At 45.4% G+C, this 72,089-nt stretch overlaps 2 protein-coding genes and 1 long non-coding RNA gene across 3 annotated transcripts; 1 reads left to right on the top strand and 2 right to left on the bottom strand.

Moving 5' to 3' along the window:
* Positions 1-2,181: 2,181 nt before the first annotated feature.
* On the bottom strand, positions 2,182-5,748 carry LOC123168982 (uncharacterized). The gene is made up of 2 exons (XR_006484592.1): positions 5,319-5,748; positions 2,182-2,448 (listed from the first exon to the last, which is right to left on the bottom strand). It is a non-coding gene; the product is annotated as an uncharacterized lncRNA (long non-coding RNA).
* A 40,300-nt stretch (positions 5,749-46,048) lies between these two features.
* LOC123181656 (mediator of RNA polymerase II transcription subunit 31) lies at positions 46,049-48,770 on the top strand. The gene is made up of 6 exons (XM_044593976.1): positions 46,049-46,272; positions 46,377-46,480; positions 46,868-46,964; positions 47,036-47,114; positions 47,519-47,796; positions 48,375-48,770. The coding sequence occupies exons 1-6, from the start codon at positions 46,214-46,216 to the stop codon at positions 48,382-48,384; spliced, it is 627 nt and encodes a 208-aa protein (XP_044449911.1). The 5' UTR covers positions 46,049-46,213; the 3' UTR covers positions 48,385-48,770.
* A 2,292-nt stretch (positions 48,771-51,062) lies between these two features.
* Positions 51,063-55,442, bottom strand: LOC123181657 (RNA-binding KH domain-containing protein PEPPER). The gene is made up of 6 exons (XM_044593977.1): positions 55,038-55,442; positions 53,194-53,449; positions 52,396-52,550; positions 52,054-52,317; positions 51,610-51,804; positions 51,063-51,523 (listed from the first exon to the last, which is right to left on the bottom strand). Exons 1-6 carry the CDS (start codon positions 55,326-55,328, stop codon positions 51,332-51,334), a joined length of 1,353 nt encoding a protein of 450 aa, XP_044449912.1. The 5' UTR covers positions 55,329-55,442; the 3' UTR covers positions 51,063-51,331.
* Between the last annotated feature and the right edge of the window lie 16,647 nt (positions 55,443-72,089).

Genomic DNA, 72,089 nt, shown 5'->3' on the forward strand with positions numbered 1-72,089 from the left:
GATCCGAGATTGGACGGGCAAGAGGTTTTGCAATTGTATTGGGGAATTTTTAAGATCCATTCTGGAGAAGAAAAAAACCAGTCTAATTGCTCAAGTAAAGGAGTTTCTTGCATGTTACTCCAAGTGTACCTCCTTCCTTTGATTGGAATTTCAAACAATCCAAGATGACTGATAATCTCATTAAATTTGATCACATCATCCACATTTCCACCTGGAAGGTTTCTGTTTTCCAAAGAGCGCATGAAGTTGAAGTCACCCATGAAAAGCCAAAGATCTTCAGTTTCTATGTTTAAACTATCCATCCAGTCAGTGAACATTGCCCTCTCAGGTCCATCACACGGCCCATAAATGTTAGAGCGGAACCAACTTTCATTTGTTTGAACCGAGGTCATTTTGATAGTTATTGCAAATGGAAATTGATGAATTATTTGGCCCACAAATTGGCTGCTACACCAAATAATAACTAAACCACCTGAAGCACCATCAGATGGAATAAACTCAAATTTATCAAATCTCCTCGGGCAGCATTTTCTAATAAAGGAATGATCAAACTCAAGCTTCTTAGTTTCCTGTAAGCATACGATCGAGCAGTTGGACTCATCAATCTTATTGCGAAGTGCATCACACTTAGAACTAGCATTTAAACCACGAATATTCCAGCACAAAATGTTCCACATAACAGTTGCCATTAAGTTTTGCAACAAGCTAGATAAAGCAAATAAATAAGTTCAGGAGACTTCTAATAAATTCCACAACTCAGCAGAAATAAACAGTGAAATAAAAGGCCTAGGCCTCGTCCTTCTCCTTTCCCTTGAGAGGCGCAAGAAGCTTCTCATTGTATAGCTCCTCCTATGGGATGGCACACTGAGTTCCCAAATATTGCAGAGTTTCAATTGTAGTTGGAGGAGGGACTTGAGTGGAGGCCGAAGTTTCCTCAGTGTTCTTGCCTTGCTGCAGCTCCAAGATGTCCGGAATCTTCCTTGGTTTGACATGTGAGGGTTTGCGTTTAGTGTTTGCCAGAGAAGGTGGCCTAAAGCCCTGGTACCTAGTTGCGCGCACACTGCGCCTGACTTCAGATACATCTAGCAGCGTAATCATTCTGTGCTTTCTCTTATTAGTAGCCGCCTCCATCTCCATCATCTCAGGCTGTGAGTCAAGAAGTGGAAAATTAATTTCCAAACTGTTATCCTCCATAACCATGCGGTCTGCACCCACCAGCTGACAAGCTCTATTCATTTGTGCAGCAACAAAGTCACAACAGATGGACCAAGCCTCTTGAGGAAAGCAAATGACATCGGCGCCCGGAGCAAAAGGTGAAAATGGGAAGTATGAGAAGCAGGCCCCGCCCACAAGATCCACTAGCGTACTCTGTAAACCTTCTGCAAACTTACCAAGCACTAGTCTCGTTTTCTTTGTCAGAAACCCGGCAGAGTCGAGGGGTGAATACAGTGCAATAAAAGCAGATCATGAAAGAAAGCCAATTCTCCTCTTCTTCGGGAACTTCCACAACCACCTCATGAGCATTCATCTGCTGAAAAGAAAGATCTCCTGTAGGGCTACCCTGAACAAATCTGTCTGCCATATCTTCAACCATTGCAACATGCTCATTCCAAACTCGCAGCCCATCATCAAAACCAGAATCAGCAGTTTGAATCCCATCCATCATAGAGGGACCATCATAACCAGTGTAATTCCTGTAACTAAATCCTTGATACATTGGAGGAACTGGAGGAAGCACCGGCCATTCGCCCCAGCCCTGCTGCGGTGGAGGGGGGGTGGAGCGGCCTCCCAGGCATTGGCAGTGTTCTGGAGCTGCCAAACTGGAGCATCATGCTGCTGTTGTTGCTGCATTGCATTTAGAAAAGGGAGATGCTCCGGATGTGGGGAGGCACCCAAAGGCGGCGGCGCCTCCTCATCACCCACAAGGCCCTGACTAGGATTTCTGCCGTTGAGCACATAAACTGGGACAGTCCAAGATGTGCCTAGCCCACTGATATCAGTAAATCTCTTGACCACCAAGCTAAAAGGCACCAGAGCAAGTTCATTAATCAGAACACGAACCAGCACACGAGACTTTCTGTGACGCCCTCGATTCAATCGTACACTAAGCATACACGCAAATGTGTACGATCAAGATCAAGGACTCACGGGAAGATATCACAACACAACTCTAGACACAAATTAAAATAATACAAGCTTTATATTATAAGCCAGGGGCCTCGAGTGCTCGAATACATAAGCTTGAATACACAAGTGTCAGTGGAAGCAACATTATCTGAGTACAGACATGAGTTAAACAAGTTTGCATTAAGAAGGCTAGCACAAAATCAACATCGATCGAAAAGGCAAGGCCTCCTGCCTGGGAGCCTCCTAACTACTCCTGGTCGCCGGTGGTCTCCACGTATTAGTATGCATCGGCGGTGGCATCTGGCTCCTGGGCTCCGACATCTGGTTGCATCAACCGGAAAGAAGAAGAAAGGGGCAAAGAGGGAGCAAAGCAACCGTGAGTACTCATCCAAAGTACTCGCAAACAAGGATCTACACTACATATGCAACATTATCAAAGGAAGGTTGTATATGTGCACTGGGCTGCAGAAATGTCAGAATAGAGAGAAGGCCTAGTCCTATCGAAGACTAGCATCTTCTGGAAAACCACCATCTTGCAGCAACAGGAGGGGGTAGAGTAGCATAAAGTAAAGTAGTAGTAGTGTTATCAACCTCGGCCAGAGATCCTTTCTCGACTCCCTGCGAGAAAGCAATCCCAGAGCCATACTATCCAGTTATCATCAAAATCCATTACTCAGCACAAGTATCCAGTTCTAGTTGTATCGATCGGGATACAACTCCAAGTGTCCGTTACCGTAGGACAGGCTATCGATAGATGTTTTCTTCCCTGCAGGGGTGCACCAACTTACCCACCACGCTTGACTAACTCTGGCCGGACACACTTTCCTGGGTCATGCTCGGCCTCGGCCAAACAATACGCCGCAACCCGACCTAGGCTTAATAGAGAGGCCAGCACGCCGGACTAAACCTATGCCCCCAGGGATCATGGGCCATCTCCCCGGGAACTCCTGCACGTTGCATACGCGGCCGGTGAGCAGACCTAGCTACCTCCTTCAACAAGGCAGGTGCTTACGCAGTCCAACCCGGCACGCGCCGCTCAGTCGCTGACGTCTATTAAGTTTCGGCTGATGTATACGACGCAGAACGCCCACACTATGCCCACGTGATGGTTAGTGCTATCAGGCCAGAGGCCCTCGGATCAAATATCCAAATCGTAGTGGATTAGGAACGCGCGGTAACAAGCAGAGACTCACGAAAGATGTGACCCCGTTGCCCCGTCTCGAGGACTTGCGGCAAGGGCTAGGAATGCCCGGCCACGCCTCGTAATTATCTCGCGGGCACCCTCCAGGTCAACCCGACTCCACATCACTCGCAATTAAGCTCGCGCGGGTACCCCTCAGGGCCGACCCGTCTTTCCAAGTAACAGTGGTAAAGTCCAAGTATCCGTGTGTCCAAACATCAAGGGGAAAACCCGAGGAATCACCCCCGGTGAATTCCACTCGATGTAATCATCAAGGTGAATGTAAGAGGAAACCACCCTCGAGGTTCACACTTGAGGGGTTGCACGACAGAGCCGTATCGGAAGTGGTTAAGGAGGAAATCACCCTTGATGACCACGACCGAATAGCTACACTACAGGTTAACATCAGAAGTGATGATGAGGCCTCACCCTCGGCACTCGATAGTAACCCAGTAGTGTCGAGCAACTAAGGGGAACGTCATGTGCGGTGCCGGGGCCTGGTCTTCGATCCCGTTGATCGGGTCTTCAATGATGAAGCAGGGGCAATCAAGGACAAGGTGGGGGTCATTGATGGATCACTAACCAACCTATACTAAGCAGTTTAGGATAAGCAGGTAGGTAACAATAAGCAGGTTACAAAAGCAGGCTATGCATCAGAATAGGAGCAAATAATAACAGTAGCAAAATCTAATGCAAGTATGAGATAATGGAATGGGCGATATCGGGATGATCAAAGGGGGGCTTGCCTGGTTGCTCTGGCAAGAAAGAGGGGCGGCGTCGATGTAGTCGATCACGGGGGTATCGGCAGCGGTCTCGGGGTCTACCGGAAAGAAGTAACAGATGGGGAACACAATAAATAATAGAGCAATCAAAGCATCACAAAGCAGAACATGGCAATACGCCGTGCTAGGGGTGACCTAACGCAATAGGAGGTGATACCGACAAATCAGGGAAACATCCGAGAAAGTATTCCCGGTGTTTCACGTTTTCAGACAAATGAAACGGAGGTGGAATGTTGCATGTTCTCTATGCTAGGGACGTGTGGCAGAAGAACGGGCTGCGTATTCGGATTCGCCTCGCCGTTCTGAGCAACTTTCATATATAAAACTTTTTCATCCGAGATACGGTTTATTATCTATGATTTTCTAAAGTTTTAACCATTTTCTGGAATCTATTTGATTCGAGAATAAGTATCTAAATACTTTTGTCACATGGGGGCTGTGTAGCAAGGGGGTATGACAGTGGGGGCTGTGTAGCAAGGGGGTATGACAGTGGGGCCAGTGGGTCCAGTCAGCAGTAGTTGACCAGTCAAAGTTGACTGGTCAACTGGGTCAATGGACCCACATGTAAGTGTAACATGTGTTAAAATTATTTAGTTAAACTATTTACCTAGTGGGGACCACATGTAATAGACGTGGGGTGGCTAGTACTCCCTCCGTTCCAAAATAGATGACTCAACTTTATACTAACATTATACTAAAGTTGGGTCATCTATTTTAAAACAGAGGGAGTACTAAAGAGGGATTAGTCCCTAATTGATTTTTGGGCGGGCTTGGTTGCAAAGTGAGGTTGTGCACCACACGCACATAGCATGCCCTCAGCCATGGCCAGTTTTTAGCGGCTAGAGCAGCAGCTAAGTAGCGGCAGCATGAGGTAGTAGCAGCGGGAAGCAAGCAATACCAGCAGCAGCGCACGACAGGCAACAGCAAAGCAGCGGAGCGACAGAAACAATCAGCGACGGTCGGGCAGCAGCGCAGCAGCAAGCAGCACCGGCATGAGCAGCAGCAGCCACATCAGGGCAGCACAGCAGCAGGCACGTGGGGAGGGCGTGGGCACACGCAAGGACCAAGGGTGCGGCATGGGCGCGTGTGGCCGGCGGGTGCGCGGCCAGGAGCTAGAGAGCTCGGACGCGGACGCAAAGCTACGGCCATGGCGACTACAACGAGCACAAGGCGAAGGCTACGACTACGGATCGAAGGGGAAAACGAGGGGAATCGGTCGAGGAGCTCACCCCGGGGCTTGTGGACACCTCGGTTGCCGCAGGGACGGATCGGAGCAGCGGCAACCGTCGACGAGATGTGGCGGCCGTGGGCGAAGACGATGGCGATGGCGAGCGTACGGAGCGTCTCGGCTCGGGTTCCTCGGTGGAGAGGAAGGAGACGACCGCGAGGAGGCTTCTAGATGTCTCCTTAGGTGCCGGGGAGGTCGGTGGCCACCGGATCGATGAGGTGGCGGCGATGGTGGCGGCGGGCGGCTTCTGTAACGGGAGAGGGAGAGCGGGGAAAGGGGAGAAGAAGCTAGGGTTCGAGGAGGGGCACGGGGCGACGCCTTATCATCCCAGGAAGCCGTGGGATCGTCGGCACATCGCCCAGGGGGCGTGGCCATGGCGTGGATGCCCGCCACGACCCCCCTGCCTCCCTGTAGCAGGAGGTTGGGGATGAGTGCGGGGGGTTGTGTGGGCTGGGCTCCACTTTGCAGTAAGGTCTGGCTGCACTGTGGCCTTTTTCTTTTAAACTTTCTAACTTCTGTTTTACTTTTTCATCAATTTTTACATTTAATTTTCATACCAAATAAATTTAGTTGACTATGGAACTTGTCACATAAATATTCGTTATTATTTTGGAGAGGCACACAAAAAGTCAATTGGAACTACATAAACATTTGTTTATTTTGAAACGGTTAATTTTGTTGCTGTCAGACCGCTTTATATTTTATTAGGGATTAATTAGTGAGTCAAATGATGTTTGTTTCAACATGACAAATGATCAGGGGAATTTTTAGAATAATGCGAACATTTTATTTTGCATATTTGAGAAGTTTGAAATTTGACTTTAATTTGAATTTAAAATTTGGACTGGATTTGAATCAAAGTGATATTAGCAACAGTAACAATGATGACAAGGCATCATTAGAAGGGGATTAATGTAGCTGAACTATCGGGGTGTTACAAATCTCCTCCACTACAAGAAATCTCGTCCCGAGATTTAAGTGGGGAAGTAAAGAGTAACTTCGGGTGAACTGACCCTTATAGGGTTAATTGTTTGGTGAACAATGCATGGAATGTGACAGAAGTATCTCTCGAGTTGAAATTAAGAAAACGTCAAGAGCAAAATATGAAGGTACCATGAGAAGTTTTAACGGGCAGGCAATCGCTCGTTGCCTGAAACAGAGTGTGAAAGGGGTTTCAGAGCGACGGGAATAAGTATTTTGTCTGATACCAGAATTGGTGATCTCTCGGAAGGTGGCTCGTGAATTACATAACAAACCAAGTGTGAGGAAAAACTTTTAGAAACAAGGGTATACATGAGAGTCAGGTTTCAATCCTGTGGAACTCTGGGTTATGGGCCCACTATGTGGGTTAAAAGTAGAAAGGGGGCCGATAGCAAGGCATGCCAGATGATAGACTGTCAGTTATGTTGCCAACAACGTTGGTACCAAGGGCGAGGGACGAAGAGAACCATATTCCTGCTCGTTGAACAAGGCGGACCAATCGGCAAGGTTCGCGTCCATCGGTGCTTACCGGAATGTCATCAACAATAGTAACAGGGTCTCACTGACAAGGTTGTACATCGGGGTGTTTTATAAGCAGGGAATTATCTCTACTTATATCATATAGATCACAAGAAGGTTAAACAAACCAATGGAAAGGAAAATGAAATTATCGGATTAATCAGACCAATGGAAAGGAAAATGTATTTACACACCAGAATTGGGAGTATATCCTTCCCAAGGGGAAGTGGAGCAGGATATACATGATATGACAACAAGTTCAAAAGCATTTAGATAAAGGGGGCGAGGGAAGAATCATGGTATTACCTAGGGTATGGATAATCGATCAAGAAACATTTAGCATTGCGCTTTCAGTGTTCTTGTTGATGATCGGAGTACCACAGACATGCTTCGGGATATCATTGACATGGTCATCAGGTAAAAGTCAGACTTTTGAATTCACAAAGGATCCTGTGGGAACTGCTAGAATAGTTCGTACAATTTCATCATTGAAAGATGAGGATGTGGCCGATGGGTTCAGCAGCAATCCATCGACATGTCAAAAGGATGTAATGCCAAAATGATATGAACAAAATTGTGTTAGGGGGAAGGCAAGAATGTTGTTGAGGATAACCCAAATCATCGAGGGGCACGGATGGTATTTCTCATCATGAATTCGATTGATATCCTGGAGGAGCATCAGAATGTTGATGATGATCACGACACATTTGTCGAGAGGTTTCATGAAGATGTAATCGACCAGTGATGGCATCAAGTCAAAGGAATGATGAAGCGAAAGGTTATTGGAACCATGGGTACGACACAAACTTGAAATCAAGCTTGTTGTTCAAGGTGAAATGATATGACGAGGAAGATCGACGTAAGCTTAGCTCATTGTCGAAAATTGTGCTCCGGGAAGAAGGACCAGGTAGCACAGTTAAAATTTAGCACGATAATGATATAGCCGATCGGGCTAGGAATAACTTGAAGGATTATTAAACTCATAAGCAACGAAAATTACTTAGAGTTGTTGAATCGGAATGTCGAATCGATTCACTTATCGGCATTCTCGAGTGACTAACAACTCAAAACCCCGGGAAATCTGAAATCGATGAGAAGCAATACCAGATGAAGACTCGTAGGAAGCAACACGGTTCTTTGTTATTCTCGAGATACCGGAGGGTAATACTCGATGGAAGATCAAAATAGAGGTTTCAAAGATGCATTTATCTACAGAAGACAAGTGCTTTAACTTGTCCGAGAAATGGAATCAAAGGGGAACAATCATGGTCAGAACCACGGTTGCAAAGGATCAAATCCTAGATATAAGATGATCTTATACCAAGGGGATAATTAATTTTAAGAGAAGCTTCCATGATAAGATCTACATCGTGTCCATGGGCATGAACACAAAGTTCAAGGTCGACTCCCACTTTTTTCAATGCATATCATTCCATTTACTTCTCGCTTTTGATGAAGTTGTAGTGTTGAAATGTTATCTGGCAAAACACCAGAAGGGTAAGACTCGTTAAAAACTCTCGAGTTCAAACGGATTAGGGGAGGCATAGGTTCAACCCATAGGGGCATCTTAGGAACCTATTCCACAAACTTCAGAAGTAAACAACACAAGCTTGAAAGCAGAGCATGGTTGGAAAAAGGAGAGGATACAATTTACCAAAGGCTTTATGTATCCGAGGAAAGGCTCACAAGGTTATTGCATATGAAGGATGTTGTCAGATAAAATCCAGCAAGGGGTCTAGCGGTCCACAACGGAGCTGATGTGAGTATCAGTACTCAACCAGATGAAGAAGAATGCAAAGGCATCGGATTATAGAAACATCTGAATAATTTGATGCTTAAAATGCAAAGAAATTATGATTTCCAGATCGGTGTATCAGGATCAGATGCTTTGATTAAAAGATGAGTAAGTTGAATAGACTTAGAGGTGCACCCGATCAAATCTGGATTGGGCAAGACCCAGCTTATCTCTGGAAGGATGTCTGAGCCAAAAAGAAAATTTCCAAGGATTAATTAATGATTGCGAGTATTCGCACACACGCTGATTCCATAGGAACAGAATGACAGTCACAAAGAATTTTAAAGAATATTGCTAGACATATGGAATTAATCTTAATGCAAGCAGGCATGGAGAATCAAGAGCAACAGGCTGCAGAGGATTTTGAAAGATCAGATAGCATTTTCAGGTATTTTTGAAAGCATATGAACAACTGGGGATGAACGAACCCCGGTTAAGTGAATTATCCCCAGTGCAAAGAAGTTGCAAAGCAGAAGGCACAAAGGATTCTCGACACAACGGAGAGTACTAGAGGTAACTTCTAACAACAAGAGCAACTGGGGATGAAGGTACAAATGGCAACGATGTTATCCATGGGGACTTATCGATGATCAGGAACTGCAAAGCAGTGGGCACAGGGTCTCGGGGAACACCGAGGAGTATCCACAGAATCTTCTGGCGAAGCAAGCGATCGTCGGTAATGTCGGGGCTCTTCGTGCAGGAAATATGCCCTAGAGGCAATAATAAAGTATTATATATTTCCTTATATCATGATAAATGTTTATTATTCATGCTAGAATTGTATTAACCGGAAACATAATACATGTGTGAATACATAGACAAACAGAGTGTCACTAGTATGCCTCTACTTGACTAGCTCGTTAATCAAAGATGGTTATGTTTCCTAGCCATAGACATGAGTTGTCATTTGATTAACGGGATCACCTCATTAGGAGAATGACGTGATTGACTTGACCCATTCCGTTAGCTTAGCACCCGATCGTTTAGTATGTTGCTATTGCTTTCTTCATGACTTATACATGTTCCTATGACTATGAGATTATGCAACTCCCGTTTACCGGAGGAACACTTTGTGTGCTACCAAACGTCACAACGTAACTGGGTGATTATAAAGGTGCTCTACAGGTGTCTCCAAAGGTACTTGTTGGGTTGGCGTATTTCGAGATTAGGATTTGTCACTCCGATTGTCGGAGAGGTATCTCTGGGCCCACTCAGTAATGCACATCACTATAAGCCTTGCAAGCATTGTGACTAATGAGTTAGTTGTGGGATGATGTATTACGGAACGAGTAAAGAGACTTGCCAGTAACGAGATTGAACTAGGTATCGAGATACCGACGATCGAATCTCGGGCAAGTAACATACCGATGACAAAGGGAACAACGTATGTTGTTATGCAGTCTGACCGATAAAGATCTTCGTAGAATATGTGGGAGCCAATATGGGCATCCAGGTCCCGCTATTGGTTATTAACCGGAGAGGTGTCTCGGTCATGTCTACATAGTTCTAGAACCCGAAGGGTCCGCACGCTTAAAGTTACGATGACAGTTATATTATGAGTTTATATGTTTTGATGTACCGAAGGTTGTTCGGAATCCCGGATGTGATCACGGACATGACGAGGAGTCTCAAAATAGTCGAGACATAAAGATTGATATATTGGACGACTATATTTGGACACCGAAAGTGTTCCGGAGAAGTTTCGGATTAAACAGGAGTGTCGGAGGGTTACCGGAACCCCCCCCCCCCCCGGGGAAGTATTGGGCCTTAGTGGGCCTTGAGGGGAGAGAGAGGGCAGCAGCCAGGAGGTGGCGCGCCCCCTCCCAGGAGGAGTCCTAGTTGGACTAGGAGAGGGGGGCGCAGCCCCCTTTCCCTCTCCCTCTCCCTCTCTTTCCTTCCCCCTCTTTTCCTAGTAGGACTAGGAAAGGGGAGTCCTACTCCTACTAGGAGGAGGACTCCCCCCCTCTCCTTGGCGCGCCTAGGGCAGCCGGCCTCCCCCTTGCTCCTTTATATACGGGGGCAGGGGGCACCTCTAGGCACACTTGATATATGATATTTTAGCCGTGTGCGGTGCCCCCCTCCACCATATTACACCTCGATAATACCGTTGCGGACCTTAGGCGAAGCCCTGCGTCGGTGGAACATCATCATCGTCACCACGCCGTCGTGCTGACGAAACTCTCCCTCAACACTCGGCTGGATCGGAGTTCGAGGGACGTCATCGAGCTGAACGTGTGTAGAACTCGGAGGTGCCGTACGTTCGGTACTTGATCGGTCGGAACGTGAAGACGTACGACTACATCAACCGCGTTGTGATAACGCTTCCGCTGTCGGTCTACGAGGGTACATGGACAACACTCTCCCCTCTCGTTGCTATGCATCACCATGATCTTGCGTGTGCGTAGGAAATTTTTTGAAATTACTACGTTCTCCAACAGTGGCATCCGAGCCTGGTTTTATGCGTTGATGCTATGCACGAGTAGAACACAAGTGAGTTGTGGGTGATATAAGTCATACTGCTTACCAGCATGTCATACTTTGGTTCAGCGGTATTGTGAGATGAAGTGGCCCGGACCGACATTATGCGTACGCTTACGCGAGACTGGTTTCACCGTTCGGAGCACTCATTGCTTAAAGGTGACTGGAGGGTGTCTGTCTCTCTCACTTTAGTTGAACCGAGTGTGGCTACGCCCGGTCCTTGCGAAGGTTAAAACAGCACCAACTTGACAAACTATTGTTGTGGTTTTGATGCGTAAGTAAGAACGGTTCTTGCTAAGCCCGTAGCAGCCACGTAAAACTTGCAACAACAAAGTAGAGGACGTCTAACTTGTTTTTGTAGGGCATGTTGTGATGTGATATGGTCAAGACATGATGTGATATAATTTGTTGTATGAGATGATCATGTTTTGTAACCGAGTTATCGGCAACTGGCAGGAGCCATATGGTTTTCGCTTTATTGTATGAGATGCAATCACCATGTAATAGTTTTACTTTATCACTAAGCGGTAGCGATAGTCGTAAAAGCAATTATTTGGCGAGACGACAACGATACTACGATGGAGATCAAGGTGTCGCGCCGGTGACGATGGTGATCATGACGGTGCTTCGGAGATGGAGATCACAAGCACGGTGCTTCGGAGATGGAGATCACAAGCACAAGATGATGATGGCCATATCATATCACTTATATTGATTGCATGTGATGTTAATCCTTTATGCATCTTATCTTGCTTTGATTGACGGTAGCATTATAAGATGATCTCTCACTAAATTTCAAGATAAAAGTGTTCTCCCTGAGTATGCACCGTTGCGAAAGTTCTTCGTGCTGAGACACCACGTGTTAATCGGGTGTGATAGGCTCTACGTTCAAATACAACGGGTGCAAAACAGTTGCACACGCGGAATACTCAGGTTAAACTTGACGAGCCTAGCATATACAGATATGGCCTCGGAACACAGAGACCGAAAGGTCGAGCGTGAATCATATAGTAGATATGATCAACATAGTGATGTTCACCATTGAAACTACTCCATTTCACGTGTTAATCGGATATGGTTTAGTTGCTTTGGATCACGTAATCACTTAGATGATTAGAGGGATGTCTATCTAAGTGGGAGTTCTTATGTAATATGATTAATTGAATTTAAATTTATCATGAACTTAGTACCTGATAGTATCTTGCTTGTCTATGTTAATTGTAGATAAATGGCCCGTGCTGTTGTTCCGTTGAATTTTAATGCGTTCCTTGAGAAAGCTAAGTTGAAAGATGATGGTAGCAATTACACGGACTGGGTCCGTAACTTGAGGATTATCCTCATTGCTGCACAGAAGAATTACGTCCTAGAAGCACCGCTAGGTGCCAGGCCTCCTGCAAGAGCGACGCCAGAAGTTATGAACATCTGGCAGAGCAAAGCTGATGACTACTCAATAGTTCAGTGTGCCATGCTTTACGGCTTAGAACCGGGTCTTCAACGACGTTTTGAACGTCATGGAGCATATGAGATGTTCCAGGAGTTGAAGTTAATATTTCAAGCAAATGCCCGGATTGAGAGATATGAAGTCTCCAATAAGTTCTATAGCTGCAAGATGGAAGAGAATAGTTCTGTCAGTGAGCATATACTCAGAATGTCTGGGTATAATAATCACTTGATTCAACTGGGAGTTCAACTTCCGGATGATTGCGTCATTGACAGAATTCTTCAATCACTGCCACCAAGCTACAAGAGCTTCGCGATGAACTATAACATGCAAGGGATGGATAAGACAATTCCCGAGCTCTTCGCAATGCTAAAGGCAGCGGAGGTAGAAATCAAAAAGGAGCATCAAGTGTTGATGGTCAGTAAAACCACTAGTTTCAAGAAAAAGGGCAAAGGGAAGAAGAAAGGGAACTCAAGAAGAACAGCAAGCAAGTTGCTGTTCAGGAGAAGAAATCCAAGTCTGGACCTAAGCCTGAAACTGAGTGCTTCTACGGTAAGCAGACTGGTCACTGGAAGCGGAACTGCCCCAAGTATTTGGCGGATAAGAAGGATGGCAAGGTTAACAAAGGTATATGTGATATACATGTTATTGATGTGTACCTTACTAATACTCGCAGTAGCACCTGGGTATTTGATACTGGTTCTGTTGCTAATATTTGCAACTCGAAACAGGGGCTACGGATTAAGCGAAGATTGGCTAAGGATGAGGTGACGATGCGCGTGGGAAATGGTTCCAAAGTTGATGTGATCGCCGTCGGCACGCTACCTCTACATCTACCTTCGGGATTAGTTTTAGACCTAAATAATTGTTATTTGGTGCCAGCGTTGAGCATGAACATTATATCTGGATCTTGTTTAATGCGAGACGGTTATTCATTTAAATCAGAGAATAATGGTTGTTCTATTTATATGAATAACATCTTTTATGGTCATGCACCCTTGAAGAGTGGTCTATTTTTAATGAATCTCGATAGTAGTGATACACATATTCATAATGTCGAAGCCAAAAGATGCAGAGTTAATAATGACAGTGCAACTTATTTGTGGCACTGCCGTTTGGGTCATATCGGTGTAAAGCGCATGAAGAAACTCCATACTGATGGAATTTTGGAATCACTTGATTTTGAATCACTTGGTACTTGCGTACCGTGCCTCATGGGCAAGATGACCAAAACACCGTTCTCCGGAACTATGGAGAGAGCAACAGATTTATTGGAAATCATACATACAGATGTATGTGGTCCGATGAATATTGAGGCTCGTGGCGGATATCGTTATTTTCTCACCTTCACAGATGATTTGAGCAGGTATGGGTATATCTACTTAATGAAACATAAGTCTGAAACATTTGAAAAGTTCAAAGAATTTCAGAGTGAAGTTGAAAATCATCGTAACAAGAAAATAAAATTCCTACGATCTGATCGTGGAGGAGAATATTTGAGTTACGAGTTTGGTCTACATTTGAAACAATGCGGAATAGTTTCGCAACTCATGCCACCCGGAAAACCACAGCGTAATGGTGTGTCCGAACGTCGTAATCGTACTTTATTAGATATGGTGCGATCTATGATGTCTCTTACTGATTTACCGCTATCATTTTGGGGTTATACTTTAGAGACGGCTGCATTCACTCTAAATAGGACACCATCAAAATCCGTTGAGACGACGCCTTATGAACTATGGTTTGGCAAGAAACCAAAGTTGTCGTATCTTAAAGTTTGGGGTTGCGATGGTTATGTGAAGAAACTTCAACCTGATAAGCTCGAACCTAAATCGGAGAAATGTGTCTTCATAGGATACCCAAAAGAGACCGCTAGGTATACCTTCTATCACAGATCCGAAGGCAAGATATTCGTTGCTAGGAATGGATCCTTTCTAGAGAAGGAGTTTCTCTCGAAAGATGTGAGTGGGAGGAAAGTAGAACTTGATAAGGTAACTGTACCTGCTCCCTTATTGGAAAGTAGATCATCGCAGAAATCAGTTTCTGCGACACCTACACCAAGTAGTGAGGAAGTTAATGATAATGATCATGAAACTTCAGATCAAGTTATTACTGAACCTCATAGGTCAACTAGATCAAGATCCGCACCAGAGTGGTACGGTAATCCTGTTCTGGAGGTCATGCTACTAGACCATGACGAACCTACGAACTATGAAGAAGCGATGGTGAGCCCAGATTCCGCAAAATGGCTTGAAGCCATGAAATCCGAGATGGGATCCATGTATGAGAACAAAGTATGGACTTTGGTTGACTTGCCCGATGGTCGGCAAGCCATTGAAAACAAATGCAACTTCAAGAAGAAGACTGACGCTGATGGTAATGTTACTGTCTATAAAGCTCGACTTGTTGCGAAAGGTTTTTGACAAGTTCAAGGAATTGACTACGAAGAGACCTTCTCACCCGTAGAGATGCTTAAGTCTGTCCGAATCATGTTAGCAATTGCCGCATTTTATGATTATGAAATTTGGCAAATGGATGTCAAAACTGCATTCCTGAATGGATTTCTGGAAGAAGAGTTGTATCTGATGCAACCGGAAGGTTTTGTCTATCCAAAGGGAGCTAACAAAGTGTGCAAGCTCCAGCGATCCATTTATGGACTGGTGCAAGCCTCTCGGAGTTGGAATAAACGCTTTGATAGTGTGATCAAAGCATTTGGTTTTATACAGACTTTTGGTGAAGCCTGTATTTACAAGAAAGTGAGTGGGAGCTCGATAGCATTTCTGATATTATATGTGGATGACATATTATTGATTGGAAATGATATAGAATTTCTGGATAGCATAAAGGGATACTTGAATAAGAGTTTTTCAATGAAAGACCTCGGTGAAGCTGCATATATATTAGGCATTAAGATCTATAGAGATAGATCAAGACGCTTAATTGGACTTTCACAAAGCACATACCTTGACAAAGTTTTGAAGAAGTTCAAAATGGATCAAGCAAAGAAAGGGTTCTTGCCTGTACTACAAGGTGTGAGATTGAGTAAGACTCAATGCCCGACCACTGCAGAAGATAGAGAAAAGATGAAAGATGTTCCCTATGCTTCAGCCATAGGCTCTATCATGTATGCAATGCTGTGTACCAGACCTGATGTGTCCCTTGCTATAAGTTTAGCAGGGAGGTACCAAAGTAATCCAGGAGTGGATCACTGGACAGCGGTCAAGAACATCCTGAAATACCTGAAAAGGACTAAGGATATGTTTCTCGTTTATGGAGGTGACAAAGAGCTCATCGTAAGGGGTTACGTTGATGCAAGCTTTGACACTGATCCGAACGATTCGAAATCGCAAACCGGATACGTATTTACATTGAACGTTGGAGCTCTCAGTTGGTGCAGTTCTAAGCAAAGTGTCGTGGCGGGATCTATGTGTGAAGCGGAATGCATAGCTGCTTCGGAAGCAGCAAATGAAGGAGTCTGGATGAAGGAGTTCATATCCGATCTAGGTGTCATACCTAGTACATCGAGACCAATGAAAATCTTTTGTGACAATACTGGTGCAATTGCCTTAGCAAAGGAATCCAGATTTCACAAGAGAACCAAGCACATCAGAAGACGCTTCAATTCCATCTGGGATTTAGTCCAGGTGGGAGACATAGAAATTTGCAAGATACATACGGATCTGAATGTTGCAGACCCGTTGACTAAGCCTCTTCCATGAGCAAAACATGATCAGCACCAAGACTCCATGGGTGTAAGAATCATTACTATGTAATCTAGATTATTGACTCTAGTGCAAGTGGGAGACTGAAGGAAATATGCCCTAGAGGCAATAATAAAGTATTATATATTTCCTTATATCATGATAAATGTTTATTATTTATGCTAGAATTGTATTAACCGGAAACATAATACATGTGTGAATACATAGACAAACAGAGTGTCACTAGTATGCCTCTACTTGACTAGCTCGTTAATCAAAGATGGTTATGTTTCCTGGCCATAGACATGAGTTGTCATTTGATTAACGGGGTCACCTCATTAGGAGAATGACGTGATTGACTTGACCCATTCCGTTAGCTTAGCACCCCATCGTTTAGTATGTTGTTATTGCTTTCTTCATGACTTATACATGTTCCTATGACTATGAGATTATGCGACTCCCGTTTACCGGAGGAACACTTTGTGTGCTACCAAACGTCACAACGTAACTGGGTGATTATAAAGGTGCTCTACAGGTGTCTCCAAAGGTACTTGTTGGGTTGGCGTATTTCGAGATTAGGATTTGTCACTCCGATTGTCGGAGAGGTATCTCTGGGCCCACTCGGTAATGCACATCACTATAAGCCTTGCAAGCATTGTGACTAATGAGTTAGTTGCGGGATGATGTATTACGGAACGAGTAAAGAGACTTGCCAGTAACGAGATTGAACTAGGTATCGAGATACCGACGATCGAATCTCGGGCAAGTAACATACCGATGACAAAGGGAATAACGTATGTTGTTATGCGGTCTGACCGATAAAGATCTTCGTAGAATATGTGGGAGCCAATATGGGCATCCAGGTCCCACTATTGGTTATTGACCGGAGAGGTGTCTCGGTCATGTCTACATAGTTCTAGAACCCGAAGGGTCCGCACGCTTAAAGTTACGATGACAGTTATATTATGAGTTTATATGTTTTGATGTACCGAAGGTTGTTCGGAGTCCCGGATGTGATCACGGACATGACGAGGAGTCTCGAAATAGTCGAGACATAAAGATTGATATATTGGACGACTATATTCGGACACCGGAAGTGTTCCGGAGAAGTTTCGGATTAAACAGGAGTGCCGGAGGGTTACCTGAACCCCCCGGGGAAGTATTGGGCCTTAGTGGGCCTTGAGGGGAGAGAGAGGGTAGCAGCCAGGAGGTGGCGCGCCCCCTCCCAGGAGGAGTCCTAGTTGGACTAGGAGAGGGGGGCGCAGCCCCCTTTCCCTCTCCCTCTCCCTCTCTTTCCTTCCCCCCTCTTTTCCTAGTAGGACTAGGAAAGGGGAGTCCTACTCCTACTAGGAGGAGGACTCCCCCCCTCTCCTTGGCGCGCCTAGGGCAGCCGGCCTCCCAATTGCTCCTTTATATACGGGGGCAGGGGCACCTCTAGACACACTTGATATACGATATTTTAGCCGTGTGTGGTGCACCCCTCCACCATATTACACCTCGATAATACCGTTGTGGAGCTTAGGCGAAGCCCTGCGTCGGTGGAACCTCATCATCGTCACCACGCCGTCGTGCTGACGAAACTCTCCCTCAACACTCGGCTGGCTCGGAGTTCGAGGGACGTCATCGAGCTGAACGTGTGTAGAACTCGGAGGTGTCGTACGTTCGGTACTTGATCGGTCGGAACATGAAGACGCACGACTACATCAACCGCGTTGTGATAACGCTTCCGCTGTCGGTCTACGAGGGTAAGTGGACAACACTCTCCCCTCTCGTTGCTATGAATCACCATGATCTTGTGTGTGCGTAGGAATTTTTTTGAAATTACTACGTTCTCCAACACTTCGGGAGGAAGTGGGTACGAGAACCTAATGTCAGAGTTAGTAAAATGTTTAACCCGAATGGAAGAGAGATTAGAGTCCCAGAGTATAGACGAGGAGTAAAAGATCTTAATACCACCCAATGGCGACGTGGGCCCGTAAGACACACAGCCATGTTAGTAAAAGTTTTTCAGTGACTAGACTCAACTTGGCCAAGGAGTTGGAAAGGGGGCTACCTACAGGCAACCTGGCTCTGATACCAACTTGTGACGCCCTCGATTCAATCGTACACTAATCATACACGCAAATGTGTACGATCAAGATCAAGGACTCACGGGAAGATATCACAACACAACTCTAGACACAAATTAAAATAATACAAGCTTTATATTATAAGCCAGGGGCCTCGAGGGCTCGAATACATAAGCTTGAATACACAAGAGTCAGCGAAAGCAACATTATCCGAGTACACACATGAGTTAAACAAGTTTGCATTAAGAATGCTAGCACAAAATCAACATCGATCGAAAAGTCAAGGCCTCCTGCCTGGGAGCCTCCTAACTACTCCTGGTCGCCGGCGGTCTCCACGTAGTAGTACGCATCGGCGGTGGCATATGGCTCCTGGGCTCCGACATCTGGTTGCATCAACCGGAAAGAAGAAGAAAGGGGCAAAGGGGGAGCAAAGCAACCGTGAGTACTCATCCAAAGTACTCGCAAGCAAGGATATACACTACATATGCAACATTATCAAAGGAAGGTTGTATATGTGGACTGGGTTGCAGAAATGCTAGAATAGAGAGAAGGCCTAGTCCTATCGAAGACTAGCATCTTCTGGAAAATCACCATCTTGCAGCAACAGGAGGGAGTAGAGTAGCATAAAGTAAAGTAGTAGTAGTGTTATCAACCTTGGCCAGAGATCCTTTCTCGACTCCCTGTGAGAAAGCAATCCCAGAGCCATACTATCTAGTTATCATCACAATCCATTACTCAGCACAAGTATCCAGTTCTAGTTGTATCGATCGGGATACAACTCCAAGTGTCCGTTACCGTAGGACAGGCTATCGATAGATGTTTTCTTCCCTGCAAGGGTGCACCAACTTACCCACCACGCTCGATTAACTCCGGCCGGACATACTTTCCTAGGTCATGCCCGGCCTCGGCCAAACAATATGCCGCAACCCGACCTAGGCTTAATAGAGAGACCAACACGCCGGACTAAACCTATGCCCCCAGGGGTCATGGGCCATCTTCCCGGGAACTCCTGCACGTTGTGTACGCGGCCGGTGAGCAGACCTAGCTACCTCCTTCAACAAGGCAGGTGCTTACGCAGTCCAACCCGGCGCGCGCCGCTCAGTCGCTGACATCTATTAAGTTTCGGCTGATGTATACGACGCAGAACGCCCATACTATGCCCACGTGATGGTTAGTGCTATCAGGCCAGAGGCCCCTCGGATCAAATATCCAAATCGTAGTGGATTAGGAACGCGCGGTAACAAGCAGAGACTCACGAAAGATGTGACCCCGTTGCCCCGTCTCGAGGACTTGCGGCAAGGGCTAGGAATGCCCGGCCACGCCTCGTAATTATCTCGCGGGCATCCTCCAGGTCAACCCGACTCCACATCACTCGCAATTAAGCTCGCGCGGGTACCCCTCAGGGTCGACCCGTCTTTCCAACTAACAGTGGTAAAGTCCAAGTATCCGTGTTTCCAAACATCAAGGGGAAAACCCGAGGAATCACCCCCAGTGAATTCCACTTGATGTAATCATCAAGGTGAACGTAAGAGGAAACCACCCTCGACGTTCACACTTGAGGGTTTGCACGACAGAGCCGTATCGGAAGTGGTTAAGGAGGAAATTACCCTCGATGACCACGACCGAATAGCTACACTACAGGTTAACATCAGAAGTGCTGATGAGGCCTCACCCTCGGCACTCGATAGTAACCCAGTAGTGTCGAGCAACTAAGGGGAAAGTGATGTGCGGTGCCGGGGCCTGGTCTTCGATCCCGTTGATCGGGTCTTCAATGATGAAGCAGAGGCAATCAAGGACAAGGTGGGGGTCACTGATGGATCACTAACCAACCTATACTAAGCAGTTTAGGATAAGCAGGTAGGTAACAATAAGCAGGTTACAAAAGCAGGCTATGCATCAGAATAGGAGCAAACAATAACAGTAGCGAAATCTAATGCAAGCATGAGATAATGGAATGGGCGATATCGGGATGATCAAAGGGGGGGCTTGCCTGGTTGCTCTGGCAAGAAGGAGGGGCGGCGTTGATGTAGTCGATCACGGGGGTATCGGCAGCGGTCTCGGGGTCTACCAGAAAGAAGTAACAAAGGGGGAACACAATAAATAATAGAGCAATCAAAGCATCACAAAGCAGAACATGGCAATACGCCGTGCTAGGGTGACCTAACGCAATAGGAGGTGATACCGACAAATCGGGGAAACATCCGAGAAAGTATTCCCGGTGTTTCGCATTTTCGGACAAATGAAACGGAGGTGGAATGTTGCATGTTCTCTATGCTAGGGACGTGTGGCGGAAGAACGGGATGCGTATTCGGATTCGCCTCGCCGTTCTGAGCAACTTTCATATATAAAACTTTTTCATCCGAGATACGGTTTATTATCTATGATTTTCTAAAGTTTTAACTATTTTCTGGAATTTATTTGATTCGAGAATAAGTATCTAAATACTTTTGTCACATGGGGGCTGTGTAGCAAGGGGGGTATGACAGTGGGGCCGGTGGGTCCGGTCAGCAGTAATTGACCAGTCAAAGTTGACTGGTCAACTGGATCAATGGACCCACATGTAAGTGTAACATGTGTTAAAATTATTTAGTTAAACAATTTACCTAGTGGGGACCACATGTAATAGACGTGGGGTGGCTAGTACTAAAGAGGGATTAGTCCCTAATTCAATTTTGGGCGGGCTTGATGGCAAAGTGAGGTTGTGCACCACACGCACATAGCATGGCCTCGGCCATGGCCATTTTTAGCAGCTAGAGCAGCAGCTAAGTAGCGGCAGCATGAGGTAGTAGCAGCGGGAAGCAAACACTACCAGCAGCAGCGTGCGACAGGCAACAGCAAAGCAGCGGAGCGACAGAAACAATCAGCGACGGCCGGGCAGCAGCGCAGCAGCACGCAGCAGCAGCCGCATCAGGGCAGCACAGCAGCAGGCACGTGGGGAGGGCGTGGGCACACGCAAGGACCAAGGGTGCGGCGTGGGCGCGTGTGGCCGGCGGGTGCGCGGCCAGGAGCTAGAGAGCTCGTACGCGGACGCAAAGCTACGGCCATGGCGACTACAACGAGCACAAGGCGAAGGCTACGACTACGGATCGAAGGGGAAAACGAGGGGAATCGGTCGAGGAGCTCACCCCGGGGCTTGTGGAAACCTCGGTTGCCGGGGGGGACGGATCAGAGCAGCGGCAACCGTCGACGAGATGTGGCGGCCGTGGGCAAAGACGACGGCGATGGCGAGCGTACGGAGCGTCTCGGCTCGGGTTCCTCGGTGGAGAGGAAGCAGACGACCGCGAGGAGGCTGCTGGATATCTCCTTAGGTGCCGGGGAGGTCGGTGGCCACCGGATCGACGAGGTGGCGGCGATGGTGGCGGCGGGCGGCTTCTGTAACGGGAGAGGGAGAGCGGGGAAAGGGGGAGAAGAAGCTAGGGTTCGAGGAGGGGCACGGGGCGACGCCTTATCGTCCCAGGAAGCCATGGGATCATCGGCACGTCGCCCGGGGGCGCGGCCATGGCGTGGATGCCCGCCACGACCCCCCTGCCTCCCTGTAGCAGGAGGTTGGGGATGAGTGCATGGGGTTGTGTGGGATGGGCCTCCACTTTGAACTAAGGTCTGGCTGCACTGTGACCTTTTTCTTTTAAACTTTCTAACTTCTATTTTACTTTTTCATCAATGTTTTACATTTAATTTTCATACCAAATAAATTTAGTTGACTATGGAACTTGTCACATAAATATTCGTTATTATTTTGGAGAGGCACACAAAAAGTCAATTGGAACTACATAAACATTTGTTTATTTTGAAACGGTTAATTCAGACCGCTTTATATTTTATTAGGGATTAATTAGTGAGTCAAATGATGTTGGTTTCAACATGACAAATGATCAGGGGAATTTTTAGAATAATGCGAACATTTTATTTTGCATATTTGAGAAGTTTGAAATTTGACTTTAATTTGAATTTAAAATTTGGACTGGATTTGAATCAAAGTGATATTAGCAACAGTAACAATGATGACAAGGCATCATTAGAAGGGGATTACTGTAGCTGAACTATCGGGGTGTTACACTTTCAGTGACCAGGGCGGTGCCAATACATACATCTACCAAAACATGACACTGCCTTAATGATATAATGCTCTGTTTGATAGTTCAGATGAAAACCAAGCAACATGACCCACGCATCTCTTTCGATGACTGGCCTACGCATGTTTGGACCTTCATCATGGCGTAGCAAATAAAAGTTGGAGTGCTCATCTAAAGGTTGCTCCCCTCTACTGATCATCGTATCTCTAACAACACTGTCATTGAAACGAATCAGACCCACGCAAAAAGGATGATCTCACCCTCAATAGTAGGCGCACCATGATCATCTCGAAGAACTCTTCTGACCTCTGCAAGAACAGCTTCCCGTTGCAGATCTCCAGGGGGCGGCACCACCATCACAAGCGCATGTTGCGAGTGATCCAGGGGCGGGTCATCAACTATCACCATGTTGCGCTGCAGCCTGCCCTCCGGACCCTGCTGGATGTCCATCTCTCCCGGCACAAACTGATAGGGCAGCACTGGCAGATTCGCCATTGGAGGCGCTAGGTTTGGAGTGGAGGAAAGCTCGAGGTTAGGGGTGGAGGAGAGCTCAGGAGCGCAAGGTGACGAGCGGAACAGAGCAGAAATCGTGGCCTCGGGAATCTGGAGGGTGGAGATAGGTTGGTAAGGAGGCGAAACGTCCGGGGTATTCTCGGTACAACTGACAAAAGATTTTGCCAAATCCCTCCCATTTCGCTTGACAATCCAAATTTGCTTCTTACCCCTTGTTAGTTGGGCCAGATTCCTAGATTTTCTGCACCTTCCTAATGAAAATCGGAGATCCAACAGAACGGCCCTTCTCCGAAATCCCGTCTTTCTTTACCCAAGCCACAAGTTTCAAAGAACGTGTACGTGCCAGGCAGTCCCACTGGACGTGCCCTTTCACACCACAAATGTTACAACATCTATTGTCAACAGAGCACGAGGAAGAACGATGACCCTTGGTCCGGCATTTTTGTGCACCATGATAAATTTTTCATGTGTGATGCCTCAACATTTTCCTTAGAGGGCTGATTATTAAACATATTCTTATCAATACAATGCTCTGCTAAATGACCTCATCTCCCACATAACATACAAATATGAAGCTTGTTATATATAAACTCTTTAGCAGGCAGAGTAGAGATGTGAAGTACTGATTGAACGATTTCATTGGAATAACCAGCTTGCCATAAATCCAGAATTTCCTCAAGCTTTGCTTCTGTGATTAGATTCCATGATAAAGTTGTAAAAGTGCCTCCAGAGAAACGTTTGCCAATAACTTGCAGATCCTCTCGATTGATAGTCGCTTGAAGGCTGCCAAAAACCAGCTTATCCGAGAAGTCGTTCGACACTAGAGCTGCATTAGAATAGTGATTTTGTCTCAAATCATGATTTTCCAAACCCTGATCATGCATAGAAACCCTGTTGTCATCAGTATTAACAAGATTGAATTTGGCCAATTCAGCTCTAGATGAATCATCTCCTTGTGCACTCTTACGTAAAAACCCTAAAGGACTTCTGATAGCCATAGGCGATCGAGCAGAAACCTCCGAAATCACTTCATCAAGATGCCAATCAAATCCATTCCAAGAATAATCCACAGATAATTTGAACAAGCAGAAATGATAGACAAAATTTGGCTAGACACGATCCTTCAAACCATAGATGAAATGACCAACACGATTGGAGGCCACCGAAAACCGAAAGGATCGATCACCCAATTGTTTGATGTTGAAACCCTTGGCCAAACCTCCAATACAACATTGCAAAACCACTCCAACAGCCTCTTCAGGAAGAGGGAAGGAGGCCGAAGAGAAAGAAACCACCAAGAAAAATTCCTTGGTTCCCGAAGAACTCTCAAAATGCACCGTAGATCTAAACTTGTCACGTACCTTCTGTTACACCTTAAGTCCCGGGGCAAAATCCCAATGGATGAGACTTGCCATTGGATCTCAAGAGGTTCAACACTCGCCATGTAAGATCTAGATGGAGGGGGGAAGGTGTGAGTCGCCATGGGTGGTGGGGAGGAGGTGGGAGTCGCCATTTTCTCTTGAAGTTAATTCTCAAGTGTCAGTTTCTCTCGGAGCAACCCCTCCCTAGGGTTTCCCTAGGGAGATCCAATCTGCCTTGGCTGCCGCCCCCTAGGGGAAATCCTAGGGCGCCTCCCCCTCTCCCCTTCCCCCTATATATAGTGAGGGGGTGGGAGGGCAGCCGTGACCCTTCCCCTGGCGCAGCCCTCTCCTCCTTCAACTCCTCCTCCTCCGTAGTGCTTAGCGAAGCTCTGCCGGAGAACCACGAGCTCCATCGCCACCACGTCGTTGTGCTACTGGAGTTCTCCCTCAACTTCTCCTCTCCCCTTGCTGGATCAAGAAGGAGGTGACGTGTCACGCCCAATATGAGATACTATCCTAAAGAGACTCGAAGGTCCCACCAAGGATAGAACCGCATATTGACACGCTTTTGCAAGGTGGATATCATTACATCAACATTACATAATATATGGGGATACATACAAGACATACAAATGCCGCAAGAATACATCAATACATCATACATAAGATCAACATCCGACTACGGATGAAACACAAACAGAAACTCCAACGACATCCACCCTGCTAGCCCAGGCTGCCGACCTGGAACCTATCCCCTGATCGAAGAAGAAGCAGAAGGACTCCAAAACAAGTAACATCGCTCTCGCGTCATGATCATCGCATAACCTGTACCTGCAACTGGTGTTGTAGTAATCTGTGAGCCACGAGGACTCAGCAATCCCATTACCATGGGTATCAAGACTAGCAAAGCTTAATGGGAAAGGAATGGATAAGGTGGTGAGGTTGCAGCAGCGGCTAAGCAAGTATGGTGGCTAACTTACGCAAATAAGAGCGAGAAGAGAAGCAACGGAACGGTTGTGAAACTAGCAATGATCAAGAAGCGATCCTGAACTCCTACTTACGTCAAACATAACCCATAAACTGTGTTCATTTCCCGGACTCCGCCGAGAAGAGACCATCACGGCTACACACGCGGTTGATGCATTTTATTTAAAACAAGTGTCAAGTTCTCTACAACCGGATGTTAACAAATTCCCATCTGCCACATAACCGTGGGCACGGCTCTCGAAAGTTTATACCCTGCAGGGGTGTCCCAACTTAGCCCATTATAAGCTCTCACGGTCAACAAAGGATATTCCTTCTCCCGGGAAGACCCGATCAGTCTCGGAATCCCGGTTACAAGACATTTCGACGATGGTAAAACAAAACCAGCAAAGCCGCCTGATGTGTCGACAATCCCGATAGGAGTCGCACGTATCTCGTTCTCGGGACACACCGGATGAGCAAGCGTCGGGTTGGCATAGACCCTGGTTGCCCAGGGGGCACCGGACATCGCTCGGTTTGGACCAGCACTTAGACAAGCATTGGCCCGGAGGGGTAAAATAAAGATGACCCTCGGGATGCGCGACTCCCAAGGGAAAAAGGCTAGGTGAGGCAAATGTAAAACCAAGGTTGGGCCTTGCTGGAAGAGTTTTATTCAAAGCGAACTGTCAAGGGGGTCCCATAAATCACCCAACCGCGTAAGGGACGCAAAATCAAGGAACATAACACCGGTATGACAGAAACTAGGGTGGCAAGAGTGGAACAAAACGCCAGGCATAAGGCCGAGCCTTCCACCCTTTACCAAGTATATAGATGCATTAATTAAATAAGAGATATTGTGCTATCCCAACATAAACATAATCCAACATGGAGCAATCTTCATCTACACCTGCAACTAGCAACGCTATAAGAGGGGCTGAGCAAAGCGGTAACATAGCCAAACAACGGTTTGCTAGGAAGGGTGACAAAGGTTAGAGGTTCATGGCAATTTGGGAGGCTTGAAGAGCAAGTGATAAGTAGCACAGCATAGCGATAGAACGAAGCAACTAGCACAGCAATGATAGTAATGAGATCCAAGGTGACGGTCATCTTGCCTGAAATCCCGCTAGGAAGAAGGACGAGTCCATGAAGAAGATGAAGCCACGAAGACAAACGAATCCTCACGATCGCAACGACACGGGAACTATCGAGAAGAAGCACACAACATGGTAAACACACCACACATGAACAAGGCATGATGCTCAACCAAGTATGATGCATGACAAAGCTATATGAAGCTACTCATGGCAAGAGATGATGCATACAAGAGCAACACATCAAAGCAAGTTTAAATGAGGCCGGAAACAACATCGAACAAATCCGGTAAGTCCTCATATGCAAATTTCGAAATTGGTCCAGATCTGAATAAGCCTTATGTTCAAGTTGTTAAACAGCAAGTTAAGATGCACCAAGATGATCTGCACGAAATTCTAGTCAAGTTACATATAAAGTTCATTAGATTCGGAGCTACGGCCTAGAAGATATGAGCAAAACAAGTTAAACATGGCATTGATGCAAAATGCATCCAAACATCAAGCAAACACATTCAAAACAAGGATGCAAAAAGGTAACATGAAACTACATGCAATTCTAAGCAAGTTACATATAGGGCACACTCGAAACGGAGCAACGGTGCAACACATACACTCCAAACAAGATATAGCAACAATCTGTCCAAAACAGCAACTAGGCATGTTGCAAGCATCAAAACAATATGCTACAGCAACTCAACATGAAAACAAAAGGCATGGACATGATGTACAGGTAAAGCATTGCAAAACATGAACACTGAGCTATAACTAGAACATGCTCAGAAGGACATGGCAAGATTGCAAATAATAACAGTTTCATAAACTTAGCAGAAATTACTGGACATGACAGAAATAACATCAGGTTGCAAAGTTTAGAGGTATCAAACGACAACCTACAGGAACATATCATAGCAAACAAAGGCAGGGCAATAATCTACTAATTGTATAGAACAAAAGTCCCTTAATGATCATGAGCCAAAAAGGCACAGAAGATATGATGGCACCCAGGTAAACATAGCAAGTTTCATAAACAGATTCAGACTTGGAAGAAAAACATAGCATGGTAGAAATAACGATAAATAGACATGTTGGTGAGCTTGAACCACTCACCACAAAGCAATACATGGGATGGAAAGGTAACCAGCAGTAAGAAGGCATAAATAAGAAGCTAAGCATGGCAATAGCATAGTCATAGGGTACCTGGATCACTAGCAAAAGACATGGCAAAACTGATTATTATGTAAACAATCTACCAGGGACATTTTACAACATAAGTAGAGCAAGATTAAGACATGCTAGAGCACTCCATAATTGCAAACATGGGCATGGATGGAAAGATCATAACATGTGTAACCAAACATCCTTAGTGAACATCTCCAGATTATGCATAGAACTCATGGAGACAGCAGGTTTACATGGCAACAAAATATAACAGACTCGGACAGCGCAGAAACCACTAAGTCACAGAAATCAGCAACATCATGGAGGCTACTTTGCATGCTTGTGCTAGTCACCACATAGATCAGAAAAACACAAGACAAGTATCCCTGTAGATATGGCATGATGTATATCAAAACACATGTAGAGCTCATGCTCATAGGATGCACACACAAAATGCAATGAAAAAGACAAATTATCAAGTTCTGATAACAGGCAGCAGTTAACATCATAAAGCACTCTTGCAACGATGATTAGGGCATTAAGATGATCTCAAACAAGCATGGCACAATGGAACAAAATGAAGAGCATCTCATGATGAACATTTTGACATATTATGCACGCAAAACGGAGGAATATACAAAAAGTTATGGCATGATGAACATGAGCACATAATGCAACAATTCGGGGACTTGGTAGAAAAATCACCTCCGAATCTAGGGTTGACCCGGGCACGCAGAACGAGGCGGCGGCGGATCTCGCCGGAATCTCACCGGAGTTGACCGGAGAAGGGCGTGGGGCGCCGGACGAGGTCGTGGATAGCGGGGAAGGACGGAGGAGGCCGGCGTGGGGCGGATCTGGCCCGGATCGGCCAGATTCGGGCATAGCAGCGGACAGGGAGGCGGGGCGACGCCGATCTCCGGCGGGACGAGCTCCGGTCGGCGAGGTCACTGCAGGGCGGCGGAGGAGATGAGCGGCGGCGACTGGGCGCGCGGGGCGGCGAGCGACACCGGGCGGTGAGGTCGGGCGCGGCCGCAGCGATGGACGGCGGAGGAGACGAAGCGGCGAGGCGGCGGGGTTCCGGCGAGGTCGGGCGCGGTGGGCGGCGCACGTCGGAGCGGGCGGCGGAGCGCGGGGAACCCAAGCGGCGGCGGCGGGCGCTCGGGCCCGCTGGGCGCGGCGGCGGGCGTGGTCGGGCTGGCGCGGGCCCGCGATGGGCCTGGCGGGCCGCGGCCGCAAGGACGACGGCGGCGGACAGGTGGCGGCTCCGGATTGGGCAGGGGCGGTGGCGGACATGTCCGGGCGTGAGGGTGGACGTGTCCGTCGGCGGGAGGAGGAAGAAGCTAGGGTTTCGTCCGCGAAAAATGGAAGGGGAGGTGTTTATATAGGTAGAGGGAGGTAGGGATGTCCAAATGGGGTGCGGTTTTCGCCCACACGATCGTGATCGAACGGCGGAGAGCATGGAGGGGGTTAGGATGGGCTAGGTGGGCTGTGTGAAGAGGTGCTGGGCTGCAAAGAGAAGGGGGGTTTTCGGGCTACGCGGTTAACCGTTGGGGCGTCAAACGAACTCCAAATGGAACGAAATTTGACGGGCGGTCTACCGGTGCTATACCAAGGCCACTCGGCAAATCTCGACCCATTCCGAGAACGTTTTTATCCCGCTCACGAAACAAGGTCTGAGAGGGGCGACGGGTGCGTGTGAGAGTGTCGGATCGCGAATCGGACAACGCGGAAAAAGACCGGATGCAAGTTTTGAAAAACATGCAGATGATGACATGGAAAAATGCAACAAGCAAGCAAATGACATGGCAACAATGACGAATAACTAGAAGACAGCTGGCGCATCGGATCCGAGGCGTTACAACACTCCTCCACTAACAAGAGATCTCGTCCCGAGATCTTAGGACCGAGACGGAAGGAAAAAGGGATGAGGTGAAATAAGAACAAAACAGTGAGGATGAACAAAGTCAAGAACACTCGAGTAGGAAAGAGGAATGTTGAATGAGACAAGAAGCAAAAGCTCAAGGAATAAGGCTGAATTTGAAACCACTCCGGTTAGGACAAGATAGAAAAGGAATAATAACGAAGGAATTTATGCAGCTCTCCGGCTGAACAAGGAAAGAATAGAACATGAACTTGAGAAGATGGAATGATACTTGACTTGAGGAACAACACAAAATCTCCGAAAGACTTGAAATAGTGGAATGAGAAGAACGGGGAAGAAGATGACAACTTCTACCACGAATGAAATAGAGAGCATCCTTAGAAGGAAACATTGACCGGAATTGTTGAGAAAATCAACAACGAAAAGAATAAGCTTGTTGTGGACTTATGGATAACATCTCAAAAATTATGAGGTGATAACCGACCACAATCGAAAAAGATTAAATAGCTGAGAAGAACGAAGAAGTGCAAAACTCCACTTCAAAAGAATACGGAGAATTAATTGCACTTCGAGATGCAAGAAGAAAAGATACTTGAGCCCCTCCAAAAGAATCTTGATGAACACTTGAGGAATGAATTAAATCATGACGAGCCACCGTGATGAACTCCGGTAACAAAAGAATGACGAGATAAAATAGAAGGATGAAAGGGGTAAGATTAAATCCTTGCGAAGATTTGGATGGAGGTTCGCGACGAAATCGGCGGGAAGCTTGGAACTCCGGAAAAGAAAAGATGAAAACACTTTGAACCGAGAATGTGATAAGATGAACAATCTCCGAAAAGAAGAGATAAAACCACTTGAAGAAAGAAAATAAGGATTACGTTATGCTTATCCTCCACCAATTAAATTGATGAGAAACAATGGATTTGCATACTACTTATTCTCGTTGGAAAGATTAAGGGGGGATATAGCGCAAAATTTGGGAATGTCTTCATGAACCACCGGTAGGATTTGGAAAGAACGAATTAATTGATATGATAACAACAGAAAGAATCTTGAACGAACCACCGTAAGAATTCAAAATTGAATGACGAAAGAGAATGAATCATCGGGAAGAATTAGAAAAAAAAACATGAAGATACTTGAGGGAATTTAGAGAATAAGAGAACGAAGAGATCGCGAACTGATTGAAGAATACTGGAAGGAAGCACCCGAAGAATATTAAGTCGAACGAAGGGGCACGGATATAGAATAATTGGAGAACGAATCTGAAAACTTAGGACGAAGAAATCTTCTGAAAAGATGGCCTTCAGATGACCGAGAGAGAAAACAGCTCCTGAAATACTCCGGATGAATGAAAAGAATTGCACGACTAGGAACAATATGAGCGGATAACATCAAGCTAGCGACATGAATCTTCGGGAGAACGGACAAGATTTAAGAGAAGCTCTTCTTCGATCTTCAAATGTTGAGAGTGACGACGAGAAATAACACCAAAATTGGTGAGATACTCCGGGAGAATGAAAAGCGAAGAGGTAGAGTCAACAATGAAAATAATTTGAAATTGATCTTGGAAAGCGTTTGACTGAACAAATTCATACTTACATCAAACTTCGAAAAGGATTTGAGAATAGCTCCGGGAAATTAGAAGAGTCAGGTAAGATCCTGGGAAAAGACCTGTGGGTTATGGGCCCACTGAAAAGAAACACCGTTGAAAAAGGATTGAAGGAGAGACTATGCACCGGAACGATTGAAATATTCGAATGAGGTGATAACCTCGAATTAAATGGATGCAAACACGAATCTTCTGAGATGTCTTCAACACTCCGGGATAATAGAATGGCGAAAGGGGGAACGAGCAAGGGGAAAACACTTCGGTTAAGGAAAATAATATGATCAACACCGAAAACTTGAATTGGATCCACCGGAAAAGGAAATGAGACGAACAATGATTAACTAGGCGAGAATTCCCCGGTTGAAATAATTGAGGGAAGACTGAAGAGGCTCCGCACGAATGAAATTGATGGTTGAAACAGACTCAGGCTCCGGAAAGAAGAGGGTGGGAGGGCAGAAAAAACAAAGGCAACTTGGAAGGGAGAAACGACGAATAACTTGAAGAGAAAGCACCTATTGAAATAATTGAGGAGAGAATGCAAAGGCTTCACACAAGTAGGATGGATACTCAATTACGGACTCCGGTTCCGAGAAGAAGAAGGGAGGGCGGATGGGAAAAACAAGGACAACTTCGGATGGGAAACAACGTCGGTTGAGAAAGCACTAAGGACTGGTCTTGCCAAAGATGACGAGGATCGAAAACACTCGAAGAGAAATGCACCGGATTGAAAAGAGGATGGACAACGAACGAAAACTAACCGCGAGATCCTAAAAAAAATTTGAAGGGGAATAGGAATAGTTCAAAACACCTACGTCAAGATTTCTCACCAGAGCGACGAAGGGGCTGAGGAGTAAAAAGAATTCCTACTCTCCGATATAACTAGACTCAGAAAAAAATTCTTCTAGACTCAACAACGGCCAAACTACACGATCAAATCAAGGGGGGCTCCTAGGGTCGGTCGAGGCTCTGATACCAACTTGTCACGCCCAATATGAGATAATATCCTAAAGAGACTCGAAGGTCCCACCAAGGATAGAACCGCATATTGACACACTTTTGCAAGGTGGATATCATTACATCAACATTACATAATATATGGGGATACATACAAGACATACAAATGCCGCAAGAATACATCAATACATCATACATAAGATCAACATCCGACTACGGATGAAACACAAACAGAAAATCCAACGACATCCACCCTGCTAGCCCAGGCTGCCGACCTGGAACCTATCCCCTGATCGAAGAAGAAGCAGAAGAAGGACTCCAAAACAAGTAACATCGCTCTTGCGTCATGGTCATCGCATAACCTGTACCTGCAACTGGTGTTGTAGTAATCTGTGAGCCACGAGGACTCAGCAATCCCATTACCATGGGTATCAAGACTAGCAAAGCTTAATGGGAAAGGAATGGATAAGGTGGTGAGGTTGCAGCAGCGGCTAAGCAAGTATGGTGGCTAACTTACGTAAATAAGAGCGAGAAGAGAAGCAACGGAATGGTCGTGAAAATAGCAATGATCAAGAAGTGATCCTGAACTCCTACTTACGCCAAACATAACCTGTCGGGGATATACCCCGCGGTATGACCCGGCCGGAAGTATGACCCGGCCGGACTTGGCACTTCACCGTGACCCGCCGGAGGACTGGCGACTCACGGGTCTGGCGGCTCACTGTCAGACGACTCACGAGCCTGACGACTCACGGATGACGCCGACGGCGGGTCAGATAGAAGACTAGGCCCAAGGCCCAGAAGGCCGGCTCATGTTATGGTGGGCCGGCTTAAGAAGAAAGGGATGACGAATATTTCCTTTACGAGGAAGCAAGACCCGGACTTGTAATTAACTTGTAAGAGAAGATAGACTAGTCCAAGTCCTACTAGGACTCCACATGTAACCCGCCCCTCTAACTTATATAAGGAGGGGCAGGGCACCCCAAAGAGAGGGGGGACAAGAAACAATCTTTAGGGCTAGACACAAAGAGCCGGCCGAGCCGGCGATTCACTCATGATCATAATGAGACCTAGCCTCAAACAGCATGTAGGGTTATTACCGGATGATGTTTCCCGGGGCTCGAAGCTGTCTAAATCCCTGTCTTGTGTTGTGTCTCTCGATTCCGCCCAACCCCTCTCAAGCTACCGCAAGATGCGTTGGCCTCGCGACTAAGTCCTGACACTAAGGACATCTGCCGTGACAATTCCACGACAGTTGGCGCCCACCGTGGGGCTTGCGCACGGTGGTGTTGAGTTCTTGAAGGGACCCCTCAGGGATCGAGAAGCTACGACCCGCCGGATCAGCAAGAGCCGGCACGGAAGAATTCATGTCAACTACGAAGTTCAACGGTCAAGATTAGCGTATAGAAGATTGAGCATGGAAGTTTAGGGTTGCGTCACGCCGCGCCCCCAAGCTGCCGAGACAGACAGGAAATCGGTCTCGCCAAAGATAAACCGCCGCCTCATGTGAACTGTTAAAGCTGGCGGTTTCCGTCGACGGAAATAGGTGCATCAAATCAATTCTCGTCCAAGTCAATCTGAACTTGAGGAATCTGCGAGTCACCATCACTGCTCCACGTACTATCGTCCAAATCCAAAGTGATCAGAGACGACTAACAGGCGTCATGTCATCTGCCAGTACAAAGGGCGATTAGGACAGCTGCTTGCGGCCACGTGAGATCACCAGATCGATCTACATGAATCAAAGTTTCTGCTAATCAACCCAAAACCCAAAGCCTGATGGATTCCCAAGTTATTCCACGTGAAAAATACCTCAACTACTACACACGGACGGAATCCAAGGAAGGGTTAAATATAACAGGCGACCCCCAACGTTGATTTGGGTTCAGAGAACTTTCTACGGGGTCCAAGATTCAGGTTTAAAAGAAAAAAAAGGAAAAAGAGGAACTGCTAATGGTGCCAAGGTACTAGTGTTAGTACGGCCACGATCCGGAGATAGACCCGGATGTGGACTCGGATTCAACTCCACGCCGAGTCTGCCTCGCTTCACCATTCGCCTCAGCCGCTCCGTCCCCAGCCAAGCCTCAGATGGTTTCCGTTGCTGTTGAGCCGCCCCGGACGACGAGTACTTGAGGCTACCACCATGGGATTAAGTACAAAGGTACCAGCGATTCGTGGTGAGCTGCCCTGCGCCAGCCGGCCATGAGCCGCCACTGCAAGTCGCCGCGGCCATAACAATCAGTCAATTATCTCGTGGTTAAAGTATGATCCGGTCCTCGTGCGCTATTATTGGAGGTTGCGTGTACATCCTCACTATGACAAATTACTTAAACGGATGTGCGCGAATCGCCACCTCAGCGGTCTGGTTTATATCAACCCGCCAGGACCGTGCCTGTAGCCGGTTCATTCGACCGTGCCCGCGCCGACTCAACCGTCCGCGCCCACGACCGACTCGTCTGTCCGCGCCGGCTTACAGCACCGCGGCCGACTCACGCGTCCGCTCTGTCCTTTAAATGTCGCGGTAAACGGATTATACGTTGTCCAAACAAATCAGGTGATATCCATCCAAGTTTATTTTATTAGCACATGTTTTTGTCAAAGAACAAGTTTATCTTTGCCTTGGTCGGCAATATCGTTTATGCAGGGCAATGGTTCACTGCAAGAGCGATGGCCGTGTCATGTTGCTCGACGAACACGCGTGCCAGCCGCCGCCTCTGCGGCCCAATTTACATCAACACATCGGCTGACTTGCCGGTTCACGCGTCCGCACCAGCTTACAACGCGGAGGACAACTTGCTCGTCCGCACCGGTTTACAAAACCTCAGCCGACTCATTTGTCTATATCCGTAGCCGACTCGCTCGTGATTGGTTTTAACCTCGCCGCGGTGATCATCAACTCCGCGGTGGATAACTACTGGCCTGACGTATCAGGTGAAATCCATCCAATATGTTTTTATATTACATATTGCTTTCTTTAAAAACAACAAATACTTTGGCTTGCAATACTTTTTGATGTAGGACAATTGTTCGTTGTGAATGAGGTGTTATATTGTGGGTATGGAGCGAGCGATGGCAATGTTCTGCACCGGGGTTTCGTCCGTGTCATACTGCCCGGAGAATGAACGTGTGCAAGGTCACCATCCTCTGTGGCCCGGTTTACATTAACTCGCCCGTCCGCGCCGGCTTACAGCGCCGCGGCCGACTCATCTGTTGCCCGGGCGAATCAGGACATTTGTTCACTACGTCAAAACAAACATGGTTGACTCGCTCGCGCTGGTTTACAGCACCTCAGCCGGTTCATCTGTTTGAGCTGCCTTTGATGTGGCAGTCATCTTTTTCATCCGTCTATTGCGGCCTGGTCTACATCGACACACCAGGACTGCATCTGTCTTCATGAGCGGATTATTGAATATGAGCAAGTCACTACTTGGGAAGCCCGGTTTTCTTCCAACAGCTTGGAGGAAAATTGTCATGTGTTATCAGCCGCCGTCGGCACTGGACGGCTCAATGGGCAGGCCCACAAGTCGCCGCCACTACAGTTTGGTTAACTTCAAAACATCCAGTTGGAAGGAACCATTGGCCGAGTTGCTGACACAGCTCATACGGGATCATTTATAACCCACCGCAGTCACTTCAACCTTCTGTGGATTCACATCGCGCTATCAGCACCAAGGATATACACCTTATGCTCTCGTCAATATGGAGAATCTCAAAGCCAACTCCTCGAGTCATCTTGAGACTCAGGGGCTACAATGATATGACTCGGCAGCATTGGTCGGTTTCGATGCATTCAAGAACTCCGGGTCATTGGAGGGAAAAATAATCTGGTCCCGGAGGCTACCGCCATATTGGTGAAAAGTTTAAAGGCCGTCAGAAAATTTCCGGCTTAAAAAGAAGGATTCCGGTTTAGGTCCGGCTCAAGAGACTTGACATCTCCCACAAAGCACTGAAGCTCTTAATATCCGGTTTAAATTCCGGTTCAAGGGAAATTTATCTGCCGCAAAGTTTTGAAGCTCTCAAATCCGGTTCAAGGTAAATTTGTTTATCACAAAACTTTGAAACTCTCAATATCCGGTTTAAGAATTTCCGGTTCAAAAAGAATTTATCTCTCGCAAAGTTCGAGTTCTCAGGGAAGAGTAAAGGGACCAAAAAGAGTCTTTACAAAGCACAACCCAAACATAGGTACCCTGCTTTAATGACCATTGGGAGCTGATCGTATTCGAATTTAGCTGAACCCTTTTGGTGTGACCCTCATCGTATTCGAATCAGAGTCGTTAAATATTCTCATGATCACTAGGGGGCTTCCTGTTCAAACATAGGTCGTATTCGAACCAAAGAGAACATAGCTGTCGATACCCTTTTGATCGGCACACTGCCGAGCTCATTGGGGAGTTTCTTGGTCATATTTGAACCATAACTCAACCCCCTTTGGGAACCGACGTGGATCGTATTCGAATCAGTGTCGTTAAACAACTCTCAAGGTCATTTGGGGGCTTCCTGTTCAAACATAGGTCGTATTCGAACCAAAGAGAACATAGCTGTCGGTACCCTCTTGATCGGCAACGCCAAAGCCACTGGGGGCTATATGATCGTATTCGAATTTTAGCTTAACCCCTTTGGGACGGTTTTCTGATCGTATTCGAATCAGAAGCCTCAAAATTTTTGAAGTCTCTTTTTGCAAATATTTTTTGGGATTTTATTTGAAAGCTCTTTTGAACACATCTAAAGTGTATATGAGTGGTTTCTATTTAAACCCGGCTTGATTTTCGATGATAAATCGCCGTCTTATGACAATCATCATCTATGTGGAAGCATTGGCTTCTAAGGATTGGGTTATCACACTTACTGCACAGGTATCATAAGCCGGCAGTACAATTCAATATCACAGGTATGATATTGTTTATACATGATTATGTTTAAACTGGCCCTGGCTATGGACTTTAAGCCGCCGGTATGTTTCGAATTGCGCCATTGGAATCATGCGCGTATCAAAGATTGGGTTGTCACCCTTATCGTGCAGGTCATATAAACCGACAAATGCAAATTCAATATCACAAGTATGATATTATAGTTATGTTTCAAAGTTATGATTCATAACAGGCTTATCTGTGACTCCTTTTTTACACATCAGTGGTCATATGTAAGATATTATGACCCGCCCTGCGGTAAACCGCCAAGGGTTCTTGTGATCTACTTGCGTGCAGGATAAGACTACATTTGGGTGGTTACCCGCCCTGGTTTTTGACGTTAAGTCGCCAGGGCATATGTTGTTTAAACTTTGCAGGATTTACAGAGCTATGACTTACATAAATGATTAAATTCAAGCCCATCATCATAGATGGAAATTGGTGTCTCAAAAGGGTTATCAATTCTTGATTTTCTCAAAGGCTATAAGCCGCCGGGTTGTACAAATTCCGGCTTACAATGGAGGCGTATTAAATCGCCATCGGCCAAGAGCCGCCGGGTATTTAAACTCCGGATTGACCTATCAGCAGATGAGGTATTCAAAGTCGCTTTGGCGCAATGGCTATTATTTTATTAATGGACATGATTTATTTTCACAATGGAGGGAATAGTCCCGAGTCGCTGCAGGCTTACGACCCGGCACTTGGGGGCTACATTATTCAAATTGAGATCACATCAAATATGCAAGTCCCATGTCACTGCCAGCATGCACCATGGCACTTGGGGGCTAATGTAAAGTCATTTTTTGCTCAACTTATTGAAGACCCGACTCATCACATTCTAAATGAGCCGGCCCTTAGGGGCTACCAATTGCTCCTGTCGAAAATTCAAGGTACACAAGCCTCAATCCATTATATTGAAAGATCCACTATTCAGTCGGTAGAGTACAAAGCTCTTAACCTTGTGGACGTGGGTTCAAGCCCCATGGTGGAGATTACATCATATACTGTTATTATCAATGAATCATATACAAAGTCCCAGCTCGGTAATATCTTACTGACCCGGCCCTTGGGGGCTACACGTTGCTGGTCAAGTTTACATGATCATATTTACAAAGTCCCTGCTCATTATTGCATAATGACCCGGCCCTTGGGGGCTACGCTGGTTGAAGTTTATATGAGCATGAGGCAATTACAAGTCCCAGGTTGCTGCAAGCATGACAACCCGGCACTTGGGGGCTACATAATATGGAGTATTCAGTTTTTACTAGTGACTGAGATGAACAATATGGATTTCTTCAAAGTGGCAGCATTTATATTGAAGCAAGTCTTAAGCCATCACTTTGTTCTACTCAAGACTTGGGGGCTACAGGTATTATATTATTATCGAAGAAATATTTTCAAATTCTTTGTTTTGAGCAAACCAGATTGACCCGGCGTCACCAATCATTATGACCCTGTGTCTACAACCCGGCGTCATCAATAATCACGAACCGGCGTTGGCAACAATCATGACCCGGAATTATCAGCTTTTATAACCCGACAATGGTGGTAATCATAAACCGGCAAGTTTTACATCTTCAAGCCGGCTGGACATCAGTTGAATATTTCAGAGACTGATATTTTTGTCAAGTCAGAGCATTGAAAGCCAATTCAAATGGATTCTTTATTTACAAGAGCCAATATCAGCAAATGGGTTATGAAGCTGGCCTATTGACCCGGATATTCCAAGAGAAAATGTCAAGGACCCAAGGATGATCAGGTGCCGGCTTACAAAGAATATTTAACCCGGAACGCAACCTGTCAAATTTGTTCTTGTGTTTATATTGCAGATTAGTTTAACATGGATAAATCCAAATTAAACTGGGGGCTAATGTCGGGGATATACCCCGCGGTATGACCCGGCCGGACTTGGCGCTTCACCGTGACCCGCCGGAGGACTGGCGACTCACGGGTCTGGCGGCTCACTGTCAGACGACTCACGAGCCTGACGACTCACGGATGACCCCGACGGCGGGTCAGATAGAAGACTAGGCCCAAGGCCCAGAAGGCCGGCTCATGTTATGGTGGGCCGGCTTAAGAAGAAAGGGATGACGAATATTTCCTTTACGAGGAAGCAAGACCCGGACTTGTAATTAACTTGTAAGAGAAGATAGACTAGTCCAAGTCCTACTAGGACTCCACATGTAACCCGCCCCTCTAACTTATATAAGGAGGGGCAGGGCACCCCAAAGAGAGGGGGGACAAGAAACAATCTTTAGGGCTAGACACAAAGAGCCGGCCGAGCCGGCGATTCACTCATGATCATAATGAGACCTAGCCTCAAACAGCATGTAGGGTTATTACCGGATGATGTTTCCCGGGGCTCGAAGCTATCTAAATCCCTGTCTTGTGTTGTGTCTCTCGATTCCGCCCAACCCCTCTCAAGCTACCGCAAGATGCGTTGGCCTCGCGACTAAGTCCTGACACTAAGGACATCTGCCGTGACAATTCCACGACATAACCCATAAACCGTGTTCACTTCCCGGACTCCGCCGAGAAGAGACCATCACGGCTACACACGCGGTTGATGCGTTTTATTTAAAACAAGTGTCAAGTTCTCTACAACCGGATGTTAACAAATTCCCATCTGCCACATAACCGCGGGCACGGCTCTCGAAAGTTTATACCCTGCAGGGGTGTCCCAACTTAGCACATTATAAGCTCTCATGGTCAACGAAGGATATTCCTTCTCCCGGGAAGACCCGATCAGTCTCGGAATCTCGGTTACAAGACATTTCGACGATGGTAAAACAAAACCAGCAAAGCCGCCCGATGTGTCCACAATCCCGATAGGAGTCGCACGTATCTCGTTCTCAGGACACACCGGATGAGCAAGACGTCGGGTTGGCATAGACCCTGGTTGCCCAGGGGGCACCGGACATCGCTCGGTTTGGACCAGCACTTAGACAAACACTGGCCCGGGGGGGTAAAATAAAGATGACCCTCGGGATGCGCGACTCCCAAGGGAAAAAGGCTAGGTGAGGCAAATGTAAAACCAAGGTTGGGCCTTGCTGGAAGAGTTTTATTCAAAGCAAACTGTCAAGGGGGTCCCATAAATCACCCAACCGCGTAAGGGACGCAAAATCAAGGAACATAACACCGGTATGACGGAAACTAGGGCGGCAAGAGTGGAACAAAACGCCAGGCATAAGGCCGAGCCTTCCACCCTTTACCAAGTATATAGTTGCATTAATTAATAAAGAGATATTGTGATATCCCAACATAAACAAAATCCAACATGGAGCAATCTTCATCTTCACCTGCAACTAGCAACGCTATAAGAGGGGCTGAGCAAAGTGGTAACATAGCCAAACAACGGTTTGCTAGGAAGGGTGACAAAGGTTAGAGGTTCATGGCAATTTGGGAGGCTTGAAGAGCAAGTGATAGGTAGCACAGCATAATGATAGAACGAAGCAACTAGCACAGCAATGATAGTAATGAGATCCAAGGTGACGGTCATCTTGCCTGAAATCCCGCTAGGAAGAAGAACGAGTCCATGAAGAAGATGAAGCCACGAAGACGAACGAATCCTCACGATCGCAACGACACGGGAACTATCGAGAAGAAGCACACAACATGGTAAACACACCACACATGAACAAGGCATGATGCTCAACCAAGTATGATGCATGACAAGGCTATATGAAGCTACTCATGGCAAGAGATGATGCATACAAGAGCAACACATCAAAGCAAGTTTAAATGAGGCCAGAAACAACATAGAACAAATCCGGTAAGTCCTCATATGCAAATTTCGAAATTGGTCCAGATCTGAATAAGCCTTATGTTCAAGTTGTTAAACAGCAATTTAAGATGCACCAAGATGATCTACACGAAATTTTAGTCAAGTTACATATAAAGTTCATTAGATTCGAAGTTACGGCCTAGAAGATATGAGCAAAACAAGTTAAACATGGCATTGATGCAAAATGCATCCAAACATCAAGCAAACACATTCAAAACAAGGATGCAACAAGGTAACATGAAACTACATGCAATTCTAAGCAAGTTACATGTAGGGCACGCTCGAAACAGAGCAACGGTGCAACACATACACTCCAAACAAGATATAGCAACAATCTGTCCAAAACAGCAACTAGGCATGTTGCAAGCATCAAAACAATATGCTACAGCAACTCAACATGAAAACAAAAGGCATGGACATGATGTACAGGTAAAGCATTGCAAAACATGAACACTGAGCTATCACTAGAACATGCTCAGAAGGACATGGCAAGATTGCAAATAATAACAGTTTCATAAACTTAGCAGAAATTACTGGACATGACAGAAATAACATCAGGTTGCAAAGTTTAGAGCTATCAAACGACAACCTACAGGAACATATCATAGCAAACAAAGGCAGGGCAATAATCTACTAATTGTATATAACAAAAGTCCCTTAATGATCACGAGCCAAAAAGGCACAGAAGATATGATGGCACCCAGATAAACATAGCAAGTTTCATAAACAGTTTCAGACTTAGAAGAAAAACAGAGCATGGCAGAAATAACGATAAGTAGACATGTTGGTGAGCTTGAACCACTCACCACAAAGAAATACATGGCATGGCAAGGTAACCAGCAGTAAGAAGGCATAAACATGAAGCTAAGCATGGCAATAGCATAGTCATAGGGTACCTGGATCACTAGCAAAACACATGGCAAAACTGATTATCATGTAAACAATCTACCAGGAACATTTTATAACAAAAGTAGAGCAAGATTAAGACATGCTAGAGCACTCCATAATTGCAAATATGGGCATGGATGGATAGATCATAACATGTGTAACCAAACATCATTAGTGAACATCTCCAGAGTATGTATAGAACTCATGGAGACAGCAGGTTTACATGGCAACAAAATATAACAGACTCAGACTTGGCACAAATCACTGTCACAGAAATCAGCAACATCATGGAGGCTACTTTGCATGCTTGTGCTAGTCACCACATAGATCACAAAAATACAAGACAAGCACCCCTATAGATATGGCATGATGTAGATCAAAATACATGTAGAGCTCATGCTCATAGAATGCACACACAAAATGCAATGAAAAAGACAAATCATCAAGTTCTGATAACAGGCAGCAGTTAACATCATATAGCACTCTTGCAACGATGATTAGGACATTAAGATGATCTCAAACAAGCATGGCACAATGGAACAAAATGAAGATCATCTCATGATGAACATTTTTACATATTATGCACGCAAAACGGAGTAGTATACAAAAAGTTATGCTATGATGAACATGAGCACATAATGCAACAATTCGGGGACTTAGTAGAAAAATCACCTCCGGATCTAGGGTTGACCCGGGCACGCAGAACGAGGCGGCGGCAGATCTCGCCGGAATCTCACCGGAGTTGACCGGAGAAGGTCGTGGGGCGCCGGACGAGGTCGTGGACAACGGGGAAGGACGGAGGAGGCCGGCGTGGGGCGGATCTGGCCCGGATCGGCCGGATCCGGGCGCGGCAGCGGACAGGGAGGCGGGGCGACGCCGATCTCCGGCGGGACGAGCTCCGGTCGGCGAGGTCACTGCAGGGCGGAGGAGGAGATGAGCGGCGGCGACCGGGCGCGCGGGTCGGCGAGCGACACCGGGCGGTGAGGTCGGGCGCGGCCGCGGCGATGGACGGCGGAGGAGACGAAGCGGCGAGGCGGCGGGGTTCCGGCGAGGTCGGGCGCGGGCGCCGGCGCACGTCGGAGCGGGCGGCGGAGCGCGGGGAACCCGAGCGGCGGCGGGGGGGCGCTCGGGCCCGCGGGGCGCGGCGGCGGGCGCGGTCGGGCTGGCGCGGGCCCGCGATGGGCCTGGCAGGCCGCGGCCGTGAGAACGACGGCGGCGGACAGGTGGCGGCTCCGGATTGGGCAGGGGCGGTGGTGGACATGTCCGGGCGTGAGGGTGGACGTGTCCGTCGGCGGGAGGAGGAAGAAGCTAGGGTTTCGTCCGCGAAAAATGGAAGGGGAGGTGTTTATATAGGTAGAGGGAGGTAGGGATGTCCAAATGGGGTGCGATTTTCGCCCACACGATCGTGATCGAACGGCGGAGAGCATGGAGGGGGTTAGGATGGGCTAGGTGGGCTGTGTGAAGAGGTGCTAGGCTGCAAAGAGAAGGGGGGTTTTCGGGCTACGCGGTTAACCGTTGGGGCGTCAAGCGAACTCCAAATGGAATGAAATTTGACGGGCGGTCTACCGGTGCTATACCAAGGCCACTCGGCAAATCTCGACCCATTCCGAGAACGTTTTTCTCCTGCTCACGAAACAAGGTCTGAGAGGGGCGACGGGTGCGTGTGAGAGTGTCGGATCGTGAAACGGACAACGCGGAAAAAGACCGGATGCAAGTTTTAAAAAACATGCAGATGAAAAGCAGATGATGACATGGAAAAATGCAACACGCAAGCAAATGACATGGCAACAACGACGAATAACTGGAAGACAGCTGGCGCATCGGATCGGGGGCGTTACATGACGTCCCCGGGCTGTACGTGTGTTGAACGCGGAGATACCGTCCGTTCGGCACTAGATCGGATCTTCCGCGATTTGAATCGCCGCGAGTACGACTCCACAGAGAATTATTACTACGTTCCCCAACAATTTCGTCGCTATAATTTACTTATTTTTTGAACGAAATAAGGGAACTAAATATGCATATCATCTTTATGCATCTGCCTTGGAATTTTTGTGAACCTATCAATATCGTTCTTTGTTCGTGCTTTGATCATGTGAGCTCTCACGTGCAAAAGGACGTATGACTTACTAGTTTTTTGGAAGGGACTACTAACACTCCTTTTGGCTTCAAGCTTTCGAACCCTGGATCCCAAATGTTTGTGTTGCTAGAGTTCTCCACTTCTCCACCAAAGTCCTAAGCATCCATCTAAGTGAAGGAGAACACATGTTTGAGTTAGATCCACGATCCAACCAAGCAAACCCATAATCTCGTATATGCGTTTTCATTGAGCTAGGTACCTTTATAGATTTGTGACTCCTCGAGGTTAAAGTTACTTGCGACATTCATTCTCTAGAATTGCTTCTGGAAGTTTGTGGAGGTATTGGAGATCGCTTCAAGATGATCTACTAGTGATTGAACCCCAACTTTGTCGTCGGAGCTCAAGGTAGGAAGACAATGTCTATGTGGGGACAACCCATGTCAACTAAAAAACCCTTGTTTCCACGCTTCTCCAACAATAAAGACCCAGAATCTTCAAGAGGATCCGAATTCCGGGCCTACATCCCGTACTTCAGTCACTCTGATTGATTCTAAAACTTTTTTCTTGAATATATGATTCTAGTTTTTTAGCACAATCGACTAGGCTTTATTGGTGAATAACCATTTGGTGATACAAATCGAATAATAGGGTTGGGTGAGCCAAGAGTGTCTCCCTTGATCCAACGTAGTGCATACCTAGCTTGATCGCGAGCTTCGCAATTCGAGCTCCTAAATTCATAGATGAAATTACGTGTGATAAAAGAGGATCAGTGAACTTCTATCTCTCTGGTGCTTGCTTCATATCTCCCTCCATTCTTTTTAGCAATGTCATTGACCAAATTTTAGCAATCCAGAGCGATGTGGAGGCGTTGGATGTATAAGTCTCTAGCCAGAGCAAGATCCTCCCGACAAGCTAACGCCTCCAAAGTCGTAGGGTCGGCCACTCCTAACAAGACAAGGGCTGAAGCCCCTAAGTACATACCTTGCTCATCGCAACAAAAGGTGGCGACGACTCCACTGGTCCCTATATTGTGATACAACACATCCATGTTGATTTTCACCAAACCGGAAGGGGGAAGATTCCAGAATTGGGCATTGTGTGGAAGAGGAGCCACAACTGGTCATGGCGGTGCCAAATTCTTGGGGTCCTCTAGCTCCGCAATGTAACGGATGACAAAATCATGTGTGGCGACTCGACTCGGAAGACTTTGATTCTAGTTTGTACATTTGATTCTAGTACTTTGAGTTAGGAGAAATTTTGAAGCCCATACATAATCCCTTTTTAGGGGGCTTGGGGGACGGAAAGGAGAGCGCCTCTACAACGCCTTTAGTGTCGGGACGCATGCTGGCGCTCACGGGACTGCAAAATGGACCACGATCCATTAGCTTCGCTCGCTAGCGACCGCTCACTCCAACAACATAGTTCTGAAAAGAAAGAAAACTACGGCTTAAGAGAAACAAAATCCGGGTTTAATAGACTAGAAATAATAATATAAATTTGAAAAGATCGTGAACTTTTAAAAAGTTTGAAATTTGAGAAAAGTTCAAAGTCCACAAATTTATAAAAAATAAGGTTTAAAAATAGATTTGAGAAATATTCATAAATTTGAAAAATGTTTGCGGATTTATAAAAAAACACAAACTTGAAAAAACTTGTGGATTCCAAAAGTATTCACAAACTTGAAAAATCTTCGGAGATTTAACGGATTCAAAGAAAAGTTCCTAGATTTGAAAAAAGACTGCGAACTTGAAAAAAGTTCACGAAACTATTCAAAAAAATTCACGAATTCCTGAATAAAAAAATGTTCATAGATTTGAAAAAAATTGTCAATTTATAATAAATTTGCAAATTTGAAAAAAAGTTCAAGCATTAAAAATGTTCAGTTTTTAATATTTTTTTGCAAATTTGAATAAAAATTCGTGAATTCAAAAAAGTTCATGAAAAATAAAAAATTCCTCATTTAAAATAAAAGAATAAATAAACGAAAAAAAGAAGGGAAAAGAAAAGAGTAAACAAGGGAAAACAAACAATAAAACAGAAAATAAAACGAAAAAATAAAAAGGAAAACTCAAAAATAGGAAAAACGAAAAAGAAAAGTGAATTATTTTTAAAATATACACAAGAAACTATTAAAACCGAACAAACTGGTGAAGAAAAAAGCAACAGAAAACCTGGGCCCAAAAAACGCTGCACCCTGTACCATTTGTCTCAGGCGACAAATAGGAGGATTTGGCGCCGAAAGCGGCCATACAAAAGAGCAATGCTATATCTACGAAGAGTATTTTACGTATCTTACGAACGAGATGAGTTGGCTGCTTTTAATTGGACATTAGTAGAGGCTGGGGCCCACCCTGAAAAGGAAGATTACGTAGGATACGTAACAGCCTTACGTAAGTCTAGCATTTTTGCATACAAAATCAATGTCAGACGTCCAGCACAATAAGACCCTGCACGGTCCGGCGAAGAGGTAACCGGCACAGGCCCCCAAAAGCCCATATACAAGTCACAGGTACGCTCCGTCGCTCCCTCAGAAAAGAATACCGCCTCCCTAAAAAAACTAGGAAAAACAGTCTCCTCACCGGTCCGTCGTCCTCGCCGTCGCCCTACCCATCTCGCCGGCGCCGTCGGGGACCCGCGGGGAGCATGGATGCCATGGAGGAGGATACGCCTCCAGCGCTACCGCCACCGCCACCGCCTACGACGTCAGTGGGCGCCTCCCCTGTTTGCCCGCTTCTCTCATCTCTGTGTTTAGGTCACGCGGAAGCGCTCACATATCTCCCTGATCTGGGCGTCGTGTCGGTTGCAGGGGCGCGAAGCAGCCGCCGTACAAGGATCCTGACGACGGGAGGCAGCGGTTCCTACTGGAGCTGGAGTTCATCCAGTGCCTCGCCAACCCCATCTACATCAACTGTACAGTAACTCTCCTCACAGCCTCTGTTTCAAACTGGTTGGTTAGAGATTAGCTTATTGGGTACCACAGCGCAATTGAGTTTCATCATGGCTGATTTGTGGGTTGAGTCCTGCTGCGAGAGTGAGTAGCTAGCTAATCAAATAGAATTTTTCTTGTTGTTGATTGCGTTAGTCAGTGACTGACCTCTGGAGTAACAAATTCACATGATATGATTTTGTTTTGGTAAGACCGCATATTGTGATAAGGCAAGAGAGATTTAATTATGTATTGCTTATGCTTTGTTGCTTCCTGTGCTTCCGATGTATTCGGGGTCAATATTTTGTATGGGTATTAAACATGATTCTGCTTGGGGGATGGCGTTTATAGTATTTGTTTTGTTCAAGCAGATCTAGCGCAGAATCGGTACTTTGAGGATGAGGCGTTCATCGGGTATCTCAAGTACCTCAAGTATTGGCAGCGTCCGGAGTACATCAAATACATAATGTGAGTCACCTTATACTTTTGATTTGCGCAAATAGGTTGCTCACAGACAGGGTCGTACTGTTATGGTACAGGTATCCGCACTGCCTTTTCTTTCTTGAGCTTCTCCAAAATGCAAATTTCCGAAACGCAATGGCACATCCAGCAAACAAGGTGACCTTTGACCCCATTTGGCTAGAATTACACTCAAGCACCATTCTCACTCTTTACTGTTTACAAGCTTCTTTTTCTTTTCAAACCGTTTCTTTGGAATTGTCTATTTGGAGATTATTACTTTTACGGTTGATTGGTAGTGGACATAAAGGATCTTGGAAATGATAAAATGTTGCTACTAATGCGCTTACAAATATATTAAGTGGATATGTTTATCTCCCGAGGAATTGGTTAAAGCAGTCAAATGTTATGAAAGCATATTAAGCTTCATGCACACTTCTAAAAATGTTCACTGTTTTATCCACATAATATTTTTTCTTAGTATTTGAAAAAAGTGTGTTTATTTATTTAGGACATTGAATCATTTGTATGCAACTAACTCTTACCTGCAAATTTCTTGACAGGAAGTTGCTCATAGGCAGCAATATTTCTTCTGGAAAAACTACAGGAACAATAGACTGAAGCACATCCTGCCGCGTCCTCCTCCCGAACCAACTCCTGCGCCTGCACCAGCACCAGCACCAGTGCCGACGCCTCCGCCTGTTCCTGCACCACCATCGTCTTTGCCAACTATGTCAGCTGTTGGTGCATCTGCAATGCCCCCCATGCAGTTTATAGGAACTCCTGGCGCCAACAACCCAAAGAATGAGATGAGAAATGTTATGGGTGGTAGAAAGAGAAAGTATGTATCTCCCTATCTTGCAATCAATCAATAGCATCTCTTATGCAGTTAATATTATTTCTCCATGAAGTGTCATTACAAAGTTATTAGTTGTAAATACAGTTTTTTTTTCGTTAAAAGTTCCTGTGTACCATAGTTAACAGGTGTTATATTCGAGGGTGATCCAACTCGAAAGGAGTTATGGCCATTCTGCCAATCTAGATTATGAAGTACCTCTTCACTTATTCTGTAAAGATTGTTGATGCTCTCAAGATGCTTCTTAGGAGAACTGAATTAGTCCCGTCCTATCATAGGAATCATCCTGCGTTGAAGGGGTGGAGAAATCTGTTCTATTTGTTCCTTTTTTCTTGGTCCATCTCATGAATCATCCGAGATTTTATGAAAAATGCAAGTTTCAGAGTAGTGTTGTTATGCCTGTGTGCTTGTTAGTCAGTTTTAAATGTGTGCATGGTAGTTTGAGTTTTCACAGGTTATTTCTTTTTCCTCTTGTGATGTATAGTTTGAGCATGCGAGTATGTTGCATTATGTTCAATAAAATGGTTTACAATGACTGATTGTACTGTGTATCTTGGCTGCAGGATGGGCTAGTGAAACATATTGATCAACTTCACGGCTGACGGCATCCCAGAGAAGTGGAAACTCACCTCCCTGTTTCCTGTTGGTAGACCTTTGAAGTAGCAGACAAGTTCGAAGCAGCTCCTGCTTTGGAGCAGCTGGAGTTCTCAACGTGGCATGCGCACTTGGCCCTTGGTTGACTTGATCATTTATCTTATCCTGGCCTTTGATGTAGTTGAATGGAATCTTTACTTGCTGAAACTTTGTGCCAACAGTGGCAGCCGTAAAAGCGAACATTTATCACATATTCTTAGATGGAGCCGCAACATTTGCATACGCAGCTCCATGAAACGCTCCATTGCTCGTTCATATTATTTTGCTGCACAGTTTGTGCCTGGTAATGGAGGGCTTGCATTGCATTTCTCATGCGTACGATTCCGGATCAGGGGCAGCGCCAGTATTAGGCCGCCTCCCTTGCTGCATTTTTTGTTTCAATCTATATTTTCATGGCTCCAGTGATCTCGATGACGAATTCACTTTTTTTTTCCCGGAAAAACGCAAAGGATCTTTGGGCTTCATTTTATTGAAAAGATGGGGAGAGTACAATCCTCCTAGGAGGCTGTTGTTACATGGGTCACGCTCTCAATCAGTGGACGTCCCAGGATGTGGGCATAACAACCCTAAGCCACTGTGCTCCGGCTTGTGCCCAACATTTGGCCACGAATTCACTTTTCTACAATATGTTCACGCCTGAAACTTTTAAGGATTATCTGAAACTTTGAAATTGGACATTTGTCTTTCCTAAATTATTAAAGGATGCGGGCACATGGGAAAAAAATATTCACAGAGTCTCTGGTCTCTGCCACCTCATACGAATAATAAACGAAATACTCCCTCCGTCCCATAATATAGCTTGCAAAAACGTATTTGCGGGATGGAGAGAGTAATTAAAGTATGACGATAAGTAAGAAAATAACAAAGATACTTCGATACGCGGGATGCGCGTTACGCGTCTTTAATATTATAAGGGCATTGGTTAGTAGTTTATTTATACTTTTTTAGGGGGTTTTATTTTTACTATTAAAGCAAAATTTGTGATCGTGTGCAAGAGTTACATCCAGCCATCCGCGCACTACCATCACCTTTGCTCGTGTGCGCCGACAAGTGACCTCTTGATGTACCACCCTCATCTGCTCTAACAAGCTCCATGCCAATCCATCTGCACAAAAATCGTAATAGTTACCCTCACATCTATGATGGTTGCCCCTATTCCCCAACATCGACATCGTCCCCAAGCTTCCAACATCCACGATGTTGTGGGAGCAAATGGATTGGTCATCCATCAATCTTTTCTCTAGTGTTGTCGCTAGGCAAAATCTCGAAAGGGGTATTCAATAGATCATCATAGGAAGATACTTGTGACATGGTTCTCTTGGCGCCCAAGCGACTGCGGAGGGGGGTAGTTGCTTAAGGTAGGCATTAGGGTTGCGGATGCAGGGAGCCCTTGGCGACGGTAACAAACACATCCTCAGCATGGAGGTTGCCAGGTTGGTGAGAACTTAGCGCAAAGATTGTAGTCCCCAATGAGATGTTGCGTCGTTGTCACCATTATTGACTGCAAGGTGTCACCGCAGACAATATTGTCGTTCATTTGCATATTACCCAATACCAATGATCTAAAGTGAGAATCATACGATCTACTCCCTCCTTTCCTAAACCCAAGTCTTTTTAGAGGTTCCAATATGGACTACATATGGAGTAAAATAAAAAAATCTACACTCTAAAATACGTCTTTGTATGTGTCTTTACTAAAATCTCTAAAAGACTTGTATTTGAAACGGAGGGAGTAATTGATAATTGTTATGTTTGAGCATGTTGTATGGTCGTGTTTGGATGAATTGGACTGTTGGTTGTTTAGGTTGCACTTTGAGTGTTTCAGTTAATAAATTTGTCTATCTTACAGTTTCAGATTTCCTCCCCTCCATAGAAACCCACCGCTTGCAGCGACGAGATATGCACCGGCAGTCAATGTTTGATATACTAACAAATTGCAGCCGTCTACTTGATCGATGTCTATATAGCAAAAACTGCTCTCAAAGAAGGCTCTCATTGATGGCTCTCTTTTCTATCTTTGAGGTTAATGGGCAAAAAAAACTTGTGGGAAACGAAAAACTGATTCTCTCTCATATCCATGCTAAGTACGTACTGCCACCATTCTTAAAATAGATACTTGTACGTACTGATCTTATGTATAATACGTATGCGGTGTAATATGTTCGTTAAGACAAAGCTTTGACCAAACTTATTATACTACTCCCTCCGTCCCATAATATAAGACACTTTTTGACATTAGTGTAGTATCAAAAAACGTATTACATTATGGGATGAAGGGAGTACATAAGATATGATGTGAATCTTAGTGACATCAAATTTATGTCACATAAATTACGTATTGATAGAATAATTGTTGGTTAAAAAGCCTTGTCTTAGCCAACCATAATCGAAATTATGACTTGAAATGGAGTTAGATTTACAAAAAAAATCAAGCAAAACTAAATGTAATTTAAGGGCATCCAATGTGCAATTCAATCCTGGGGGCAATTTAAATAAGTGATTATTGTTGTATCAAGCCACAATGTCGCCATAGGACGAGGCTGTTATACTGCTCTTTTTCACCAAGTGGCGCTACTGAAAAACATTGCACCCACAGATGAACACACGTTGAATTACACATTCCTTTCGGCACATGCAGATTATCATCAAATCAGTCGGCACGCAAAAAGACTAGAACAGACTTCCTCGAAATAAGAACATCTACAAATCAAGTAGACACTAAATCACGCACCCCGATTCGATACGACTATAATAGTACCACCCTGAGGAACATGAAGCCAGCAGAGCAACTATTGCTGACATACACAACGATGACCCAGGAGTGGAGACAGGGTGGCCGCAAGCTTGATGGCAAACAGCTACCATCTTAGTAGCGGTAAGTGGAACCGTAACCACCAAGACCTGACGATGAATATCCACTCCCGTCCATGTTAGAATAAGATGGCAGCGATGATGACGGGTAGGCCGAGCTGCCATACGGGTAGCTGGACCTATATAACGGATCTAATACTCCTGCGTAACTGCTCCTCACAGGTTCTCTGTGCGTAGCCAGGGAGTCCTGAATGAAGAGGACACTATATGAGAGTTTTGATCTTGCTAAAAGATGGCATTTTGAACAAGAAAAAAAATTATGATGTCTATTACCTGGATAAGCTGTTGAGCAGATTGTACCTGGGACGACGTCCCCTTTATTTCAACAGTTATATCATCAGGGCTTCCCAAACTCTCTTGAATTGTGACAACAGCACCACTGTTAGCCCGTATGTATGCAATGTTTGCTCCTTTGACTCCTATGATATCTTCTGCATAGGTAAGTGGGATTTGCATGGTTTGTGTTATCTGCATGTCATTTGTTCTTATCAGCAACAGTTCAATGTAAACAAACGTTAGGCTCTATTTGCAAACAACTCATTGTGTTATTTCCCAAAAAGATTAGATTGATGGATGTGATGCACACTGAAGATGAACGGAAGTTGGACACTCTGACTAAAAAAAAGAAAGCCCACGGATTATTATTAAACAAAATATCTTATAGGAAGATTATAGGAAGAAAAGAGAGTACATGCAGAAACATAGGCAAAGACATACCTGTGTAAGTAGAGGGCCAGCACCATGCATTCCAGAAGGTCGTAATGCTGACAAGGCAGGATCTCGCCCATATAATGACACACCTGAGCGATGAATGTTATGTTCTACCAGCGGTTCCCGTTCAAGATACAAATGGTCCCTTTTCATTGGAAGAACATATTCATCACGCACTTCAGGTTGTTGATTTACTTGTGTAGAAACAATTGAATGATGTGGCATATCATTCCAAGTTTCAGCACTGCGATCTTGACTTACTGGGGCATTCTGATAAAAGAATAGGAAATGATGTGTATTAGAAACAATATGGCGAAGCATAGCATGCATTAAAATATATGTGCTTACAGTCTTCTCAAACAATGGAAGTACACTATGGTCAACCAAAAACTTCCGGAGATGATTAGAAACTGCTTGCAGTGCTTTTAGAACTTTCTCTGTTTCACCCTGTATCTCAACTATCCTCTCATCGTCAGTTACATAGAAAGGCCGATCTCGCTCATCTACACAAATTTATACCCACGGTGAGTCATATAGTATATATTATGCATAGCTTCGCACAACACAACAGAAAAAATAATGGATATTAAGCTATTAAATAATATCACAAATAAGCATATGCTTTTTAAAGTGCATAATGTGTTCACACTTCACACGTGTAGAAATATGAACCTTCACCATTTCTATGCAATGCTCTTTCCTAGTTTAAATTCATTCCAATTTCCATATCTTCTGTGACCTATAATACAGTCCATTCTTAACATGTACTCCCTCTGTTCCATAATTCTTGTCATGGTTTTAGTTCAAATTAACCTCATTGCAAACTTTGATCAAGTTTTTAGATAAACGTGTCTACATCATGAACCCAGATACATCATAAGACATATTTTCATATTATATATATTTTGTACTGTAGGTACAAATAGTTTTCTCTAGAAACCTGGTCAGATTGCAAAGTTTGACTTTTCAAAAAAAATGCACTACATTATGGATTAGATGGAGTATGATAAACATTTCTCTTTGTGCTGGGAGGGACATGGAACGCCTAATGGAAATGCTAGAGCAGAAATCCAACGGCAAGACAATCAACTGATGTACAAAAGCATTTGTGTATCAATATAAATACATCAGCCAAGGACATATTACCTACTGATATAACCCTTATTGTAGCACCCGTGCCCTCCTGGATTGCCTTAATTGAAGCACCTTGCTTCCCAATGAGGTTAATTGCTTGAGCTCCAGGAACCACCAACCGGGCAGCACATACACCAGGTGCAGCAGCTGTCTGGGTACCTTCAGCAGCTCCATCTGTTATTCCATTGACACGTTTAAAAACTCTAATCAGAGCGTCCACAGCTGGAGGCAGCTCCAAGCCCGGATCTTCTTTTGCAGACACCAAAACCTGGAATGTCCAAGAGCCATGGTTTACTCAGTGAATCCAAAGGAGATCATCAGGCATGCAAGAGTAATAAAACGTACCCACTAACAGAAGAATATAATACAAATGATTTACACCATCAAGTACATAAATAGTTAAATACTCCCTCCGTCCCATATTAATTGACGCTCAAACGGATGTATCTAGCAGTTTGAGTGACAATTAATATGGGACGGAGGGAGTAGTTCGCTATTCAACTTTATCCGACCAAAAGAACGGCAATCAATTCACACAATACTCCCTCCTTCCCACAAAATAGATCCCCTAAGTTTTGTCATAAGTCAAGCTTTCTTAAATTTGACCAAGATTATAGAAAACATTTTAACATTTACAATACAAAATCAATATCAATATATTCATCAAGAAATATGTATTCATAGCAGATTTATTTGGTTATAGATGTTTGATATTTTTTTCTATAAACTTGGTCAAACTTCCTAAGACAAAACTTAGGGAATCTATTTTGTGGGAATATGGAGTAATAGATAGATGGAATGGGTATACAAAACAATTCTCTGTGCACAACACTGAGCAAAACAAACTGACTTTTCAGGAACATATTATGAGGGCCACCTATAAATACTAGTATGTACGCACATGCAATGCACATTTTAACATTATGGGAGATTATTGGTAGGAAAAAACATAAACTTGCTAATAGATTCGAAGGAAAAAACATCTTGATTTATAGATGCAGAAATAAATTGTATTATAAAGAAAATCGGGATTAACATATGCAATCCCCACAATTTGTTAACAAAGAATCCCGCAAAAAATGTTAATAAAGAAAATAATTAAAAAATGAAATTTAATTTTACTTCATGTTTCTCCCCCAAAACCAACTTTTTTGGGCTCAACTCGTTGCCAACCATAAGCTGCAACATGGATGGCCCAAGAGGAATCAGTATGGGCCACGTCTCTTGAGAAGGATTAGCGTTCATTCTAGAACATGGTGGATGCAACAACCATGCACTGTTCACTGCGAATCCCACTACTTTCAGCCGTTGGATTTAGGACATAAATTGTTAGGATTGATGGCTAGCTCTCATTCAAAACTGGTACACTGTATAGTAGTATAGATGTCAGTGGCTATAATTTTTTTTTTCACATCTCCCCTTCTCTAAGATATAACACACCACCCTAGCAAGTACATGTACGGTTCACCGCAATAAATGACACCGTCGTATATTAGATGAAATTGACGTGCAATCCAAAAATGACCCAAGCATGTCAATTTGGTTCGATGCCTCGAGCCTCGAGCCTCCCACATCCCCTTATGTCTATTTCATGTATCAGCGAATCGAAATCGCACTTGAAGCACTGTAGGCTCAGACACTCCGAGCTATGTCAAAGCACATTAACCACCAACCTATTTACCAGGATTCCAGCAACCATTGCTAACATGCAGCACCAATTGGACATGTAGAACAGAGAAGATTGTAATTCCAAAGTGCCAATCAATCTAGCCATCAGGTATTTCAATCCCCGACTAGTCAATAACGGATTCCTGACAGGAAAGGGCAAACGTTAGCTAAAGTTTGTGGGTACTCACAATGCGCTCGGTGGCGCCGACAGGACCCTCGAGGACGCGGACCCTGGCCTTGGTCTCCTCGACGAGACGCTTGATGAGCTCGCCCTTCCGCCCGATGATGCTCCCGACCTTCAGCACGGGCACAACCATCCGGAACACGTTGTCCCCCGGCCACCCGGGCCACCTCTTCGCCTCCGGGACGGCCTCCGCCTCCGCCGAGGCATCGGCCTCCTCGGCGGCCGGCGGGGGCGGTGATGCGGGCACACCAACCTCCGTGGCGGCGGCGGTGGCTGCGGCGGCGGGGTCGTCCATGGCGGTGGAAGCTGCCGACGCGACGGCTAGGGTTTGGGTGTGGACTGCAGCCGCGGGTGTGGAGAGACCTGTCAAGTGGAAGGAAGGGGATGGGGAGGAGGTGCACGAGATCTGGGTGTGCGTTTTGCTGGTTTGATTTCTCACGGGCTCTTCCGTGCCTGCGCTAACATATGGGCCAGATATTTTAGTTTTAGGCCCCCACCTGTGCTGATATAACTGCACTTTACCAGCTCCTGCCGCCTCTAGAGAAGTCAAATGGGCCGGTTTGTTAGTATTTTGAAGAAAAAATAGAAAACAAACAAATAATAATATATAACTTTAAAATAAATATAATCTACTATGTAATAAGACTATTTTGAAGAAGAAAACTATAAATATATATTTGAAATATTTTTCACCATTTCTAACAAAAGTTCATGTCAAATAATAAAAGGTTTATACAACTTATAAGGCCCCGTTCGCTTCACAGGTTTCCAAACCTTTCGAAAGGAATCCTCAATTCCACAGGTTATTTTTTCTTTGATACGTTCGTTTCAAAGGAACTAGCTACAGTATACCAGAGGAAAGGCTCGCCAGTAGTGTCGATTTCACAGGAATCTTTGCATCCACCCTGACCACTTTTTTTGGGCGGAAGCCCGAGGCAGCCATAGGAAAGGTGAATAAAGTATACTATACCAAAGCATGCTGTGAGACGTGAGAGAAGAAGAACTAGCTGAAATGAATATAAAATATTCTAATAGCTACCGCTAGTGTGTGATTAGCAGTGGGACTTCCTGCGCTCTTTCTTCGTCCACCGAACACACAGTCTTTGTTCATTTTCTTTGTTTTCAATTCCTTGGTGTTGTACCTGAACTCATTCCCTATTCCTGCACATTTTTACATTCCTATGGTTCAGAACCCTTTAAAGAGAACGGGGCCTAAGAATTGTTTAACCACATAAAACAAATCTATTGTAAGTTTTTCTATTGAAATGCGTCTCAACTCATATAAAAGTATTCAATTATGTCAAATAAAATTGTTCATACCAGAAGAAGTGGTCCTAGCTCACTTGATTAGGGAGTGGGTGTACAACCGAGCCATCCAGGTTCTCATGGACACGAACTTGGTTTCTTATATTTAAAAACTCAATTTTTCGGCCTCCCTTATCAATTTACTTTTAAAAACATGTACACACCTTTTAGAGAAATGATTCATGCAACTTCTAAAACTTGACCTTAGAAAAAAACTTGAAAAGTGTCTTTCTATGGACATTATCATTTTATATGAAAAGCCTTTTTTGAAATATTTTACTCACCTCATGAAATTTGCTCATATATTTTGAAGAAAAAGAACTCTGTGATGCTAATTTGTAAGTATTGAATCGTCAAAAACCTATTATATGTGATGAACATGAAAAGCGAAAGTGTAAAAACAAGGGAGGAAAGATGACTACAAAAATGGTAAAATAATAATGGAAAATGAAAATAAAAGGTGAAAGTAAAAGAATGGAAAAGGATGAAAAGATAATGAGACAAAATGGATAAACCTCCTTAATGGGTCAGCTCAATGGAGAGAGTGGGTTCCTTGTCGCCCTAATCCGATAAAGATGGGTAAGAACCTATTAAATCCTACTTTCATGTTTATAACACAACGACGTAATTGGCTCGATGCTCCACCACATCCTCACCGCCTTCCCCTATCACATGTGGCCCACAACCTAGTCCGAGGATATCTATACCCCAGACCTCATCATGTCAGGGTCTATCCCATCACCATGGAAATTTTACTCTTTAAGTAAATTTTGTAACCTGTAAATTGGCAGTGGAACATTAAAAAGGTGTCATCCCTATCGTATCAATACTAAAGATGTATTTGACCATGAGGGAACAACCAAACCATTTGAGATGACTATGAGTAGACGAACTTTTTGTGGACACCTCATGTCGGTTCATAATTCCAGTTGTAATCTCGATGGGCTCACACATAGCAGGGCGCCCATAAGGGATTCACACAAGGTAGTTTACCCAGGTTCAAGCCCTCACGATGAGGGACCCCCCTGAAGGAAATATGCCCTAGAGGCAATAATAAAGTTATTATTTATTTCCTTATATCATGATAAATGTTTATTATTCATGCTAGAATTGTATTAACCGGAAACATAATACATGTGTGAATACATAGACAAACAGAGTGTCACTAGTATGCCTCTACTTGACTAGCTCGTTGATCAAAGATGGTTATGTTTCCTAGCCATAGACATGAGTTGTCATTTGATTAACGGGATCACATCATTAGGAGAATGATGCGATTGACTTGACCCATTCCGTTAGCTTAGCACTCGATCGTTTAGTATGTTGCTATTGCTTTCTTCATGACTTATACATGTTCCTATGACTATGAGATTATGCAACTCCCGTTTACCGGAGGAACACTTTGTGTGATACCAAACGTCACAACGTAACTGGGTGATTATAAAGGTGCTCTACAGGTGTCTCCAAAGGTACTTGTTGGGTTGGCGTATTTCGAGACTAGGATTTGTCACTCCGATTGTCGGAGAGGTATCTCTGGGCCCACTCAGTAATACACATTACTATAAGCCTTGCAAGCATTGTGACTAATGAGTTAGTTGCGGGATGATGTATTACGGAATGAGTAAAGAGACTTGCCGGTAACGAGATTGAACTAGGTATAGAGATACCGACGATCGAATCTCGGGCAAGTAACATACCGATGACAAAGGGAACAACGTATGTTGTTATGCGGTCTGACCGATAAAGATCTTCGTAGAATATGTGGGAACCAATATGAGCATCCAGGTTCCGCTATTGGTTATTGACCGGAGAGGTGTCTCGGTCATGTCTACATAGTTCTCGAACCCGTAGGGTCCGCACGGTTAACGTTACGATGACAGTTATATTATGAGTTTATATGTTTTGATGTACCGAAGGTTGTTCGGAGTCCCAGATGTGATCACGGACATGACGAGGAGTCTCGAAATGGTCGAGACATAAAGATTGATATATTGGAAGCCTATGTTTGGACATCGGAAGTGTTCCGGGTGAAATCGGGATTTTTTCGGAGTACCGGGAGGTTACCGGAACCCCCCGGTAACTTAATGGGCCTTATTGGGCCTAGGTGGAAGAGAGGAGAGGAGGCTAGGGCAGGGCCGCGCGCCCCTTCCCCCCAGTCCAAATAGGACAAGGAGAGGGGGGCGGCGCCCCCCCCTTCCTTCCTCCCCTCCACCTCTTCCCCCTCTCTCCTAGTCCAACATGGAAAAGGGAGGGGAGTCCTACTCCCGGTAGGAGTAGGACTCCTCCTAGGCGCGCCTCTCCTCCTTGGCCGGCGGCCTCCCCCTTGCACCTTTATATACGGGGGCAGGGGGCACCTCTAGACACAATTGATCAACGATCTTTTAGCCGTGTGCGGTGCCCCCCTCCACCATATTACACCTCGATAATATCATAGCGGTGCTTAGGCGAAGCCCTGCGTCGGTAGAACATCATCATCGTCACCACACCGTCGTGCTGACGAAACTCTCCCTCAACACTCGGCTAGATCGGAGTTTGAGGGACGTCATCGAGCTGAACGTGTGCTGAACTCGGAGGTGCCGTGCGTTCGGTACTTGATCGGTCGGATCGTGAAGACGTACGACTACATCAACCGCGTTGTGTTAACGCTTCCACTTTCGGTCTACGAGGGTACGTGGATAACACTCTCCCCTCTCGTTGCTATGCATCACCATGATCTTGCGTGTGCGTAGAATTTTTTTGAAATTACTACGTTCCCCAACAGTGGCATCCGAGCCTGGTTTTATGCGTTGATGTTATGCACGAGTAGAACACAAGTGATTTGTGGGCGATATAAGTCATACTTCTTACCAGCATGTCATACTTTGGTTCAGCGGTATTGTGAGATGAAGCGGCCCGGACCGACATTACGCGTACGCTTACGCGAGACTGGTTTCACCGTTGCGAGCACTCGTTGCTTAAAGGTGACTGGCGGGTGTCTGTCTCTCTCACTTTAGTTGAACCGAGTGTGGCTACGCCCGGTCCTTGCGAAGGTTAAAACAACACCAACTTGACAAACTATCGTTGTGGTTATGATGCGTAGGTAAGAACGGTTCTTGCTAAGCCCGTAGCAGCCACGTAAAACTTGCAACAACAAAGTAGAGGACGTCTAACTTGTTTTTGCAGGGCATGTTGTGATGTGATATGGTCAAGACATGATGCTATATTTTATTGTATGAGATGATCATGTTTTGTAACCGAGTTATCGGCAACTGGCAGGAGCCATATGGTTGTCGCTTTATTGTATGCAATGCAATCGCCATGTAATTGTTTTACTTTATCACTAAGCGGTAGCGATAGTCGTAAAAGCAATAGTTGGCGAGACGACAACGATGCTACGATGGAGATCAAGGTGTCGAGCCGGTGACGATGGTGATCATGACGGTGCTTCGGAGATGGAGATCACAAGCACAAGAGGATGATGGCCATATCATATCACTATATTGATTGCATGTGATGTTTATCTTTTATGCATCTTATCTTGCTTTGATTGACGGTAGCATTATAAGATGATCTCTCACTAAAATTTCAAGATAAAAGTGTTCTCCCTGAGTATGCACCGTTGCCAAAGTTCGTCGTGCCCAGACACCACGTGATGATCGGGTGTGATAAGCTCTACGTCCATCTACAACGGGTGCAAGCCAGTTTTTGCACACGCAGAATACTCAGGTTAAACTTGACGAGCCTAGCATATGCAGATATGGCCTCGAAACACTGAGACCGAAAGGTCGAGCGTGAATCATATAGTAGATATGATCAACATAGTGATGTTCACCATTGAAAACTACTCCATTTCACGTGATGATCGGTTATGGTTTAGTTGATTTGGATCACATAATCACTTAGATGATTAGAGAGATGTCTATCTAAGTGGGAGTTCTTAAGTAATATGATTAATAGAACTTAAATTTATCATGAACTTAGTACCTGATAGTATCTTGCTTGTCTATGTCAATTGTAGATAGATGGCCCGTGCTGTTGTTCCGTTGAATTTTAATGCGTTCCTTGAGAAGGCAAAGTTGAAAGATGATGGTAGAAATTACACGGACTGGGTTGTAACGCCCATGATGCGGCTATATCTCCCACGTGTCGAGGCACGACTTAGAGGCATAACCACATAGTGGTTTTGTCGCAAGAAGCGTCATCTTCACACAATCCCATGTAATGAACAAGAATGGGATAAAGAGTTGGCTTACAATCGCCACTTCACACAATACATAAATATTATTCATACATCATCCAAAATACAAACATATAGACTGACTACGGTCAAAATCCAGATGAAAATAAGACAACCCCAAATGCTAGATCCCCGATCGTCCCAACTGGGCTCCACTACTGATCATCAGGAAACGACACATAATAACGACCACGTTCCTCGTCGAACTCCCACTTGAGATCGACCCCATCATCTGCACTGGCATCGTCGGCACCTGCAACTGTTTTGGTAGAATCTGTGAGTCACGGGGACTCAGCAATCTCACACCCGCGAGATCAAGACTATTTAAGCTTATAGGAAAAGAAGGTGTAGTGAGGTGGAGCTGCAGCGGCAAAAGCATATATGGTGGCTAGCATACGCAAGAGAGAGCGAGAAGAGAAGCAACGGAGCGGTCGCCATCTAGCAATGACCAAGAAGTGATCCTGAACTCCTACTTACGTCATACATAACTCAAACCGTGTTCACTTCCCGGACTCCGCCGAGAAGAGACCATCACGGCTACACACGCAGTTGATGTATTTTAATTGGGTCAAGTGACAAGTTCTCTACAACCGGACATTAACAAATTCCCATCTGCCTCATAACCGCGGGCACGGCTTTCGAAAGATAATACCCTGCAGGGGTGTCCCAACTTAGCCCATCATAAGCTCTCACGGTCAAAGAAGGATAAACCTTCTCCCGGAAAGACCCGATCAGTCTCGGAATCCCGGTTTACAAGACATTTCGACAATGGTAAAACAAGACCAGCAAAGCCACCCGAATGTGCCGACAAATCCCGATAGGAGCTGCACATATCTCGTTCTCAGGGCACACCGGATTGTCCAAGCTTCCGATAGGCCAGCCCAGAGTTGCCCCTGGCGGCCACCGGCGACTAACAGTTTGGACCAATACTCAGAGGAGCACTGGCCCGGGGGTTTAAAATAAAGATGACCCTCGGGCTCTAGAAAACCCGGGGGAAAAAGGCATAGGTCGCAAATGGTAAAACCAAGGTTGGGCCTTGCTGGAGGAGTTTTATTCAAGGCGAACTGTCAAGGGGGTCCCATAAATCACCCGACCGCGTAAGGAACGCAAACTCAAGGAACATAATCCCGGTATATCGGTAACTAGGGCGGCAAGAGTGGAACAAAACACCAGGCATAAGGCCGAGCCTTCCACCCTTTACCAAAATATATATATCGATGCATTAATTAAATAAGAGATATTGTGATATCCCAACATATCCATGTTCCGACATGGAACAAACTTCAACTTCACCTGCAGCTAGCAACGCTATAAGAGGGGCTGAGCAAAAGCGGTAACTTAGCCAAACAACGGTTTGCTAGGAAAGGATGGTTAGAGGCTGACATGGCAATATGGGAGACATGGTATAGCAAGTGATGGGTAGCGGAGCATGGTAATAGAGCGAACAACTAGCAAAGCAAAGATAGAAGTGATTTCGAGGGGTGGTCATCTTGCCTGCAAGGTTCTCAGAGTTGTCGAGAGCTTGATCCTCGTAAGCGTACTCAACAGGTTCCTCGTACACGAACTCGTCTCCCGGCTCTACCCAAGACAAGAACACAAACAAACGGAACCACAATCAACCACGAGAAATGCGCAAGCAACATGATGCAAAATATGTATGATATGCAAGATATGATATGCGATGCATATGCGTGCTCCCGAAGGAAAACGATGAACATGGCAGTAACTTGGCAAACCAAGCATGCCACTGGAAATATGGGATGATTTCGGTCGAAATCGATATAAAGATCACCGGAAACGGATGCACGGTTTGCAAATGGCAAGCAAAACAAGAATGACACGAATCTGCGATAAACAGCATGATAGCACTTAAAATGCAACAAGTAACAATGCTACAGCACCCCAACATAGCAACAAAGCATATCAAAGTAATCTACAGGAGATGCTTGACAAAATATGAACACTGAACTACGGCTAGATCACAACATATCAAGCTCAAACAAGCATGGCAAAAGTGCAAAAGATAACAGGATCACAGACTTAGTGAAAAACTGGACATTGCAGAAAACAGCATTAGGTAGCAATGTTCAGAGCACGAAAACAACATGCTACAGGAACTCAACATAGCAAAACAAGGCATGGCAGTGTTCTACTAAATGCATATGACAAAAATCCCTTACTAACCATAAGCCAAAAAGGACCAGAAGATATGATGGCAACCATGTGAACATAGCAAGTTTCGTTATCAGGTTTCAGACTTAGCAGAAAACAGAGCATGGCAGAAAATAATAATATGTAGGCCTCTTTGTGAGCTTGATGCACTCACTACAGAGCAATGCATGACAAACCAAGCATACCTACATCAAGATGGCATGATTATGAAGCTAACCCTGGCAAGAATACAAGCATAGCATGTATGGATCAACTACAATAAGCTTGGCAAAATTGCATATCACGTTAAGAATCTGCCAGAAATATTTTATAGCAAAAGTAGAGCAAGATTGAGTCATGCTATGATACTCCGTAATTGCAAACAAGGGCGGGAATGGATCTAATGAAACTATAGCTACAAAACATCCTTACTGAACATCTCCAAAATATGCGTGGATCTCTCTGTAGCATCAAGTTTACATGACAACAAAATAACAGCAGAGAAAGACTTAGAGAATCACTGTCCCTGCAATCAGAAATATTACGGGGCCTACTTTGCATGCTTGTGCTAGTCACCACAGATATCACAAAAATACATGGACTACACCACTGGAAAGAAGCCATGGCATACTTCAAAACACATGTAGAGCTCATGCCCATAAGATGCACAGAAAAAATGATAAAAAAAATGACAAATCTCCAAGTTCTGATAAGAACTAGCAGATAACAGCAACTATCCCTCTTCCAACAGAGATTTGGGCATCAAGATGACCTCTAATGAACATGGTGCAATTGAACAAAATGAAGAGAATCACGAGACGAACAATTTGACATATTACACACGCGAATCGGAGCTACATGCAAGGAGTTATGGCATCACGAACAGAGGCACATACTGAGAAAATTCCAAGACTTGGAGAAATTAGGGGGGTGCGGGAAGTCAACGCTCACGGGGATCTGGATCGGGGCCGAGGTCGCTCGAGGGCGCTTGGGGCTCCGGTGGTGCGGCTCGTCGGCGGGAGGAGAGGAGAGACCGGCGCGGTCTCCGGCGGAGGGAGGAGGCGGCGGACCTCGGCGCCGGGCGACGAGGGGCGCCGGCGGCCGGAGGAGATGGCGTGGACGCCGGGCGATGGCGGCGGCGAGCGGCGAGGCGGCGGGGCGCTGGCACGGGAGCCGGCGGGCGTCGGGCGGCGGAGCTGCGGGCCGGGAGGGCCGCGGTCGGGCCCCGACGGGCCGACGCGGTACGGGCGGCGCCGGGACACGTGGCGGCCCCGGATTGGCTGCGGGCGCGGTGGCGATTTCGTCCGGCGGCGCTGGACGCGTCCGCCCGCGGAGAGGGGATCTTAGGGTTTTCGGAGACGGCGAATGTATACGGGATGCCTCACATATAAATAGGTAGAGGGGGTTAGGAGGCTCCAAATGAGGTGCGGTTTTCGCCCACACGATCGTGATCGAACGACCTAGAGCATGGAAGAGAGTTTGGTGGGTTTGGGCTGGTTATTGAGGGGTTTTTTGCTGGACACTCAAATGGACATTGCGGATGCCCTGTTAACCGTTGGAGTACCAAACGACCTCCAAATGGAACGAAACTTGACCGGTGGTCTCCGGGTGGTATAATAAGGCCACTTGACAAGCCTCGGTCCATTCCGAGAAAGTTTGCCACCCGCACACAAAAGAAAACAAGAGGGGTGCACCGGAGGAGGTAGAAGCGCCGGATTACAAAACGGACAACGGGAAAAATGCTCGGATGCATGAGACGAACACATATGCAAATGCAATGCACATGATGACATGATATGAAAATGCAAGACATGACAAAATGCAAAACGAAAGAGAAAACCCGGCCACGGAGGAAATATCATAACACATAGCCGGAAATGGCAAGAGTCGGAGTTACAAATATGGCAAGTTACATGCGGGGTGTTACATGGGTCCGTAACTTGAGGATTATCCTCATTGCTGCACAGAAGAATTACGTCCTGGAAGCACCGCTGGGTGCCAGGCCGCCTGCAAGAGCAACACCAGAAGTTATGAACGTCTGGCAGAGCAAAACTGATGACTACTCAATAGTTCAGTGTGCCATGCTTTACGGCTTAGAACCGGGTCTTCAACGACGTTTTGAACGTCATGGAGCATATGAGATGTTCCAGGAGTTGAAGTTAATATTTCAAGCAAATGCCCGGATTGAGAGATATGAAGTCTCCAATAAGTTCTACAGCTGCAAGATGGAAGAGAATAGTTCTGTCAGTGAGCATATACTCAAAATGTCTGGGTATAATAATCACTTGATTCAACTGGGAGTTAATCTTCCGGATGATAGCGTCATTGACAGAATTCTTCAATCACTGCCACCAAGCTACAAGAGCTTCGTGATGAACTATAACATGCAAGGGATGAATAAGACAATTCCCGAGCTCTTCGCAATGCTAAAGGCAGCGGAGGTAGAAATCAAAAAGGAGCATCAAGTGTTGATGGTCAATAAGACCACTAGTTTCAAGAAAAAGGGCAAAGGGAAGAAGAAGGGGAACTTCAAGAAGAACAGCAAGCAAGTTGCTATTCAGGAGAAAACCCAAGTCTGGACCTAAGCCTGAAACTGAGTGCTTCTACTGCAAGCAGACTGGTCACTGGAAGCGGAACTGCCCCAAGTATTTGGCGGATAAGAAGGATGGCAAGGTTAACAAAGGTATATGTGATATACATGTTATTGATGTGTACCTTACCAGAGCTCGCAGTAGCACCTGGGTATTTGATACTGGTTCTGTTGCTAATATTTACAACTCGAAACAGGGACTACGGATTAAGCGAACACTGGCTAAGGACGAGGTGACGATGCGCGTGGGAAATGGTTCCAAAGTCGATGTGATCGCCGTCGGCACGCTACCTCTACATCTACCTTCGGGATTAGTATTAGACCTAAATAATTGTCATTTGGTGCCAGCGTTGAGCATGAACATTATATCTGGATCTTGTTTGATGCGAGACAGTTATTCATTTAAATCAGAGAATAATGGTTGTTCTATTTATATGAATAATATCTTTTATGGTCATGCACCCTTGAAGAGTGGTCTATTTGTAATGAATCTCAGTAGTAGTGACACACCTATTCATAAAGATGCAGTGTTGATAATGATAGTGCAACTTATTTGTGGCACTGCCGTTTAGGTCATATCGGTGTAAAGCGCATGAAGAAACTCCATACTGATGGACTTTTGGAATCACTTGGTACTTGCGAACCGTGTCTTATGGGCAAGATGACTAAAACACCGTTCTCCGGAACTATGGAGAGAGCAACTGATTTGTTGGGAATCGTACATACAGATGTATGTGGTCCGATGAATATTGAGGCTCGTGGCGGATATCGTTATTTTCTCACCTTCACAGATGATTTGAGCAGATATGGGTATATCTACTTAATGAAACATAAGTCTGAAACATTTGAAAAGTTCAAAGAATTTCAGAGCGAAGTTGAAAATCATCGTAACAAGAAAATAAAGTTTCTACGATCAGATCGTGGAGGAGAATATTTGAGTTACGAGTTTGGCCTACATTTGAAACAATGCGGAATAGTTTCGCAACTCACGCCACCCGGAACACCACAGCGTAATGGTGTGTCCGAACGTCGTAATCGTACTTTACTAGATATGGTGCGATCTATGATGTCTCTTACTGATTTACCGCTATCGTTTTGGGGTTATGCTTTAGAGACGGCTGCATTCACTCTAAATAGGACACCATCGAAATCCGTTGAGACGACGCCTTATGAACTATGGTTTGGCAAGAAACCAAAGTTGTCGTTTCTTAAAGTTTGGGGTTGCGATGCTTATGTGAAGAAACTTCAACCTGATAAGCTCGAACCTAAATCGGAGAAATGTGTCTTCATAGGATACCCAAAGGAGACTGTTGGGTACACCTTCTATCACAGATCCGAAGGCAAGACATTCGTTGCTAAGAATGGATCCTTTCTAGAGAAGGAGTTTCTCTCGAAAGAAGTGAGTGGGAGGAAAGTAGAACTTGATGAGGTAACTGTACCTGCTCCCTTATTGGAAAGTAGATCATCACAGAAACCAGTTTCTGCGACACCTACACCAATTAGTGGGGAAGTTAATGATAATGATCATGAAACTTCAGATCAAGTTATTACTGAACCTCGTAGGTCAACCAGATTAAGATCCGCACCAGAATGGTACGGTAATCCTGTTCTGGAGGTTATGTTACTAGACCATGACGAACCTACGAACTATGAAGAAGCGATGATGAGCCCAGATTCCGCAAAATGGCTTGAAGCCATGAAATCCGAGATGGGATCCATGTATGAGAACAAAGTATGGACTTTGGTTGACTTGCCCGATGATCGGCAAGCCATTGAAAATAAATGGATCTTCAAGAAGAAGACTGACGCTGACGGTAATGTTACTGTCTATAAAGCTCGACTTGTTGCGAAAGGTTTTCGACAAGTTCAAGGGATTGACTACGATGAGACCTTCTCACCCGTAGCGATGCTTAAGTCTGTCCGAATCATGTTAGCAATTGCTGCATTTTATGATTATGAAATTTGGCAAATGGGTGTAAAAACTGCATTCCTGAATGGATTTCTGGAAGAAAAGTTGTATATGATGCAACCGGGAGGTTTTGTCGATCCAAAGGGAGCTAACAAAGTGTGCAAGCTCCAGCGATCCATTTATGGACTGGTGCAAGCCTCTCGGAGTTGGAATAAACGCTTTGATAGTGTGATCAAAGCATTTGGTTTTATACACACTTTTGGAGAAGCCTGTATTTACAAGAAAGTGAGTGGGAGCTCAGTAGCATTTCTGATATTATATGTGGATGACATATTACTGATTGGAAATGATATAGAATTTCTGGATAGCATAAAGGGATACTTGAATAAGAGTTTTTCAATGAAAGACCTCGGTGAACCTGCATATATATTAGGCATCAAGATCTATAGAGATAGATCAAGACGCTTAATTGGACTTTCACAAAGCACATACCTTGACAAAGTTTTGAAGAAGTTCAAAATGGATCAAGCAAAGAAAGGGTTCTTGCCTGTACTACAAGGTGTGAGATTGAGTAAGACTCAATGCCCGACCACTGCAGAAGATAGAGAGAAGATGAAAGATGTTCCCTATGCTTCAGCCATAGGCTCTATCATGTATGCAATGCTGTGTACCAGACCTGATGTGTGCCTTGCTATAAGTTTAGTAGGGAGGTACCAAAGTAATCCAGGAGTGGATCACTGGACAACGGTCAAGAACATCCTGAAATACCTGAAAAGGACTAAGGATATGTTTCTCGTTTATGGAGGTGACAAAGAGCTCATCGTAAATGGTTACGTTGATGCAAGCTTTGACACTGATCCGGACGATTCTAAATCGCAAACCGGATACGCGTTTACATTGAACGGTGGAGCTGTCAGTTGGTGCAGTTCTAAGCAAAGTGTCGTGGCGGGATCTACGTGTGAAGCGGAGTACACAGCTGCTTCGGAAGCAGCAAATGAAGGAGTCTGGATGAAGGAGTTCATATCCGATCTAGGTGTCATACCTAGTGCATCGGGACCAATGAAAATCTTTTGTGACAATACTGGTGCAATTGCCTTAGCAAAGGAATCCAGATTTCACAAGAGAACCAAGCACATCAAAAGACTCTTCAATTCCATCCGGGATTTAGTCCAGGTGGGAGACATAGAAATTTGCAAGATACATACGGATCTGGATGTTGCAGACCCGTTAACTAAGCCTCTTCCACGAGCAAAACATGATCAGCACCAAGACTCCATGGGTGTAAGAATCATTACTGTGTAATCTAGATTATTGACTCTAGTGCAAGTGGGAGACTGAAGGAAATATGCCCTAGAGGCAATAATAAAGTTATTATTTATTTCCTTATATCATGATAAATGTTTATTATTCATGCTAGAATTGTATTAACCGGAAACATAATACATGTGTGAATACATAGACAAACAGAGTGTCACTAGTATGCCTCTACTTGACTAGCTCGTTGATCAAAGATGGTTATGTTTCCTAGCCATAGACATGAGTTGTCATTTGATTAACGGGATCACATCATTAGGAGAATGATGTGATTGACTTGACCCATTCCGTTAGCTTAGCACTCGATCGTTTAGTATGTTGCTATTGCTTTCTTCATGACTTATACATGTTCCTATGACTATGAGATTATGCAACTCCCGTTTACCGAAGGAACACTTTGTGTGCTACCAAACATTACAACGTAACTGGGTGATTATAAAGGTGCTCTACAGGTGTCTCCAAAGGTACTTGTTGGGTTGGCGTATTTCGAGATTAGGATTTGTCACTCCGATTGTCGGAGAGGTATCTCTGGGCCCACTCAGTAATACACATTACTATAAGCCTTGCAAGCATTGTGACTAATGAGTTAGTTGCGGGATGATGTATTACGGAACGAGTAAAGAGACTTGCCGGTAACGAGATTGAACTAGGTATAGAGATACCGACGATCGAATCTCGGGCAAGTAACATACCGATGACAACGGGAACAGCGTATGTTGTTATGCGGTCTGACCGATAAAGATCTTCGTAGAATATGTGGGAACCAATATGAGCATCCAGGTTCCGCTATTGGTTATTGACCGGAGAGGTGTCTCGGTCATGTCTACATAGTTCTCGAACCCGTAGGGTCCGCACGCTTAACGTTACGATGACAGTTATATTATGAGTTTATATGTTTTGATGTACCGAAGGTTGTTCGGAGTCCCAGATGTGATCACGGACATGACGAGGAGTCTCGAAATGGTCGAGACATAAAGATTGATATATTGGAAGCCTATGTTTGGACATCGGAAGTGTTCCGGGTGAAATCGGGATTTTTCCGGAGTACCGGGAGGTTTCCGGAACCCCCCGGTAACTTAATGGGCCTTATTGGGCCTAGGTGGAAGAGAGGAGAGGAGGCCAGGGCAGGGCCGCGCGCCCCTTCCCCCCAGTCCAAATAGGACAAGGAGAGGGGGGCGGCACCCCCCCTTCCTTCCTCCCCTCCACCTCTTCCCCCTCTCTCCTAGTCCAACATGGAAAAGGGAGGGGAGTCCTACTCCCGGTAGGAGTAGGACTCCTCCTAGGCGCGCCTCTCCTCCTTGGCCGGCGGCCTCCCCCTTGCACCTTTATATACGGGGGTAGGGGGCACCTCTAGACACAATTGATCAACGATCTTTTAGCCGTGTGCGGTGCCCCCCTCCACCATATTACACCTCGATAATATCATAGCGGTGCTTAGGCGAAGCCCTGCGTCGGTAGAACATCATCATCGTCACCACACCGTCGTGCTGACGAAACTCTCCCTCAACACTCGGCTGGATCGGAGTTTGAGGGACGTCATCGAGCTGAACGTGTGCTGAACTCGGAGGTGCCGTGCGTTCGGTACTTGATCGGTCGGATCGTGAAGACGTACGACTACATCAACCGCGTTGTGTTAACGCTTCCACTTTCGGTCTACGAGGGTACGTGGACAACACTCTCCCCTCTTGTTGCTATGCATCACCATGATCTTGCGTGTGCGTAGAATTTTTTTGAAATTACTACGTTCCCCAACACCCCTACTCATGATATATTGTATTGATGATGAACAACCTCGTATCAGAGCTAGTATATGGTGTATAATGCATGGTGAGGTCGCAGGGATCACTAGGTATGAGATTAGATGCCTAACATGCCTTATCCTTGCCTTATATAGGGGGGAGACTAGGGTTTGCATGAACCTCGGGTCAGTTATATCCAACTAGGATCCTCCGAGGTCCTTGGGAAGTTTTCCTTATGCGCCAAGCAGATGACGCACCGTGGTGAGCCCTTTTGCTAGGTTGTGAGCATGGCACGCCCCATCGCCTCATAGTTCGACTCCTGGCCTGTTGGTGATAGGCTCTCCCACATCACGCTAGAGCTTGCGGTCATGGTGGATACGGTGCAAGGGAGGAGGATGTGTAGCGGAAGTGTTGTGGTGTGGAGTTTAGTCGGGTGTGGCCGCCTTTAAATAGCGAATTCCGATGAAGCCAAGTGTCTGGGTACGTCAATGCGCGGCGCCGTAGTTGGTTCCTCGACCGACGAGCCTACTTAATGGTGGTATACAAATGGACGTGCATTGAATGGGGCGTGGTAGATATCTGTCCCATCTCGTACAGTAAACGTCTCTCCGGCATTGAACAGGACATGGAGCGGACATCGCTCTCAGCCGACGCGCCGCTTTAATGCCGGCGCCAGTTAAAGGCTGTGTCCGCTCTGGGCCAGCGTCATTCAAGAGTGACGGCTCTACAGTAGCATGAATGCGGGCAGCTACCGTTCGGCGGGAGCACACGCGGGCAAGGGAGGGGGGTTTTGGATGGGGGTAGTCAGGAGCGGACATGGCAGCGGTCCGGGCGCCCGCAACCCCCCCCACTTTGTCTCCGGTTTCCAGGGAAAAGCGCGTCCGAATCGGCCTGCAGACTGATACAAGACCGTGTTGGATGGCAAAACACGTCCAGACCACGCCGCGGTCCAGACAGTTGCAGGCAGTTTGAGAGTTCGCGTTGGAGATGATCTAAGGACACAAGTAAACATTAACACAATATGGAAAAATACCGGCAACATATTGGCGGCGTGATATGACAATATTTCATAAGTTGGGTGAAAGTGCAACTAATTCCTAGGTGGTTTTGGTAATTCATAATAACATATACATCATTGATCTAATGCTCATTGGTAATAGATTTAAAAAAAGATCAATGATTGGCATGGCAAGGACATGAGAATGTGGACCCCTCAAAATGCAAAGGATATACATTGGCAAAGCTTCAAGACTCTACATTTTTGGTTAAGTGATCCAAGATCACATTAAGTCCATAGGAAATCCAATACTATCAAAAGGGGATGAGGTTTTGATCATGACTCAATTGCTCAAGTGCTTAGTGATATTGCTCCAAAAATCCTCAAACATTTCTCCACATCATATCTGACCAAAACCCTAAAGATTCATCTCCCTCCCATCGATAATGCCTATCTTGGTTCCATCGAGTTGATCACATACACTGCCAAGCCAAAACCCTAGAATTTTGGTGCAACCAAAATTGTGGCCGGTCCCACCAAGATGATGTGACCAAGTTTCTGTAGTGAAGTCGTTCACATCGGTGTCACCGAGTTGAAATGGTCGGAAGTACCAAAACGGGGTCTAGTCTAGGTCATCACACTTTTGGTCTGTCCGAGACTCACACTTCGGTCCCATCGAAAATCCAAAAGTTCATTACTTTTGCACAGGTCGGTGTCACCAAAATGAGTAGAAAGTGTCGACGGTTGGATTTTGCGTGAAGGCTATAAATACTGAAAGTGCAACTAATCCCCGGGTGGTTTTGGTAATTCATAACAACATATAGCTCATTGAACT

Source organism: Triticum aestivum, chromosome 1D (assembly GCF_018294505.1).
Source record: "Triticum aestivum cultivar Chinese Spring chromosome 1D, IWGSC CS RefSeq v2.1, whole genome shotgun sequence".
NCBI lineage: Eukaryota > Viridiplantae > Streptophyta > Magnoliopsida > Poales > Poaceae > Triticum > Triticum aestivum.

Coding starts and splice junctions, on each gene's coding strand:
- LOC123181656 (XM_044593976.1), top strand. CDS start 46,214: ATGGATGCCATGGAGGAGGATACGCCTCCAGCGCTACCGCCACCGCCA. Junction 46,965..47,035: donor GAGTACATCAAATACATAAT/GTGAGTCACCTT, acceptor GTTATGGTACAG/GTATCCGCACTGCCTTTTCT. Junction 47,115..47,518: donor TGGCACATCCAGCAAACAAG/GTGACCTTTGAC, acceptor ATTTCTTGACAG/GAAGTTGCTCATAGGCAGCA.
- LOC123181657 (XM_044593977.1), bottom strand. CDS start 55,328: ATGGACGACCCCGCCGCCGCAGCCACCGCCGCCGCCACGGAGGTTGGT. Junction 52,551..53,193: donor AATAAGGGTTATATCAGTAG/GTAATATGTCCT, acceptor AAATTTGTGTAG/ATGAGCGAGATCGGCCTTTC. Junction 52,318..52,395: donor TTCCATTGTTTGAGAAGACT/GTAAGCACATAT, acceptor TTCTTTTATCAG/AATGCCCCAGTAAGTCAAGA.